Raw genomic sequence first — 70,594 nt, forward strand, 5'->3', positions numbered from 1 at the left:
TGCATATTCTTGTCACATTCCAGTACCAGTGACCTCACGCTGGGAAAGTGAAAGGACCAGTCTTTTCTGTCTTTATAGCTCCAACATTCTTTCTCCTCCTCCTTCTTCTCCTGACGGCAGAGGCAGATTTATTTGGCCTCTAACACACGCATTTCAGAGGAGACAACCACCACACGAGGTCTGCCATCCTCTGCCCACATGCCATCTTTCAGGGGACTGTTGCTATGCCTACTCAACAAGGACATAAGATAAGGTTTCCTGGGTTAGTGTTTCAGCTGGGAAACTTTTAACAACCAAGATAGCTTCTGTGCTTAGTAAATTAGAAAAGTAAGAAAAACAAACTCCCTTGATGAAAAACTCCATAAAGCCAATGAGACTGTAAATGGAAATGGAAACCCAAAATTGATGAAATGCAAAATAAATATTTAACTTATGAGACGGCAGCTATCTTTGGATTGCTAAGTAATTTGGAGGCTAATGTTCTTAAAAAAAATCACATTTTCTAGGAAAATATTTACTATTTCTGTTTTATTGCCTTCTTCATTGCCATTAGTAAGACTTGGTTTCATTCACGAGTGTACATAAATTCCACTGGAGGCTAACATTTTTTTTCCCAAAACTTCCTGGTGAGGCTGTTTCTAATGGAAACCTTTTAAAGCATGGAGATAGACCTGGGAATCAACCTATGGGGAGAACCAGCCAATATTCAAGAATGCTCCCTGCAGACGTCAGTTGGGGCAGGTGATAATATACAACATAGACTGGAATCTAAAGGGGAAAGTCAAAGCATTATACCAGGTGGGCTTCATAAACATGCCAACAGGGCCAGTGTCTCCACTGGACAATATACCCCAAAGGCTCAAGACCTACAAAAACATATATACAGGCTTCAGAATACACAAAGAAAACAGCAAAATCAAAATTAATAAATGTCTAATTAAATATCTACAAAATATAACATTTTGTTCTTGCTAATTGTTCAATTCCACGTTCTTGAATTTTTCATGAGTATTTTACTACTTTTGAGAACAATTAGTGGGAGAGAGCCTCATAATGTAAGAATGCACTAATAGGCACAACTGCCAAGATTTCATAACCATTAGTAAAGGAATCAAGTTACCTACAGCCAAAAGCAAACTTATCGAAAACCTATCAGAGTTGTACGGCAATGTATTTGACTTTAACACAGAGTATAGATATATTTGGGCTTCACTGATGGCTCAGGAGGTAAAGAATCTTCCTGCAATGCAAGAGACCCGGTTCAATCCCTGGGTTGGGAAGATCCCCTGGAGAAGGAAAGGGTCGCCCACTCCAATATTCTTGCCTGGAGAATTCTATGGACAGAGGAGCCTGGCAGATTACAGTCCATGGGGTTGCAAAGAGTTGGATGCGACTGAGCAACTAACACTTTCACTTTTAAGTTTTTATGGATATATTTAAATATTAGATAAGATGCGGAGTTCCTAAAAAGAATGCCTTAGACAAGGGGATCAGTGTTCTTGTTTTCTTTAAAAGGCCAGGAAGTAAATGTGTTGGGCTTTGTGAGCCATATATCTTCATCATGATTACTCAGCACTGCTATGGAAGCACAAAGTGGTCATGGATGGCCCTTAAATAACATATGAGCACAGCTGTGTACCAATAAAGCTTTATTTACAAAAACAGATGGTGGGCCAGATGTTCCCCATGGCCATAGTTTTCTGTCCCTTGCCTCAGATCCAGGAGTGTCCAATGACTTCCTACTGACCCTCACCAATCATTCAGACTCAAGAAGTATACCGTTCTAAGATAGGACTAAGATGGGAATCCTGAATTCCCCAGAAAACATCGTAGGCTCTCCTCAGAATCATTCCAGAATTAGCACAGCTATTCTACACAACTGTGAGCCAGTTTTAGACTTTCCAATCCTTTGGAGATGGTTTTCTTCTTTTTCAGTTACCCAATGCACTAGGTGACACATGAAATGACTATGTACTAATTCTTGTGATCTCTTTCAGTATTTCCACAGCTTCTTTAGAAAGAAAAGTTTTAACTCTGCATCAGCTAAAACTTGGGGCTTCCCAGGTGGCACTAGTGTTAAAGAACTTGCCAGCCAGTGCTGGAGATGTAAGAGACACAGGTTTGATCTCTGGCTCAGGAAGATCCCCTGGAAGAAGTCATGGAAACCCATGCCAGTATTCTTGCCTGGGAAATCCCATGGACAGAGGAGCCTGGTGGGTTACAGTTCATAGGATCACAAAGAGTTGGACTCGAATTCAGGAGGATGTGCACAAAAGAGTATGCTCATTAATTATATAATGTTTTTTAGAATTTGCCATAGGCTTTTAGATATCTAATATATACATTAAAGTGCCCTGGTATCTTTTAAAATTTTGCTTAACCAGTTTCTTATATATTACACAGCCAAGAAAACAGTCTATACAAGACACATGTCCTACTATTTACTTTTTTTTTTTTTTTAGATAAAGGACACTATCACCTCCCCCACAGTTTACACTAGTGATAAGTGGACATGTAAAAATCAATTAAAGTTTGTGATGTTGTATAAAAATAGAATTTAATCAGAATTGAGTCACTCAAAGGCTCCTAAGTTATTTTAATATATTTACATAGTATATGCAAGTTAAATTATGTCAGTTTTTTTAAATATTTACCACTCATAAAGTTTTAAGTTTTAATTATTTCTCTTATGGTAATAAATTTTATCTATTTATCTACTCAAAAAGTGCAATGGGACTAATATATTTTTAAAAATCACTAAAAATACTAATTGCAAATATTCTACAAAATATTACCCTATTGTTTTTCACTTAAACTGAAGCAGAACCATAATAAAGAAATTTAAGTAAGCACTTAAAAATCTTTTCCCAGTTTTACCTGTTGTTTTCCCCAGCATTATCTGTTGTTCTCAAATAATTGGGGTAATCTGTGGATTATATTTCATTTAGTCTCGGAGTTGGGCTGCTCATGGAAGCAAGGAATTACACAATTAAATTCAAATTTCTCTAGAAAATATGCCTGACAAATTTTTTAAAAAGTATGACCTGCTGTTTTGTTTTGGTTCAAGAGGTCCCAGAATGTCGAATCATTTAATCCAGACTCAGTTTACCCTCATTCTGTTAGAACTAGAAGGTAATATTTTTTTTTTTTTAGTAGATGAAACTCTGGAGACAAGGATTGAGAAGATGCAAGAAAGGTTTAACAAGGACTTAGAAGAAATTAAAAAAAAAAACTAGAAGGTAATTTTTAAAAAACAAAAGGAAAAAGGCATTCTAGAATAGTGATTTCCCCTTGTGAATTATTCCAATTCACCAAAATATGCATTTTTTAGGAACGAAAGGCTGACTGAGAATATATTTCTTCTAGTGGAGCAGCCTTTGGCCCCAAAGAGTCCAGCACGTCGGGTGGTAGGTCATGTTCAGAGAAGGTGAGAGAGCTGAGGCTGTCTGCTTGCTCACACTCGCCCTCCTCTGCGTAGACATGAGGTGGGTAGCCAGGATCACCCTCAGGGTCACGGGTGCCACAGAGCTGCTGGAGGGGAACCGAGGAGAGGAGGTGAGTGCCATGGCCTGTGAGCCTTGTCCCATCACAGGCCTTTCTACAGACTCAGATACGGCAGCAAACTGAAGGGAGGGTCCCCGTCACACTCCTCCTGATCTCAGGGAGGGAACACACAATGACGGTGGCCCTGACCTGGGTAGGATGACGGGGACATGGAAGAAAACCACCCACCCCTTCTACCCTCTTACAGGGTAGACTCATCCCTCACCCAGGCCTGAGACCTCCCCTCCTGGCCCTAAGCCTGCTGTCACCTTGAATGACCATCCCCAATACATGTTTGTGGGATGGACGGATGGGTGAGGTTAAAGGGCTTTTCCCTGTTGACCTCCAAATACCCTACTGCTGCTGCTGCTGCTAAGTCGCTTCAGTCGTGTCCAACTCTGTGCGACCCCATAGACGGCAGCCCACCAGGCTCCCCCGTCCCTGGGACTCTCCAGACAAGAACACTGGAGTGGGTTGCCATTTTCTTCTCCAATGCATGAAAGTGAAAAGTGAAAGTGAAGTCACTCAGCTGTGTCCGACTCTAGCAACCCCATGGACTGCAGCCTACCGGGCTCCTCCATCCATGGGATTTTCCAGGCAAAAGTACTGGAGTGGGGTGCCATTGCCTTCTCTGCCAAATACCCTAGAAGGTCTCTAATGTTTCATAGAGCCTGTTTCATAGACCAAGGTGGGGATGGGTTTACAAGACTCTTCTAAGCCATCACTGGCTCCAGCATTCGTGTGAAAGTGAACTCATCTAGGGCCTGAAGATGTTCAGAGTCAGACCCATCCCCCACCATGTCCCCAGGCTCTCAGCCAGCTGTGTCCACCTTGCTCCGCTTGCGGGGGCTCCTCCAGGCTCTCCATTTAGTGGGAATATCGTCTCCTGGCCCTGCATCTACTGGTCCCCAGACCTGCTGACCACAGTACCTGGGAACCTTCATCCTTACATCACACACCTGCAGGGACTGTGGCCACCGTGTGGCCCTATGCCTTGGGGCATGGGTGGCGGGGAGGAAGCCAGCTGAAAGGTGAATCCAGGGGCTGTGACTGGGGTGTCATCAGTTCCATCATGTCCCCTCAGTGCAGCCAAGTAGATAACTAAGGATGGGCCTGGTGAGCACACAGCAAACCAGGATCTGCAGGGGGTCTGTGCTCAAAGCTCCCGAGGCCTGTGACAGCAGAAGCTTCCAGCCCTGATTCAGCAGTTTAGAAGCCTTGTGAGATCAATAATTCATCATAAACCCCAACTAAGTTAGAAGGCTCACAAGGGAAAGCACTGGGCCTTCTAATCTGCTGTTTTTCCCTCCTCTCACACCACCCAGCTCAGCTCCAAGTTTGCACTAATGAATGCTCCCTGCCTGCCTGGGGGACAGGAGGATGGGCCTCAGCAGGAAGCAGCCTTCCTCGGCCCAGTCAGATGGTGAACTGGTCCCCACCCGCTCCATCCACAGGGCAAGCTGTGTGGGGTGGAGAGGGCAGATACACAGATGTGAATGTGGGTAAGACACGTGATGATAACCAGGGACTAGACTATAAGGGTTCTCACTTCCCGTGACCCATCTTCATCCACTCTAACAACCCGAGGAAGGGGCCCCCAGGCACGTCTCACAAAACAGGTCCCCAGGAGGCTCTGATGAGCACCCAGACTCTCTAATGCAGCATCTGCAGAGTTGGGGGCCTCCTACCTGACTCAGCACCTTTGCCATCACTCCTGCTCTCATTTCCAGGGGTCCTCTGGGCACCACGGTATTGAGGCAAACCTGAAAAGCGAAGAAAAGAGTCCTAATCCTGTCGGAGTCAGCTCACAGCTCCCCTCAGTTGATGGCCTCCGCTGGCGGGCACACGGGGGCCACCACCAGGTGGAGGACTGTCTCAGCTCTCCTGGAGGGGACAACAGGCCAAGGGCAATTTAACCAGATGTCACCTCCGTGTGTGCAGGGAGAGAGGGCAGTCCTGCCGGTTTTGACTGATGGACTGGTGGGCCCTCCACGCCTTGGCTTCCAGGGAAGAAGGAAGCCGAGGGAGCCTGGCCAGCAGAGTTTGGGTCTGGTCCACAAACATGAATCAGCAAGAGGCTGACTGCCCCACATGGGGAAGCTCATCCCACCACCTGTCCCCACAACGCACAGCTCATCTCAGGTTCTAATCCCCCTCCTCCTGCCTTGGTAGGTCAGCCGCACCTCGTGCACACAGGGTGCCTTGCTGCCTTCTCTCTCTCATGGACCTGGGTCTCAGGTTCTGGCTGAGGCGTGGGGTAGAGCCATGAGGAGGTGGGCTTAGGAGGCTCCATGTGGGGGCCACCCGGGACCCCAGAGAGCCTCACCTGCATCATGTAGTCAGACCCGTGCATGTGAGGCCAAGCAGCCCCTCACTCAGGCTCACACAGGTGCGGGGCCTCCACCCAGGGTGAGAGGAACATAGTGATGAGCGTGCAAGGTGCAAGAGAGGCCGCCTGCACCCGGGGCCTCTCAGGAAGAGGAGGGCCCACGAGGAGGGAAGGCCAGCAGAGGCCAGGAGGCTGGAGGCAGCCCAGACCTGCAGGCGGAGGACAGCGCAGGAGGGACCAGATGATCCCAGATCTCAGGGCTGCAGACCATGCCAGGACAACGGCCAGCTGTCAGGTGGATTTAAATTGGAGAGTGACATGAGAGCATTCCCTGGTGGCTCAGAGGGTAAAGTGTCTGCCTGCAATGCCGGAGACCCAGATTCGATCCCTGGGTTGGGAAGATTCCCTGGAGAAGGAAATGGCAACCCACTCTAATATTCTTGCCTGGAGAATCCCATGGATGGAGGAGCCTAGTAGGCTACAGTCCATGGGGTCCCAAAGAATGGGACACAACTGAGTGACTTCACTTTCACTTTCAGAAACACATTGGTGACTTTTACAGCTGCAATGACTTCTGATCACCCCTGAATTTAGGGGTACTTTGTATACTCCAGAAGATGTGTATAAAACACTGTGAAGTTTAGGATAATTTTACATGTCCATGAAGATATATATATACACACACACCTGTCTGTACCCGTATCTGTCTATACACATAAACCCATCCCATCCCACCATTGCGAATTGAACTAAACGCTCTTAGCCAAAGAGATAGCAGGGATAACCCCTACCAACAACCCTGGAGACCTGCTGCCTGGTGATGCTGTGTCCTCAGTCACTGCCCTCCAGCTCCCGTGAGCCTCTCGGAGGAGGATACAAGACACACAGGCCCTTCCTCCAATGTGCTTGCTGGTCAGACCCTGTGATCCTTCCCAGCCCAGTGGAAGGTATGACACCAGTCTCCAGGGAAACTCAGGGTCGATTTTTTCTTGAGTAGATTTTAGGTTCCACCACACACCACTTTTTGCTGCTTTTGCTTCATTTTGCCACATTTACTGCATGTGACTCTGTCAAGGCCAAGAGCACAGTTTCCCTCCCCTGGCCACTCGGCACAGAAGCCCTGGCTTCAGGCATGTTCCCAGGACCCACAACTCCTCAATGGTACTTCAGCAAGAGTGTTTGAATTTCATTCTAATTATGTGAAAGTTATTTTAATAATAATATTTAATGTTATTTTTCTAATATAATGGAGAAGGGCTTACATCTTTTTAACTGAGCCCTCCCAACATGTGAATAAAAGCAAGAATATTATAATTGCTTTTATGAAACTTGAACGAAGTTTTTTGTCGCTTGTTTGCTTAATCAAAGAGAACCTGATACGATAAGCTGAACTCCCTTAAAAATATCTGAAACTGCTTATTATCATAAATTGAAATTTTCTTGACACCTGAAGAATCAATTTCAACAATGTGAGGCAATTAATTAGATGCTAAGGAAGAACTCTGCAAACTTCCTCCACAATATCCAGCTTCCTTTTTGTTGTTATTGTTTCCAGTTGAATCACTATTTTTATTTGTTGCTTTGGCAACAGGTGTATGTTGTAAATGTCATTGCACTTCAAAATCAGTACTAATAAAAAAACAGCTCTTTTCTGTTTTATTTATAATGGCATTCTTTGTAAGATCTCATTTGTAAAGAAGGATTCTGCTGTTAGAAAGGTTTAGGAGGAAATGCACTAGTGGCCTCTATATTCCCCTTAGTTCAAAACTTCTATAAATCCATAAAGAATCAAAGCAAAAGAATACTCAGGCCTTCACCAAGTTCCTAGCTTCTCAGCAGCAAAAGAAACTTGTCAGGGACTGAAAACCTTTGGTGCCTTCAGGTCTGGAGGTAAGTACTTTATTTAGTTCTCATCTGCTCCCTAGAAGTCATGGTTCAGACCGTGAAGAATCCACCTGCCAATTCAGGAGACCCAGGTTCAGGCCCTGGGTTGGGAAGACCCCCTGGAGAAGGGAATGGCTACCCACTCCAGTATTCTTGCCTGGAGAATCCCATGGACAGAGAAGCCTGGTGGGCTACAGTCCATAGGGCTGCAAGGAGTCAGACAAGACTGAGTGACTAACACTTTCACTTTTTTCACTGCTTCCCACATTCACTGCTTTCAGCTTATTTGGATGTTGGTTGGATATATTTTTACCACCTTCCCCCTTCCCAGCTTCCCATTTTCAGGGCTTCCCACGGCTGCCAGGACTGTAAGGTAACTCTTTTCATGGTAACTTGTTCATTGATACTTACAGGAGTAGAGTATTTGTTTCTCACACTTGGTTCAAAAAACACACCATGACCCTGAAATTATTTTTAAAAATGAAAAATTAATTAAAGTAAAAAAAAATAAGTGTTTATTGGTTTCATATAAATTACCCAAAGATGCAAACACATAACTAGAAATTCTTGTAACCATGAGGCCTCCTGTTTCTGCACTAAAGGTATCTGATGATAGTGTAGGTATTCCTAGCAGAAATCCATGGGTGAGTTTTATAGTTGCTTTGTGGGGATGGAGCATGAACATATGAGATTTTCAAGCCCATCTTGGGTCTACAAAATTCACATCAGACTCACAGTGTGCTGAGAGTGTGGCCTCAAAGTCTGTGAATGTGGCCCATTCATCCCTAAGACCCAAGGCTGGTTACATAATTGGAAGGACCCAGCATAAAAAATGTGAGCCCCTTGCCAGATATAAAGTGTTTCAAGATGGTGACAGGAGAGTATTAACCAAGTACAAGGCCCTTCTGAGCACAGGGGCCTATGGGACTGACTGGGTTCCATGCCTATGAAGCTGACCCTTCCACGGTCAGAGGGACATACCTATCAATGCACAAGCCCTTTCAAGGATTCATGGAATCATGTTTGTGCAAAAGAGAATAACTCATTTTTATCTTGGCTCAAATGTAGCCTGAGAAAAATAATGAATTATAGAGGTCTTGAATTCTTTCTTAAAAGCTTTCTGTCATGAAAACAGTGACTCTTTGGCCCTTGAGAAACCATTTTAGCTCTTGTCAGAAGAGTAAATTTTTTGTTAAACTAATAGCTAGTTACACTAGTGAAGTCCAAATAAGGTCTGTATTTGAGGCCTGTGTCAATAGTGTCATACCGAAGTCAGTTTTCTGGTTTTGATAACATAGTATGTAGATTATTATTCTGGGGGAAAGCTGTGTGGAAGGTACGCAGGAACTCTGAACTATTTTTACAACTTTGCGTGAGTCTGAAAAGTCATGTTAAAAAACACAGCTATAGTTTTAGAATGTGTACATGGAGTATATAAGGACATGGCTCAGTTTGGCAGGAGGTGTGGAGTCAATGGACTGGAAGTTGGTTAGGGCCAAGGCCACTGCTCTTGATCTTGTAGATGACCTCTGGTACCCAGACATGAATACAGAGAAATGCAGTTATTTGTGGGTGTCATATTTGATCAGAGCTATCAAATATTCAAGATGATGACAGGAGAGTATTAACCAAGTACAAGGCCTGGAGAAGGAAATGGCAACCCACTCCAGTATTCTTGCCTGGAGAATCCCGTAGACAGAGGAGCCTGGTGGGCTGCTGTCCATAGAGTTGCACAGAGTTGGACATGACTGAAGCGACTTGTATAGTATAGTATCAAACAACAACTCAGTAACACCCAACAATCACAATAGTTAGTTAGATACATGAGGTTTTCACAACTGTGTGTTTGTTCTACCAGAGTCACAGAACCTTCTAGAAGGGAACCCACTGTCCATCACCAGTGAAGTCCCAGCAGCAGGAGCAAAGCCATGCAACTCACTGGAGTTCCCAGGACAAGGTGTACTTGGTCAGATACACTCAACAGAGAAGGTAGTGTTTATTTTCTATCCTAGGGGAAAATGCTGGTTTATTCCAAAGGTAACGCATTTCCCTCTAAGTGAAAACAAAGAAGCTACACCTTTTCCTCCTCAGATACTCACATGCAAATAAAAATTAGCATTATGATGAGGGGGAGGGGAAATGGAAGTAGAAAAGGAAAGGTGAAGAGAAGAAAAGGAAAGGGAAAAGAATAAACTAAAGTGGGTATGTGTGACCCAACGTGACTTGAAGATTCTAACATTCTATGGATGATATTATAAACACCTGCCAACTGAATATGCACACAAGATCTAGAAGCTGACACAGACAGATGAAACTGTTTAGATCTGGGATGGGATTGTGGACAACTTTTGCTTTGGGTTTCTATTTTTAATATAAGCCCTTCAATCATGAAATAAAATTTCAGAAAAAATAAAGCAGGCACAGGTCCTCAGTAACAGTTCTAAGGAAGTCCGTGCCTTGTCACAGATTTTAAAATAGCAGGTCACCTGATAATCGTAAGTGACAATCTCACTGAGGGAAGGTGTGTGGATGGCTGACTATCAATCCAGCCATAACAGGTACACTGACTATTTGCAGGACATCATAAAGGGAACCTAGAGACTCACCAGAAAATAGAAGAGCAGACTTGGTGTCCTCCCCTGCAGTTGGGGGAGCAAGGTACCCTCCGGCAGGGGTTTGGTAAAGATGCAATGGGATTATACTTGCAGAGTGCAAATCCCAGGGCACGATTAGTGGACCAGAGTTTTTACTGTGCCTACCAGGAGCTCTGGCCTCCAGAAGCTTATAGACCAGTCAAGGAAGAGAAGCCCCTGCCAGCCCCCCCACAGGAGTCTCTGTGCCCCCTCCCCCTGGGAACATGGAGTGGTGGGCAGATGCCCTCTGGACCTGGTCCTGCTCTCCCCAGCCAGGCGTCTGCACAATAAATGACACCAGCCCTGGGTCAACTCGCTCTTTTCCAAAGTGGAGTCTTCGTCCACTTAGAGAAGGGAAAGTTTAGCCAGACTGGGAACAGGGTTTCAAATGACATTGAACTGCGTGGTGAGAAAAATCAGTCCCTGTCTAATTCCTCTTCCATGCTCCTAATGACATCAAGGAGGAAGTGTCCGTCAGGTGCCAGCCTGTCCTGGTTCTCTCTCTCTTCCCACATTTTCTACCTAGAATTACAGGGTTCTATTTCTATTGTGTCTGTGTTTCACTCACCTGCTCTTTATACAAGTAAAACTTGTTTTCTGCTTACAATTGAAATATAAAATTTCCTGTTTAAAGAAATGCACTTCTTTTGGACACAAGTCCATTTAAAGGAAAATAATGTTTAAAGTCGTGAAGTTAGCGCTGGACGGACTGGAGTGTGGCCCTGAGCCATCCGACACTTGAGCTGGGAGCAAAGGTATGTGAGGTTGAGCAGAATTGCAGGGGCTTTGCAGGAGCGGCTGGGGTGAAAGCAGGCGAGGGGTGGGCCTGTAGGGGGACATCCCAGGATGTGGGTGGGGGAGCAGCCATGGTGTCCCCCTCGCATCGAACGGTCACCAAAGTCACCCCTCTTGTTTCAACACAAGCAGCAAACGAGCCACACTCACCTTAGCTCCCAGCTTGGCGCCCGCCTGGGCTGCGCTGATGGACAGGGCTGGCATGTGATCCCCGAGGTATGACCTTCCCTGTGGGACAGGAGGAAAGAAATATGACTAGGGCTGAAATTACAGATGGCGGCATTAAACACAGAAGACAGCGAGTAACGTCTCCCCTCTGGCATTACAGACAGCATCCTGACCCTGGAAAACAGCCTGCGCTGTGAAGCAGGAGGGCAACCCTGGCAAGCGGACGCTTTGTAATCGCTGGTCAGGAAGTGAAGTTTCTTGTTTAGCGGTTCACGTGAAGTGATGGCAACAACAAAAATCAAGCAACCAAAGAGAAAACCTCGTATCAATCAGCCTCAGCATCTCAAAACTGGTCCTTGCCCTCTTCTAAGCCTCAGTGATGGTTCTTGGGGTCACCACAGTGGGCAGTGATGTGGGGAGCCTTATCCATTTCTCACTCAACAAATATTCACTGAGGGACTCAGATGTTGAGAAGTGCTGGATTTCTTCTCTTTTAAAAAGATTTATTTATTTATTATTTCAGCTGTGCTGGGTCTTCTTTGCTACGAGGGCTTTCTCTAGTTGCTTTAGGTGGGGACTACTCTTGGTCTCAGTGCTTGGGATTCTCATTGTGGTGGCTTCTCTTGTTGCGGAGCACAGGCTCTAGGGCACATGCTCAGTAGTTGTGGCCCATGGGCTCAGTTGCTCTGCAGCATGTGGGATCTTCCCAGACCAGGGATCGAACCAGTGTCTCTCTCCTGCACTGGCAGGCAGATTCTTGACCACTGGGCCACCAGGGAAGGCCTGGATTTCTTTCCTAAGGGCTCACTGGCTTCCCCACAGAGAGGGGAGGACCCCGTGCTGTCCTGCAGACCCTCTTGATCAGGGAGTGTGTCCGATGGCAGAAAAGGACAAGGCGGGTGGAATCAGTGATGGTGTCTAGATGAAGGGAATCTTCTTGAGAGTGTGCAGTGTCCCCAGTGTGTGGATGTAGGCTGGTGTATTCACATAAGATGGAATAACAGGGAAGTGTGGACACAGTGGCAGCCTTATTTACCAATGGCTCTGATGCTGGGAGGGACTGGGGACAGGAGGAGAAGGGGACGACAGAGAATGAGATGGCTGGATGGCATCACTGACTCGATGGACGTGAGTCTGGATGAACTCCGGGAGTTGGTGATGGACAGGGAGGCCTGGCGTGCTGCGATTCATGGGGTCGCAAAGAGTCGGACACGACTGAGCGACTGAACTGAACTGAACAAGGACATAATTGGTAGCTGCTGTTAGTAATACTAGAGAAACTCACCTGAAAAATGTCATTTGCCCTAAATAAAGTTTCTCGGCCTCAGCACTGCTAACACTTGGGTGGGTGACTTCTCTGTCATGGGGGCTGTCCTGAGCACAGCAGAATGGCGTGCAGTGTCCCCCCAGTTAGTTCTATCCACCAGACACGAAAGCATCATCCGCCCCCACCATCCCGGCCAACTCTTCACTCCCAGTTGAGTTGTAACCACCAACACACCTCTAGACACTGCCAGATGTCCCCTGGGGTGGGGATGGGGGTCAGAATCGCCCCCAGTTGAGAGCCAGCGCCCTAGACAAGTGTGACGAGATGATGACATGAGGGGGCAGTGAACGAGAGCAGTATGGAGAGCCTACCACATGGTCCTCATGAGACACAGTCCAGCTCCACTACCTGGAGAGGATCGGCTCTGCTCTCCTCATTCCACGCGAGCAGGGTCTGGATGCCCTCATCCTGTGGCACAGAGGGACCCTGCCTGTTGGCTTCGGATACAAGGCGGCATCGCAGCAGGAGGAGCAGAGCGGCTATGACGAAACAAGGGAGAGATGAGATGCCAGAGCTCTGGCCAATCAGAGGTTCCCTCCCACAGGAGCCTGTGCTGCTGGCATATAACTTGGCTGGGGGCTCATGGGGGCAAGCTGAGCCTTCATCAATCTTTGCAGCCTCAGTGCTTAGCACAGCCTGGGGCACAGTAGGTGAGAGCTAACTATTTGTCAGACTGAGTAATACTATGTGACCAGTAATACTCTACTGTCTGCTTGAAAATTGAGCTTCCCTGTTAGCCTTTGCCAAGCCTGGGAGCTTGTGTACATTGCCGTCCTCAGCTATTAAAATCACCTCTGCTCTGTTGCTCAGTCATTCCTGACTTTTTGCGACCCCATGGACTCTAGCCCGCCAGGCTCCTCTGTCCATGGGATTTCTCAGGCAAGAACACTGGAGCGGGTTGCCATTTCCTTCTCCAGGAGATCTTCCAGACCCAGGGATTGAACCCGCGTCTCCTGCTTAGCAGGAGTCCATAGACAGTGGACCACTGTCCTTAAACGGCGTCTATCTCTAGGTTCCGTTGCTGTAAAGTCTGCTACTGAGCAGAAGCCCCCTTTGCCAGGCAGGCAGCCTGTCTGACCAGGGTGGAAACCTCCCATCTGAGCCTGGGCCTCCTGTGAGCCTGGGGGTCATTCTCAAAGGCACCCCGCTGACCTCGGCCACCTGCGCCCCCCACCCCAGAGGACTCTATGCCCTTGGCTTACAGCCCGGGGAGAGGAGCTGCATTCCCAGGACAGCTCCTATCTATACTGACCTGCCAGAGCCATGAATGCTACACAGAGAGGGGCCAGGGCGCCCTTCATGACCCCAGCTCTCGCGATGAGGGGCTCCGCACAGGTGAATCCATCGGGACAGGAGCAGACCCTCACGTGGACAGTCTGCTTCTGGGAAAGTCCCTGTTTGTCTCCGATGAGAAGCGGCACAGAGTAGTCACCAAGTGGAAGGCTTCTCTGCATTAGAAGTTCCACTGAACAACCTGCAGAGGGAGGGGGACCTTAGCTGCATTGATGTGTTCATTTGTTCAGCTGCTCAGGGGTTATTTCTTAATGCCTCCCTTGTGCCAGGCTCTGTAGGAAGTTTGAGGTGGCCATGACCACTCTCTCCCATGGACACCAGCTGCATGTAAAGTGGTTCCCAAGACCACCCTCAGGTTGATGATTCTCTAGAAAGGCTCAGGACTCACTGCAAACTGTCTACTCATGGCTATGGAAACAGCACCCCAGTTTTTCTTTAGGGCACCCAAACTTTCTGAACTCTTCACCCATGTGGATCAGGAGGGGCTAAGCCCAGATCGCAGCCAGGTCCAGGTGTGGGCTCAGAACCAGCCATCCAGTACATCTGCCCTCCCAACCCCTACCCAGTGTTGAGCAGGGCAGGTGGCTCAAGCCCTGTGATGAGGCACACCTTCTTGCCAGGCACCAGAGAGTCCCAGGGACTCCCAGCCACCACGCTTCTGTCTCCAAAGGAGAGCCTGGCTGCAGATGAAGGGACCACAGAGCCAAGGTCGGGAGCCATTGCCTCCAGGAAGTCCTCTGGGCACCCAGGTCTGCTGGGACACAGGCTTACCTGCCGCTTTCTTGGTGACATAAGCTAACATATTCCTCTTGGCCTGAGTGTGTGTGAGTCAGGTTTCTGTCCTTTCCCAGCCTTTCTGGCCAGTGTGATACGCACCCCTGTTTTCCCCCAGTCTCCACATGTCTTCTGTGTCTCCCCACGTGCTGTCCAGTTTGAAGGTGAACGGGTCGGAGTAGGGCTCTAGGTCGCTGTCCTCCGCCTCAATGAGGAGGGACTTATCTCCCGCAGACTGACAGACCTCCAGGTGCTGAGAGCTCAGGCGGAGTGTGGGAGCGTTGTCGTTGACGTCTGACAGGAAGAGCAGCATGGTCCCGGTTCCCGTCTGCGGAGGGACACCTGGGTGGGGAGGAGGGCGTCCCAGCAAGGTTGCTGATTAATTCCAGAGGCTGCCCCAGAACACAGACGCCTGCGAATGAGTGCTCTCGGCCTCTGCAGAAAAGAACCACTCCGCGGAGACACTGAAGCCAATTCCCTTTCAATAAGCTTTATTGCAAGGGCTGGATCTGTCTTCCTGCTCTTTTGAAAATCTGGGTAGGATAAGTTAATAAAACACTTGCTGAATGAGGGACAGTTATCGAGTAGACGATAATATCAGCCATGGAAGTTGTTAAAGCAGGAGTGGGGGCGGGGGCGGGGGCGCGGGCGGCAGCGGGGATGGATGTGATGTAGTTCTGCGGACCTCAGCTTCTATACTGGGTCCACACTGTAATCCTGGTCTGAATCCTGCACTAGAGTTTTGCAAAGTGTCACCCCTGGAGGACACTGGGCAACAGGTACTTGGGATCCCACTACCTTATTTCTAAAAACTGCATGCAAGTCTACAATGACCTCAAAATAAAAATTTATTTTTTTTTAAAACTATTCCACTGAAAAAACAGTGCCATTCATTAAAACATCCATAACAGAGTTATGGAACCCTCACCTAAAGCCAATTAGGAACACAGATTTAATATCTCCCTAAGCAACATTAATTATACAACTGTTAATTATGCAAATGGGATATACAACCATGTATGCTTGGGAATCTGGGTTCATAAGACAACTCTTATTACAAGTCTAATTTACAGATTTTCTCAAATACAATCATTAAAATTACTGGAAATATTTTATTTTTCTAGCTTTCTGCTTTGGTAGGTTTAGAAATACAGCCTTGAGAGAGAGTATAGAGAAAAGTGTTAAAACATGCTGATAAAAATGGTTGATGACAAATTTGTCCTGCACAGTCACATTTTCCTGAGCTTATAAGGCAGTCCAAGTGCAGGGAAACTGCTCATGTTTATCATATACAATTGGCTTTGACAAAGAGCTAGAGAGTTGTCTTATAAACAGATGAAAAAGATGCTGTGGTGGTGGCTGTATCCTTATCAGGCTCATCGTCTCTTCTGAATGAACACTACCCCTCTTTCTATGGCATAGCCCCCTAGTTTGCCATTTCAAGAATTATCATCAAAAATAATCATCAGTGTAGATGCACAATGATAAAAAGGTTTATATCTTTCCCAGTTGTGCTGAAAGACATTCACCTGTGTCATTTTCCCTTAGGAGCAAGAAACCATCGCCCCCTCTGACAATTCTGGGTCAGTGCTTACCATCATCAACAGCATGAGCGATGATTACGTAAATGCTGTCATTGACATGAGGAGATTCGCGGTCAACCGGCTTCACAGTGATGACCACCCCAGAGCGCTCATCTATGCTGACCCAGTTTGCAGGATCATAAGCCAGTTTGTATCTTGCAGAAGAAAACACATGTAATTTTTAAAATTAAAAAGTTACATCAAGAGACAAGTCCAAATATACCACAGCAGGCACAATTCCCCTTGTGAATCTGGGAAATTGTAAGAACCTCTGTTAGGAGTGTTTCTGGCTCTGATGAAGGCCCCAGAGACCTGAGATCCAACCAGAGTGTCAGATCAATATTCACTGAACACCAGGTGTCCTGTCCTTGTCGAGCTGCACATAACTCTGTCCACCTCGGGGAAAATTTTTCATCCTGGAAAAGAGCCAGTCTTCAGTTGCCTGCAGGAGCTGGTGGCTTCATGTTAAGCCAAGCCTGGCCGTGCAACAGAAGCACAAGACTGCATTGCCCCTGGAGCCTAGAGGATTCACACGTGGGTAATACAGCCAGGCAACATGGTTATCTACATCCTGCTTCATCTGTGTGCACCTGGTAACCATTTTAATGCGCGAGCACACCGGGCCTTCCAGAATTCCCCAAGACCTGTCAGAGTCAGATGGCAGCCATCAGAACCAAGTGGAACCATCGGAACCCAACCTACCTGCTGAGAGACCCACAGAAGGAAAGGCCTGGACCCACAGGCAAACAGAAAAGATGTCGCTCCCCAAAACATCTGAAGACTGGGGGTTTCATGTGCCTTCTCTTCCTCATCACTTAAAGGCCCTGGAAAAGTTCAGTAACTCTCCCTGTCTGATATTTGTCAAGTCAGGGTTTACAAAGGAACCAACCATACTCTAGGGACAGGAATATAGCCCTGAATCAGATTTGGGGTCTCTGTGGGTATCCCCCAGAAGAGGTCCAGGCAGGGACTAGGAGCATTGGCATCATCTTGGAGCTTGTTACAAATGCAAATCTCAGTCCCAACCCCAGACCTCAAAATCAGAGACCCCAAGGGTGAGACCCAGCAAAGCGCATTTAACAGGCCTTCCAAGTGACTCTGATTCATGCTGCAGTTGGGCCTCTTTAACTCAGCACTTGCCTGCATAGACCTGTGGTGTTCTAGAACTCCAGGTTAGCTGCACCCAAGGAGATAAGAGAGAAAACTGAGAAACAAGCTTCAGGAAATTTTTATAGTCAGTGGCATTACTGTGACCCCCAAGCACATGATCATTTTTTTGTAATTTATTTTAAAATATTTTATGAAATTGTTATTCCACAGTGAACTGGTAATTTTAAAAAGCAAATCTGGTCCTTCTCAATGGTTAAGTCGAGAAGCATTCTTCTAAGGAAGAATCTCAAACTCTAGTGCCCACAGGGGTGTCCCGAGCAGGTGCAAGAAATGAGCAAAGCTGGTCGGATAAGGATTGATGTCAGTTGATGAGCGAGAGGTCAAAGGGACCTCTCCCCATGCCCCCGATGATCATGACCCCATTGGACACTGACTCAGTAATGCCAAATCTTCCTCTGTTTCAAGAACATTCAGATAATTCAGGTTGTTAGCATACTCTTGATTTTTAAATGCTGGCAGCTTTATTATCTCTTTCTTTTTATTGCAGTAAAGTACACATAACATACAATTTACCACCTTCACTGTTTTAAATTGCATTTCAGTGGGATTAAATATTAATTCATCACACTGCTATGCAACCATCACCACCATCCATCTCCACAGCTCTTTTCATTCTTGTAAAATTGAACTCTGTGCCTACTAAACAATAACTTTCCATTTCCCCTCCTACCAGCCCCTAGAAATCACCATTATATTTTATTTCTTTATGAGTTTTGACTATTCTAAGTACCTCCTATAAGTGGAATTGTACAGAATTTGTCTTTTTGTGACTAGTGCATTTCACTTAGCACAATGTCCTTAGGGTTCGTCCATGTTGGAGCATGTTGCAGAATTCCCTTCATTTTTAAGGCTGAATAATATTCCATTGCATGTATGGACCACGTTTTGTTTTCCCATTCATCATCAATGGCTCCCTGGCTTGCTTCCACATTTTAGCTATTGTGATTAACGCTGTTATCAACATGGGTGTACAAGCATCTCTTTGAGGCCCTGTTTTCAGTTCTCTTGGGCATGTACCCAGAAGTAGAATTGCTGGATCATATGGTAGTTCTATTTTTAATTTTTTGAGGAACTCCGCTACTGTTTTTCTCAGAGGCTATACCACCTTCTATTCCCATCAGCAGTGCCCAAGGATACCAATCCCTCCACATTCTCCCCAACGCTTGTTTTCCATTTTTTGGTGTTTTTTTCTTTAGTTGGAGGATAATTGCTTTACAATGTTGTGTTGTTTTCTGCTGTACAACAGTGTGAATCAGCAATTGAACTGAGGTGGTTCAAATCTGATGAACCTAGAGGTTGTTTTCTGGGGTTTTTTGATGAGTGTGAAATGGTATCTCACTGCAGTTTTGATTTGCATTCCCCTCATGATTAGTGATGTTGAGCATCTTTCGTGTGCTTGTTTGCCACTTGTATCCTCTTTAGAGAAATGTCACAGTTTTTGTCCGGTTTTAGATGAGGGTGTTGTTGTTGCTCTTGTTCAGTTTTTGAAGTTCTGTATATTTTATGGATATTAATCCCTTATCAGATGTATGACTTGCCAGTATTTTCTCCCATTCTGCCTTTGTACTCGGTGGATAGTGTCTTCTGATGCAAAAAAAAACGTTTCGGTTTTCACGAAGTCTGATTTGACTTATCTGCGCCATTGGTGTCATTTCCAAGAAATGATCACCACATCCAGGGTTGTGAAGTTTTGTCCTAGGTTTTATTCTAATAGTTGTATTATTTTAGGTCTTACATTTACTTACTTGATCCATTTTGAGTTAATTTTTTTAAACGTATTTATTTATTTTTGGCTGTGCTGGGTCTTCGTTGCTGCTCAGGCTTTTCTGTTAATTGCTGCGAGCAGGGGCTACTTTCTAGTTGCGGCGCACAGACTTCTCATTGCAGTGGCTTCTTTTGTTGCTGAGCACAAGCTCTGGTGCACGAGGGCTTCAACAGTGGCATCCGCCTCTAGAACACAGGTTCAACAGTTGTGATGCATGGGTTTAGTTGCTCCACTGCATGTGGAATCATCCCGGATCAGGCATCAAACCCATGTCTCCTGCATTGGCAGGCAGATTCTTTACCGTTGATCCAGCAGGGAAACCCTTGAGTTAATTTCTGTATATGGTGTTAGGTTTTCTGTTTATGTCTTTGGATATCAAGAAAGCCTCTTGAAGATAACACAGAGTCAGATCATGTGTTTTTATCCGTTCTGCCAAGCTCTGTCTTTTAATTGGAGAGTTTAATCTTTGTATGTCTAAATTAATTACTGATGAGAAGGGAATTCATGTCTGTTAATTTTTCACCCACCCCGGCTCTCACAGGCTGTGTAACCAGTTCCAGTGAGAGAGGCACAGCTGCCTTGCATGGGGCTGGATGTGAGGGAGGTACTGAGCTAAGAGCCGAGATGAACCGCAGTGAACCATGGTTTGCACTGTCTTCCCTGGAAGTTGCAATCCTTCCACAGATTCCTGAGTTCCAAATTCAGTCCATCAGACAAATTCTGCCAGCACCGTCATGGTCCGGATGGGGAGACCGATTCCTGGCGCTTTCCACTCTGCCACCTTCCTGGGGACTGTGGCAACTTCATTTTTAAAAAACAAAACACTAAGCTATCCAAGTATCCATCAACAGATGAATGGATAAACAAAACGTGGTATATACACACAGTGGAAATATTATTCAGCTTTAAAAGGAAGGAAATTCTGGCACATGCTAGAGCATGAATGAAACTTGAAGACACTATGTATGCTAAGTGAAATATGCCAGTCACAAAAGGAAAGTCTGTGTGATCCCATTTATATGAAGTACTGAGAGCAGTCACATACATAGAGACAGAAAGTAAAATGGTTGTGCAGGGTCCTAGAGGTGGGGGAGAATGGGGTGGGTTATTGGTTACTGGTTGCAGAGTTTTAATTTGGGGAAATGAGACGGAGGAGAGATTTTGCAGATGGGTGGTGGGAAGGAGCAATGTGCCATACAGTATAAATGTACTCAAAGTCCCTGAACCACACACTTGAAACAGTGAGAGTGGTAAACTCTATGTACATTTTGCCACAATTGAAAACACTTCCGCTGGCCAGAAGCCACAGGGCTGCCAGTTTACAGCATTTGGTAAAGAGGGACTAGAAATACATAACAAATTATTTTAATACAGGAAAAAGACTGTAAAATAATTTTGTGCTCTATGCAAAGGAAATGAACACGTGAATTCCTCCCACGAGGATCAGAGGACACTACAGAAGGAAAACAGCATTGAACCTGGGCTAGGGGAGTTCTGGGGTGGGTGACTTATGGCATTTTCCCAACTGGGATGGAGTCGCCCTCAGGAGCACATAGAAGGAGCCAGTTTCGAACAGGAACCCTCTCCAGCACATGGCTAATTCTGCATGAACTCCCACCCTTCCCACTCCAGTCTCCCCACCTTATCTGGCCGGCGGCGGTTCTATCTGGATCTGTAGCGTTGAACATTCCCAGCTGAGTCCCCGGCCCTGCGCCATCGACCTCACTGACGATGAAGGTCCCCGGGTGGAAGGTGGGCGGGTCGTTGACATTGGTCACCCACACACTCACGGTGGCGCTGGCCGAGGCCTGCCGGGGCCTCTGCAGCTGCCCCGCATCACACGAGAAGAGTGGCTCTTCGTTCTCCACAGCCACGACCAAGTTCCACTCTGCCTGAGTCTCATGGTCCAAAGGCTGCCACCCCAGAGAGAAGGTTTCATTAGTCCCCGCGGCTCTGCCGGCCGGAGGGAGCCTCTCAGCATGAGTTGTCACTGCTAACCCAGCGCCTGTGGCTTCTGTGCTTCATTTATTATTTACATTGTCTTTGATAATGATCAAAAGACAGTTGTCAGCCCATTTTCAAATCATTTATAGAGTTCTTTTTTTTCCCCTCCCTCCTCCTGGTTGAAAAGAGCCACCATCAGTCAGAGGGTAATGAAAAATGCAACAAAAACCATAACCTAATGAAACATTAATGTGACAACTCTCCTGCAAAAACCCAGTGGTGCTTAGGGAAATATGGATATTAATGATCATAGCTATTCAGGGGACAAAGTGGTCAGTGACTTAAAAGGGTTGAAAGACTAGGAATATTTGGGAAATCCAGCCCCAGGCATTTGGCATGGAAAACCCACAGAGCCCTGCTATTCACAGCGTGGTATGTCCCCTCAGCATCATCCGGGAGCTTATTACACTGACAAGCAGAATCGGCCCCACTCCAGATATATTCATTCAGGTCTGCCTTTGAAGCTGAGCCCCAGGCTGACTCACTTGCACTATACCAGAGGCACTGGTCATTCTAGGGTCTATCGAGAGCAATTAAGACTAAAGGCACTGGAGTCAGACTGCTCCAGTCAGAACCCCTACTCCAGTCATGTGACTTTGTGAAAACAACCCAGCCTCTAGTTTCCTCATCATTAAATGAGATAATAATACTTTATTGCAGGGCCAACTCTCTACTAGGCACAGCAGGCAGAGTGTCAGGAGCCCACAGTATTTTTAAAGGTTTGTGCAAATGTTCCAATTTCTTTTAAACCCAGAAGAAAAATGAACTCATGGGGTTCGAGAAAATGTCGTAAATTATTTTATCACATCAGGAGAAAGAAACATGTTAGGGACTACATAAACCTACTAAGTTTTGTCTAAAACAGACCCAAAGAATTTAATGTTGAAGTAACTGGTCATATCAAAAATAATCTTGAATACTGATATGATTTTGATGGGAGGAGCCATGAAGGCAAAGAGCTGAGGATCCATGCAGCCCTGCGTTCCTCACTAGCCATGGTGACTTGTGACCCAGCAGTCCATGTGCTCAGAACACATAGATCATCTGTTGGCACCTACTTCATTGTCAGGAGTCCTACAGAAAGGGCCTCGGTATCTACAGCCACCTGCTCAGACGCATTTACCTTGATAATATTTAAAATCCCTTCATTGGTCTCAGGATCTGTTGAAATGTGAAAATGTCCCTCTTCGTTGCCATTCGTTATGTTGAACTTCACTCTCCACGCTGCTGTAGATGGTGAATCACCATCTTGAACCCCGAGACGTAACACACCCTGGCTGGCCCAGCCTTCTGAAATCTGAACGTTATACTGAGAGAGATGATCATCATTGTCGTGGAGAAAAAGAAACACAGTCAGAAAAGAAAACAGAGAAGAAGAAAGAAAACGTAGAGAGACAACAACTTGGATGCTTCTCCTATGATTGAACTTGACCACGAAGGATCTGGAAGTCTGTTACAGCAGAGAATGTGTCAACAACGAATATCTCGTCCCTGTGACTGGATATCCAAATAACTGAAGAGCTGCATAACTTTAAAAGTGCACTTCTATCCAATGCAAGGCACCACTTCTAGAATAATAGTACACACCTTATTTTATGCTGCCTACAAAAATCTAACTCTACTAAAATAGTGCTCTTATGTATTTTAATTAAGGTGATAATCTTTCTAATACATAATAGATCTTTAAAATACCTCCTTATTCAATACTTTTGGTGACAAGATAATTTCTCCAGCACATCAAAATAACAATGTGTATTTTTTCCAGCCCTACTTTCGAGAGTACAGCTTTTTACTAAGTCGGGGAAGGATTTTGAAACAAGACTCAGATATAATAAATATGTTTCAGTTATTACATACTGTTAAGTGAGGTGCTTTCATTGGAAATATTTAAACTTCTGTTTATACAATTAATTTTCTTAAGTGGCACTTACAAAAAATAAGTGTTTGTAGCATTTGTTTATTCAACAAAGACTGTTGTGTACCAGATTCTGGTTTAGATGCTGTGAACAAAACAGCAAAAATCCCATCCCCAAGGAGCTGAGAACTGAGTGTATGTATGTTGGGGGGTTAGGTTGGGATTTTTTTTTTTTTTTTTCAGGTTGGGAATTTAACCAGGTCATCAGAAAAGACCTCCCTGAGAGGGGTCAGAAGAAAGACAGAAATACAATGGACGTTTTCCTCTTAAAAATTCATATGGAAGAGTGAAAAATTAAGAAACTAAAAGCAGATCATGACTGGTTTTTATTTCCTCTCTTAGCAATCTTCTGCATTTTAAGTGGTTTCGTATTCCCAAACTGATTGGGACAGTGAGTGCCAGCACCTTCTTTAAGCCTGAGGATCTAGCAGCCTGTGAAATCTTGTATGGAGCCCAATATATAAACCAGGTGAGCTGGGGAAAGCCTGGCCTGAGTCTGCCTGCCCATCTTATTTCAGAGCTCCGAACATTGTGGGTCAGGCTTGGGACAATTGGGCATGGTGGCAGCCAATTCTGATTGTCACGACTTGGGATGCTACTGGCCTCCAGTGGGCAGAGGTCAAGGATGCTATTGTTCAACATGCTACAGGTCACTGGGCAGCCCCTCCCCACCCTCCCTGTGCCCTTCCTCCATCTCCAAAACATCATCAGTGTGGAAAGTGAGAGGCCCTGAAGTGGATGGAGCCTGGATCCTCTGTCCTCCCCGAGCCTCAGCCTTCTTATTTGCAGGATGGAAAACGCAGCAGCTACAATCAGTGAAAACCTAGGGATTCCTGTCAATACTCTGAACATCGTTCTGGCACAAAATAGTAACAAATGTAGGCTCACATGATTGCTATTAACTGGTTCCCTATCAATGCAGTTGACTTCTTGATTCTAAGCTGAAGTTATTTTGGAGATTGCCTGTATCTTGGGTGATGGAGGAATTCCCTCAGCAAACAGAGCCTGGGGCATGGAGACTGTTCGTGAGGGGACTTACGTGGTCCTGGGTGAACCTGGGCATGTGGTTGTTGCTGTCTTGCACGTGTACATGAACAGTGGCTGTGGATGACAGCGGCGGGTTGCCACAATCCCTCGCTTCAATGAGTAGTGTAAACCGAGGCGCCATCTACACAAGGAGGAAAAGGTAGGTGAAACCTTTCAAACGCAGGAAAAGGAAATCTAATACAGAAATGTTCCATTTTAGCAATTTCAGTAGCCAGTCTAGCCACAGAGGGTTTCCCACTGCAAATGCAAATGCTCAGAGAGGGAGAACCCATTTTATTTTCCAAAGCAATAAAGTGCACATAACCTCATAATCTAAGCATCCTGACAGTCGCACTTCTCCACTAACACGGTCAATCCGGAAACCACTCTCTCTCAGTACGGGTGTTTGAGAAACAAGGAAGTAAAGCACTTGAGAGTTTGGAGTATTTTCTTGATCCAGATCCACTGCTGACATCTGAAAAACAGGTTGACCTGGAAAGAATTTTTTAAATTGTTACTATTGGCCAACAGCAGCCTATCCAACCAGTAGAAGAATGATTCTTTGCTGAATGGCACTGGGGCTTACACCAGAACGGATTGAGTACGTAAATATAAAGGTCAAGCTATAGACATACTAGACAAAGTGAAGAGGGATATTTAAATCGTCATAAGGTCAAGAAGGACTTTCTAATCATGATTGCAAATACAGAGGCTTAAAGGATAAAATCAATAGATCAATTTTTAAGTGTGTGGCAAAAAAAAAACAAAACTATAAACCAGGAAAATATATTTGGAATACATGTTGGCAGACAGAGACATAGACATTCTTAATGTCAAAGGAGGAGGTTGAAGTCAAGAAGAAAAATGACAATGACGCTAACAGAAGTGGACAAAGAAAAGAAACGAGCAACTGACAAGGGAACTAGAAATGGCCAGGAAAGTTATCACATGTCCAAGCACTTGGTAACTAGAGATGAACAGTACACTAAGCCCTGTCATATGCTGCTGGGCTGTGGATAAATTGCAACACGAAAGTTGTGTGTGTGGTTTGGAGCAGCAATTCTACCTGTCTGAATTTGTGCTAAGTAGGCAATGCTTGAATGGCACACGCTTCTAGCTCAGATATGTTCACTGAAGCATGTTTTGTAAAAATAACAAAATGTGACAATGAGATGTAAATGTGCAACCAAAGAAGATTGGTTAAAAATCTTAAAGCACATCCATAAAATAAAATATGACACACAAGATGCTCTAGGAGAATACTGTTAGGTTATAAACAGTAAAATTGCATTTTTAAAGAGAAAACTCTTAAATATGCACACATGAAAAGATGTGCTCATATATTTGTGTGTGTGTGTTAGTCACTCAGTTGTGTTTGACTCTTTGTGACCCCTTGAACCATAGTTCACCAGGCTTCTGTCCATGAGATTCCCCAGGCAAGAATCCTGGAATGGGTGGCCATGTCCTTCTTCAGGTCATATATTTATACATATGTAATATAAACACATATACATTTTGTACTATGATAAAGATGAAAAAAATATGTAGATATACAAATATACATTTGTAATGATGTGTATAAATCTGTGAATATATACACACATATAAATGTAACATGCCATGTGTGTATACACACACACATATGTAAGGTGCAAAGAAAAATATTGAAAGAATATAAACGAGAATATTAACAGTACTTATCTCTAATTGGTAGCATTAAAGATGCTTCCTATTTTAGTCTTTTTGTTTCTTGGAATTTTCCAAATTTGCTAGAGACTTTTGCAAAATAAATAATGCTTTTTGTTATTCAAATAGATGCTCATTTTAATGAGGATGGTTCAGGTTTCAAGACTCACAGAATCCTAGGTCAGGAATTTTAGATGCCATCTTGCTGCCATTTTACAGATGTTTACAGATGAGAATTTCTCAGGGATATGCAGGATCCCACCACCCACCTCTGCTTCTTCTTCCTCCGTTCATTTATTTTAGGTTGATATTTACGGATCAGCTCTTCCAACTGACAATTTCCACATCATTTTGCTGCTGATACAAAATGAAGCGTGGAGACCTCATGGCATTTTGCTCTCATCCAGGGCCTGTGACCTTTGGGATGTGAACAGTGAGAGGCCTCCCTGAAGACAAGTAGGACTGAGGCGCCCTGTCACTACAGAAGCTGGAAAACCTTCACGGCACAGAGAAGACAGGGACCCCTCAGCCCCACCTTGTATACCTGCAGCGTGGTCCTCCTTCACACTGATGTTAAATTCCTTCTCAGGGAACTCAGGAGCATGATCATTCACATCCTTGATCCTTATGTTGACAATCAAGGATTTATCTACGATGTGTCCTGTTAAGCGATTGGCAACATCAAAATAAACCTAAGAAGCAGAGAAACCATATTACTGTTGCAGAACCATTGATTTGGTGGCATGAATCCCATCCCAGTCAGTAATACTGTGTATCCTGCATCGGTGTCCTCCATAGACTGAAAGTTCCTGAAGGCAGGGGTCACAGGCTCTCATTCACCCTGCGACCCCAGGGACTGAGCATAGACTGGGCACTCAACAAGTGTTTGTAGGACAGATCAATGAGCTGACTTGAAAAACTACTTCATTCATTATTATTATTAATAGTAGGTTCAAATCTCAATTTCTCCACTTGTATCAACATAGGCAAGTTGTTATGAGCCTCAGTTCCTATATACTATATGTCTTGTAATGAAAAGTAAGCACACTATTGAATACTGGTGAAACGTTGCAGAGAGAAAACACTTAAGCTTTAGGGAGAGGGAACATTTAAAAGCAATTAGGACTAGGGATTCCCTGCAGCTCTAGTGCTTAGGACTTAGTGCTTTCACTGCCGTGGGCCCAAGTTCAGTCTTTGGTCAGGGAACTGAGATCCCCGCAAGCCCCACAACCAGTAAATAAATAAACCAGGACAGCTACGGGCTTCCTTGATGGCTCAGTGGGTAAAGAATCTGCCTGCAATGCAGGAGACATAGGAGATGAGGCTTCAATCCCTGGGTTGGGAAGAGCCCCTGGAGGAGGGCACGGCAGCCCACTCCAGCATTCCTGCCTGAAAGATCCCATGGACAGAGGAGCCTGGTGGGCTACTATCCAAAGGGTCTCAAAGAGTCCAACATGAGTGAGCAACTAAACACACACACACACGCACACACACACACATACACACACACATAAACACGTAGAGTATAATAAGCTAGAAATCATTAAGAAAGATAATTTACAACCCCAAGTGTTTGGAAGTTAAGCAAAGCATTTCTAAATAACGTACAGATCAAAGAAGAAATCACAATGGAAATCAGAAAATATTTTGAACTGAATGGTAATTAAAACACAACAAATCGAAATGCATTTTCCTCTCATCATTCAAATATCAAACTCAGATTTTCTCTTCACGCTTTGATTCTGTAGAAGCCAGCAGCTCACTAAAAGCTTGCAAAATGATTGTTTACAGACACCCAACCAGTTCTGTGTTTGGCAATAGGGATTTTTGAGGTTTGCCTGTGCTATAACTTCTAGGTCTCAAATTCCCTGTTGAAAGCATGTTACCAAGACACTTTTGCCTGAATTATATTCTGCTTACACAAAATGTTTAGTGAAATAAACATGCGGTTCTTTTATTCTTCACATCAAAGGCTTGGGTGTGAAGAAGTAACCGGAAGTCTTTCTGACGGTGTGGTGATGTAAAAGTTTCTGCTTCAGTAGCATTCCCGGAGACTTCGGAGTCTTGCAAAACTCAACTCACAGTGAATCATGTTGGAGAAGTATTTATGGAATGAAAGGTAGAAAGAAAATAAGCCACACATTTGCCACCGACAAAGGAACAAACATGGCGAAGGCGTCATTGATCTGAGGGATCATGATCTCACAAGGTCTTGTTTATGTCCCTGATTTGTGCCCCATAACAGAATCACTGTCAAAAGCAGAATGCTCATGGGCCAGGTCCCTCATTCTGCCTCAGCCAAATCACATCTGTAAGAGATTCAGGAACTGCATCATCACCCACTTACACAAAACAGCTGTTATATGTGGAAACCAACAAAAGGCAGCCTGAACCACAAGAGCCTTGATTCTGTTTTTTTAAAATAACAGTACCCATCCCAGCACTGACTAATGATTGCTTGCTGGAAAGGGCATTCTCTGGAACTGCTGAAGATGTAAATGAATGGAAGCATCTTGAGAGGACAAGTGTTCTTACACGACCCCCGCCGCAGAGCTCCTCCCATCATTCTGCTCTGAGCAGATGCTAAAATTGGTGTGCATGCATGCGTGCATACATGCGTGTGTGCAAAGACAGCTGAGGTGCCAGTGGGAATCCTTGGGTCCTTCTGTCTCCTTGAAAGCCAGTTACACCCTGTTGTTACCATATTTTTTGCAAATGATTATGTAAAACTGTGCATGCATGCGTGCTAAGTCCTTCAGTCAAGTCTGATTCTCTGCGACCCTATGGGCTGTAGCCCACCAGGCTCCTCTGTCCATGGGATTCATCAGGCAAGAATACTGGAGTAGGTTGCCGTATCCTACTCCAGGGGATCTTCCTGAACCAGAGATCAAACCCACATCTCTTGCATCTCCTGCATTGGCAAGCAGGTTCTTTACCACTAGCACCACCTGGGAAGCCCCATGTGAAGCTGTAAGCACACACAAAATATTAAATATAAAAACATATAAACAAAAGCAACGTTTTTAAGTCCACTCCTGAGGACATTTAGAGAGCATCTTCCTCAAATGGTTCATTCAGGAGGGTGGTCTGTGAGATTGCCTCAGCACCAATGAGGCAGTTGGTGCCAACTCTTGAAGGCAACAACAACAGACTGGTTCCAAATAGAAAAAGGGGTACATCAAGGCTATATATTATCACCCTGCTTATTTAACTTCTATGCAGAGTACATCATGAGAAACGCTGGACTGGAAGAAACACAAGCTGGAATCAAGATTGCCGGGAGAAATATCAATAACCTCAGATATGCAGATGACACCACCCTTATGGCAGAAAGTGAAGAGGAACTAAAGAGCCTCTTGATAAAAGTGAAAGAGAAGAGTGAAAAAGTTGGCTTAAAGCTCAACATTCAGAAAACTAAGATCATGGCATCCGGTCCCATCACTTCATGGCAAATAGATGGGGAAACGTGGAAACAGTGACTGACTTTATTTTGGGGGGCTCCAAAATCACTGCAGACGGTGATTGCAGCCATGAAATTAAAAGATGCTTACTCCTTGGAAGGAAAGTTATGACCAACATAGACAGCATATTAAAAAGCAGAGGCATTACTTTGCCAATAAAGGTCCGTCTAGTCAAGGCTATGGTTTTTCCAGTGGTCATGTATGGATGTGAGATTTGGACTATAAAGAAAGCTGAGTGCTGAAGAATTGATGCTTTTGAACTGTGGTGTTGGAGAAGACTCTTGAGAGTCCCTTGGAATGCAAAGAGATCCAACCAGTCCATCCTAAAGGAGATCAGTCCTGGGTGTTCATTGGTAGGACTGATGTTGAAGCTGAAACTCCAATACTTTGGCCACCTGATGCGAAGAGCTGATTCATTTGAAAAGACTCTGATGTTGGGAAAGATTGAGGGCAGGAGGAGAAGGGGACGACAGAGGATGAGATGGTTGGATGGCATCACCGACTCAATGAACATGGGTTTGGATGGACTCTGGGAGTTGGTGATGGACAGGGAGGCCTGGTGTGCTGCAGTTCATGGGGTCTCAAAGAATCAGACACGACTGAGCAACTGAACTGAACTGAACTTGAAGGCAAGGATTTAAGGGACGACGCACCACTGTCTTAGTCACTTATCTTTAGGGCAGAAGAAACAGAAAGTGTCTCAGAGACCACATCAGAGGGCTCCAGCAATGACCCTGCTCCCTGAAGAGTGAGCAGTTCTCCAGTATCACAAATGCATCTGTCGTGTCAGGAAGATTTAGAGACTGTTCATGCAGAGAAATTACTGTTCTTGCACGAGGTCAAAATGTTTAAATGGAATCCTTAATTTTCATAAAATTTAATAAATTTCTAGCCTATGTATGTTGACAATAGACAGTACAAATGCTTGCAAGGACATAGATGCAAGGAGGTCACCTCTGTGGAATCAGATCAGAGAAGAAATTTGGGAGTGAGGAGAGGTTTTTAATGACTATACCATTAACATAAATAAGTAAATAAATTCTTATAGAGTTTTAAATTCCATAAGAAGCCTTTATTAGCTTTACACCTAAAAAGTAAGATAAGCAACAGGAAAGAATCATTCACTACTTGTGGGAATGCAAACGGTGTAGCTACTTTGGAAGAACAGTTTGGCAATTTCTTTCAAAACTAAACATACTCTTACCACACCATCCAACAATCATGTTACATCCTGAACATGGATGTTCAGTTTTATTCATAATCATCAAAATTTGGAAGAAATCAAGATGGCCTTCTGCAGGTGAACGGATAAACAAAGACCGGTACATCCACAGTATTCCACAATGGAATATTTTTCAGCAATGAAAAGACATGGAGGAAGCTTCAGTGCATATTGCCAAGAGAAAGAAGACAATCTTGAGCAGGTGACAGACTGCACCATTCCAACCCTATGATATTCTGGAAAAGGCAAAACTATGCAGACAGTAACAGGATCAGCAGTTGCCAAGGGCTCCGAGGAGGGGAAGGAATGAATAGATGGAGCACAGGGGAAACTTAGGGCAGTGAAGCCATGATGGCAGAAGGGCGGGTACATGGCACTATACATTCCCAAAACCCAGAGAACGTACAGCACAAAGAGTGAATCCACGCGTAAAAGATGGGCTTCAGTTAATGATTATGTATGACATTGGTTCATCGATTGTAACAAATGTCCTATAGTAATGCAAAATATTAATAATAGAGGAAACTATGGGATGAGTGGGAAAGTGAGGAGGTATATAGGAACTCTGTGCATGCATGCGTGCTATGTCCCTTTAGTCATGTCTGACTCTCTGCGACCCCATGGACTGTAGCCCGCCAGGGTCCTTTGTCCATGGCATTCTCCAGGCAAGAATACTGAAGTGGGTTGCCATAGCCTCCTCCAGGGGATCTTCCTGACCTAGGGGTCAAACTCGCATCTCTGGGAGGTAGATTCTTTACCACTGAGTCACTGGGGAAGCCCATAGCAATTCTGTACTTTCTATCTATTTTTCTGTAACCCTAAAGTGGTTCTAAGAAATAACATCTATTAATTTTAAAAAAGGGCCCCTGCTTGCAAAATAAGGCATACGCAATCATATATATATACATATATATATGTATGTGTATATATATATATATATGTATATGTATATAAAGTAGGTCTACTCTGACTTGCTACTGAATCTCTCATTGCTTTAGGAAAAATGGTGATTTTATTTGTTGAAGAGTGAAAAGCTTTTGGGGAGTCCACAGAGAGTCAGAAGGAGCACCAAGGAGCTCTCAAGCAGATGATCCTTTACAGTGGGAATGCTGGTTTCTCCTCTCAAGGGGCCTCTGGTGACCAGATGCAGAGCCCTGCTCAGGGACGATAAGTATGGGGTTTATGGCCAGAGAAGAAGCTCCAGTGAGGCCCAGGGAGGGTGGACTTGCCCGGGGCCTGGCTGAGCCCTTACATAAGTCAGCTCCTTTCTTCTTTCATAAGTCCTGGAGGGAGGCTCCCTTGTATTCCTCCTCTGCAACATTTTAAAAATATATTCATTTATTTGGCTGCAGTGAGTCTTAGTTGGGGCACACACAATCTCAGGTCCTTTTGTGGCAGGGGAGACCTTTATGAACCCTTAGTTGCAGCATGTGGGCTCTAGTTCCCTGACCCGGGATTGAACCCAGGCCCTCTGCACTGGGAGCACTGCATCTTAGCCATTGGACCACCAGGGAAATCCACCTGCTCTGAATTATTTGAGAGGGTCCATGACTGTCAGGCTCAGAGCCTGGAGGCAAAGCAGCCCAGATTCAAGTGCAGTTAGGTGTGGGGTCGACTTGATGGTGCCACCAGCTGGTACTTCATCTCTTCCCTCTACGGCCTCAGAGTCCAGAGTAGGCTGCTTCACCAGATAGCCGTCTTAGGACCCTGAGAGCTTCAGGCAGCCATCTGCCCCACCCTCCACTTTTCCTCATAGCCCACATGGCCTGATCTGCTTCGCTGTTTGTACCTCCTCAGGCCTTTTTCCCAGCAGACTCGCTGCTCGCTGATCAGCAGCCACCGTGGTGGTCCTGCTCAGCATCGTAAGATGCTGTCCTGGGCCCCATGTCCACTCTCATTCAGCTCTCTCCTCTCCCTCTATGAGACAAAGGATGCTGCGAGGCTGCTAGTCCTGAACTTGTCCGCTTTGGGGACTCCAACATACATTTTTAAATTTCTGTGCAAGCTAACTGGCTTTCTGCAGCACTGTTTCCACATGCTCCTCCATAATTTATGACGATGCTGGCAAAGCTCTGCTCCTTAATCACCCTGACTTCTGGCTCTAAGTCTGTGCCAACTATAATCCTCCCACTTAAAAACAAGAGCCACATGTTTGTTTTATGTTTATTATTCTATGTTACATTTATTATCCTAAAGCTACATCTGAGACCTTTAGTTCTGAAAGATGCCTGAGAGGCATAAGTGCTATTTGTTTTTGCCAAGATGCTAGGAATTCCTAGGAACTCAGAATCACAATGGGGAAAGGAAATGTCATGGATATTCTCCGCACTTTTAAAGGGTTTTCAGACTTTTGTTACAGCCTTCAGATTTATATCCTTGGGTAAACACACCACAGGGCATTGATGTGATAGCTACATGAAATTACATGTACAAGATCCTTTATTCTAGACATAAGCATATAGAAAGAAACATCTTAAATGCCAAACACACAATACAAACACATCTATGGATAGCTTAGAAGTAGGTGAAGATAACTACATTGGGATAAACAGCCACAAATAATTATTATGAGGAATGTAAAAAGGTGACTTTCTTGAGTGTACTTGTACCCTATGAAATTGAGCATATTTTGATATAAATAGAAAAGATCTCTACACAGAAAAAAGACTTTCCTTCTCTCAGTCTTAAATCTTCCAGCAATTCTCAGTTCGTGCTGCTGCTTTCTTTTTTAAAAATTTTTATTTACTTATTTATTTTTGGTTGTTCTTGGTCTTTATTGCTGCGCAGGCTTTAGCTCGGTTTCAGTGAGGAGGGCTACTCTCTAGTTGCGGTGCACACTGGCCTCTCATTGCAGTGGCTTCTATGTTGCAGATCTTTAGAGCGCAAGCTCAGTATTTGAGGTGCACAGGCTTAATTGCTCTGGAGCATGTGGAGTCTTCCCAGACCAGGGATCAAACCCAGGTCTCCTGCATTGGCAGGCAGATTCTTTACCACTGAGCCACCAGGGAAGCCCCTGCTACTGCTTTCTTGCAGGTTTTTTATGGGATTAACCAGAAATTAGCTCCTCCAGCCACCCTGTCACCTTCAGAACACAAGTTTTAGCCAGCTTTAGTGTCTCCTTGCCTGGAGAATCCCAGGGACAGCGGAGCCTGGTGGGTTGCTGTCTATGGGGTCGCACAGAGTCGGACACGACTGAAGCGACTTAGCAGCAGCAGCAGCAGGAGTGTCTCCTTTGGGAAAGGCAATGACACCCCACTCCAGTACTCTTGCCCATGGGAAATTCCATGGACAGAGGAGCCAGGTGGGCTGCAGTCCATGGGGTCACTAAGAGTCGGACACGACTGAGCAACTTCACTTTCACTTTTCACTTTCATGCACTGGAGAAGGAAATGGCAACCCACTCCAGTGTTCTTGCCTGGAGAATCCCAGGGACAGGGGAGCCTGGTGGGCTGCCGTCTATGGGGTCGCACAGAGTCGGACACTGAAGTCACGCAGCAGCAGCAGCAGCAGTGTCTCCTTTACTATCTGCAAGAGTAAAGCGGTGCTGCTAGAGCTGTCTTCTTGCCAATACATTAGACTTACTGAATTTTTAATAACATCCTGTCCTTAAGGACAGTCAAAAAGCAGTAGTAAGCATTCTTAGAGAAGCCGGTAGTTAAGCTAGAGCACTCGGTTTGGGTAGTGTGCCTATGACACTCTGCTTGTCCCACCTTCAGGGCTGATAATCCTCAGCAGCCTGTCTCACATCTTGCTAACTAGTAGCTAACCCCCTGGGTTAGTCCCCTATGATTTTTGCATCAAGCTGGGTGCCTACAACGAAAATGTATTCTCCTGTGCTTCTGGAGGCCAGCACCAAAACTGGGGTGTCTATAGGGTGGGTTCCTTCCTGGGGCTCTGCAGAATGGCCCACTCCAGGCCCCTCTTCTTACTTCCCACGGAGTCAGCGATCCTTGGTGTTTCCTGGCCTATAGACACATCACTCCAGTTTCTGTCTCCAGCTTCCCATGGCCTCCTCTTCTTTCTCTCTGTGTCCAAATCTCCCTCCCCTTACAAGGATGCTGGTTACTAGACTAAGACCTAACCCAATTCAGCATGGTGCTCAGATGCTCAGTCATATCCAACTCTTAGCAACCCCATGGACTTTAGCCCACCAGGCTCCTCTGTGCATGGGATTTCCCAGGCAAGAATACTGGAGTGGGTTGCCATTCCCTCCTCCCTGACCCAGGGATTGACTCAGTATCCTTTGCTACCTGGGGATCCCAAATGCCAGCCTTAGTACATTATTAAAGATGTTAAAAGCAATCAAACAACAATAACCAAAATAAAACCGCCCCAAGCACTACGTGTTTTGTTCCATCCTTGCACAGCTTGTGCCTGTTAACTGTTGTGTCCTAGCTCCTCCACCGTCAACCTGCAGAGGCCTGGGGAGCAGCAGCAGCATCTCCTGGAAGCTTGTGAGAGATGCAGGAGCTCAGGGCTGCTCCACCTACTGATTAGAACCTGCATTTTAGCCAGATTCCTAGGTGACCTGTTTGCTCAGTAAAGATAGAGAAGTGCTGTCCCAAGGTCCCCCTTATGACTTTATATTCCATCTTATTTTAGTTATTTATCTATCTATTTTATTTTTGGCTGGGCTGGGTCTTCACTGCTGCATACAGGCTTTCTCTAGTTGTGGTATGTGGGTTCCTCATTGTGGAGGCTTCTCTTGTTGCAGAGCACAGGCCCTAGGCTCAGAGGCTTCAGTAGTTCCAGCTCCCATACTCTATAGCAGGGGCTCTGTATTCGTGGTGCGCAGGCTTAGTTGCCCTGTGGCATGTGGGATCTTCCTGGACCAGGGATTGAACCTGGGCTTCCTGCATTGGTAGATGAATTCTAAACCACTGGACCATCACAGGAAGTCTCTATATTCCTTCTTTTTTTAAAAAAACTGCACACTTTATGGAGGGGTTTGAGGGATTATATGGAGAGAGAAGACCTAGACTGTCATCTTTGCATGTCCTTTTGAAGTTTCGGAGAATTTCTGCCTATTTAAAAATTACAGAGTCCAAGACCACTAATGTGTTAAGGGTATGTAGCTTATCATGTGTATGAATTTTCTAAGTCAGTGGAGAAAAGCTTCACAAATTACTCCTTGCCAATATTAAAAACATCTCCCCCCTTGAAGGAGGAAATGCTTAGGCAAGCAGGCCCGAGAACAGAGCCCAGGTTCCAGCAGAATTCAAACCAGAACACAGGCTGCAGACTTCTAAGAAGCCCTGTAAGCTTTGGCTGGTAGCACAAGATACTACCATGTTGTTGTGGGCATTTTTATTTCAAGTTTCCTTTGCAGTTTTGAACTTGAATTTCAGCCTCATGGCAGACCATGGTATGTGCGCAGTTGCTCTGTCATGTCCGACTCTTTGTGACCCCATAGATAGCCTGCCAGGCTACTCTGTCCATGGAATTTCCCAGGCAAGAATACTGGAGTGGGTTGCCATTTCCTCCTCCAGGGGATCTTCCCAATTTAGGGATCAAACCCACGTCTCCTGAGACCTCTGCATTGGCAGGTAGATCCTTTACCACCTGGGAAGCCCAGACCATATTACTGGGGTGATAAATCATAAAGAATACATAGACTCATAGGAACAAACCATAGCCAGGGCTGTAATTCCTCCTTCATCAGGTAACTACGCAATCCGTGGAGTCCATTTGTAGCCTCTCTCCATAGATTTCATCTGTGACTCACCAAAAACTAAATCAGCCCATTTTATAAACATTTTATATGTTTAAATATCCTGATCATATCAGGATAAACCTGCATCGATTCACAGATTACATAAATTATGACAAAGCCAAAGTCCAGAACTTGAAGAGATTACAAAATTAATCTCTAGGTCCCAGGCACATTACTAAAGCATGTCACAGTTTATAAGATGTCAAACTCCCAGAGCCTGGCACACAGCCAGCTTACAGATTGCTTGCCAAATACAATACTCCTACACAATCTTCACAGTAAATTCTAGCTTATGTGCTTAGTCACTCAGTCATGTTGGACTCCTTGTGACCCTATGGACTATAGTCTACCAGTCTCCTCTGTTTACGGGATTCTCCAGGCAAGAATACTGGAGTGGGTTGCCATTTCCTTCTCCAGAGGATCTTTCTGACCCAGGGATCAAACCGGGGTCTCTTGCATTGCAGGCAAATTATTTCCCATCTAAGCCACCAGAGAAGCCCAAGTTTAGAATGCATCACATTTTAGGTACCTTAAAAGACGGTGTTTTCTCTCGATCAACAGGGCGGTGAACATATATTTTCCCATTCACATTATCTTCTATAGAAAACAAACCAATCTCTGGATATTCATCCACACCAGGTCCTCTGATTAAATATATTATTTCCATGTTAGCGGACATATTATTGAACAGCTGGAAGGGAAAAAAAGGAGAGGGGAAACAAACAGGGTGGGAGTAAACTACTATACCTATCAAATATCTAGGCTAATATTTAAAGGCAGTTTTAAATTATAGTTTTGAGAATTTGTCCTAAAGAAATAAACAGGTAGGGGAAGATGCAGGAACAAGGAATACAGCAGCAGTTTGGTTTGTAATAGTGAAGAATTGGAAACAGCATAAATGTCCATCCTTACTGGAAGACTCTCATAGGGGTCCTCCCCTCCCATGACACCCATGCCTCCTACCACTGCTCTGCCTGGCGTCTTAGCCTCCTGCCAACAGGGACGTGCTGAATTGGACAGGGTGATGGGCCTTTCCCGAGAGCAGCTGCCTTACCTCACCCACAAATTTCGGGAAGGGTCCCGGGTCTTCCTCTTCCAGCTCCAACGTGGTAATAACCCATCTTCTCTTGGATCGCCGTAGAAGCCGGCTGTCTCCCTGGGGATCACAGAGACTGTGATGAGGGGGAGGATGTTGGTGAGGGGCTGGGGCGGGGGGCACAGTGATTGACATGCCTTCCCTTTCTCATCCTCACAACAGTCTCCAACGCCTAAAAATCCCAAGCGCCCATTCTCTTTACAACTACAGTCAGTACTAAACTGTGGGCCACGTGACGCCCAGGGATTTCACATTTATATGTGGCTCCTGACATGTTTAAGGGGCTATGGGGACAATGCTAAAGATCATTGTCTAGTGTGTGCTGACACCTAAAGTCGACATGCACAGAGTTGTGGGATCAATAAGAAAATTACCCCCTCTCTATTCCTCTCTCTGGGTTTCCCCTGTGGCTCAGACAGTAAAGAATCTGCAGTGCAGGAGATCTAGCTTAGACCCCTGGGTGGAGAAGATCCCCTGGAGAAGGGAATAGCAACCCACTCCAGTATTCTTGCCTGGAGAATCCCATGGACAGAAGAGCCTGGCAGGCAACAGGTCATGGGGTTGCAAGAGTGACTAACACACATTCTTCTCTCCAAGTTTCTGAAATCCTTGGTTGAGAAAGCCTCCATTCAGTGCTGTGGGTCTTCAATGCCTCTCTGTCTACTCATCTCCCTCATGACAGAGACTGAGACAGACCCAAACATGAGGGTCAGAGATTTGTTGGGCAAAGGAATATAGATAGAATTGAACAATGGGGTTTTATTTGTTTTACATATATTTTACTGTTGTTCTTCAGTTGCTCAGTTGTGTCTGACTCCTCACGACCCCATGGACTGCAGCACACCAGGCTTCCCTGTCCCCCATCATCTCTCAGAGCCTGCCCAAACTCGTGTCCATTGAGTCAGCAATACGATCCAACCATCTCATCCTGTGTTGTCCCCTTCTCCTCCTGCCTTCCATCTTTCCCAGCATCAGGGTCTTTTCCAATGAGTCAGCTCTTTGCCTCAGGTGGCCTAACTATTGGAGCTTCAGCTTCAGCATCAGTCCTTCTAATGAATATTCAGGATTGATTTCCTTTAGGATTGACTGGTTTGATCTCCTTGCAGTTCAAGGGACTCTCCAGCACCACAATTCAAAAGCATTAATTCCTCAACATTCAGCCTTCTTTATGGTACAGCTTTCATAATCCATAACATGACTACTGGCAAAACCTTAGTTTTGACTATACAGATCTTTGTCAGCAAAGTAATATCTCTGCTTTTTAATATGCTGTCTAGGTTTGTCATAGATTTTCTTCTAAGGAGCAAGCGTCTTTTAATTTCATGGTTGCAGTCACTGTCTGCAGTGATTTTGGAACCCAAGAAAATAAAGTCTGTCACTGTTTCTATTGTTTCCCCATCTTTTTGCCATGAAGTGATGTGGCCGGATGCCATGATCTTCATTTTTTGAATGTTGAGTTTTAAGCCAGCTTTTTCACTATCCTCTTTCACTCTCATAAGAGGCTCTTTAGTTCCTCTTCACTTTCTGCCATCAGGGCAGTGTCATCTGCATATCTTAAATTATTGATATTTCTCCCAGAAATCTTGATTCCAGCTTGTGCTTCATCCAGCCAGGCATTTCGCATGATGCACTCTGCATATAAGTTAAATAAGCAGGGTGACAATATACAGCCTTAATGTACTCCTTTCCCAATTTGGAACCAGTCTGTTGTTCCATGTCTGGTTCTAACTGTTGCTTCTTGACCTGCATACAGGTTTCTCAGAAGGCAGGTAAGGTGGTCTGGTATTCCCATCTCTTTCAGAATTTTCCACAGTTTGTTGTGATCCACACAGTCAAAGGCTTTAGTGTAGTCAGTGAAGCAGAACTAGATGTCTTTCTGGAATTCTCTTGCTTTTTGTAATTTGATCTCTGGTTCCTCTGCCTTTTCTAAATCCATCTTGAACATCTGGAAGGTCTCGGTTCACGTATTATTGAAGTCTGGCTTGGAGGATTTTGAGCGTTACTTTGCCAGCATATGAAGTGAGTGCAATTGTGCAGTAGTTTGAACACTCTTTGGCATTGCCCTTCTTTAGGATTGGAATGAAAACCGACTTTTTCCAGTTTTACTCTTAGCATATAGTTATTATTTTGGTTGGCCAAAAAGTTCGCTCAGGTCTATAAGATGTTAATGGAAAAACCTGAACGAACTTTTGGACCAACCCAATATAAGTATAGCTGGTATCTAGCCACATTCATTTTTATTCAGAAGATGTGCTCCTAAAAAATTACTGAATTAGACAGTGAGTTGATCATAGGAACTACAGGAAGGAAATCATCCCAAGGTGGATGATGATGTGGCGAAACCTCGAAGTGGTGGTGGCGACAGTGTCCCCTGCACTGGCCTGCAGCCACACGCTGGAAGACAGCAAGACTGCCTCCTCTAGCTCCCCAAAGTGGAAAAGAGTGTGGGCAACCCCCTGGGCCAGGACCGTATACTCAACTTCTGACTTTCACAGACTGCTCCTCATTTAATTAGACATAAAGGCATCCTCTGCAAGTCTCCACAGTCCTTCAAGATTCTAAAAGCCCACATCTAGGTACTAATCTATTTTGTGGCAACTGAATACTGACAGGGCACTAAAAAACTCAAAATTGCAAGGCAGCCTCTAAGTAAAGTACAATCTCACTGGGTTTATTGAAAAACTGAATTTCAAACCCTACCTTTGTTTGATTAGTAAGATCATCGTTTTCTTGTCGGGTACTGTTGACAGTGCTGACCTTAAAAATAAAAATGACATTAATTAGCAGGGAGTGTACTTAGCAGAACCAGGTAGGCCCTGCCCGAAGTCAATCTTCTAGAATTAGAGCAGAGAAAAAGAGGAACTGCATTCGGTTTTGATAACTAATTTCTTGCTCTTGACATCTCAATTCAAAATTGCCATTTCCCTTCTGTGACTGTAAAAGAGGTAACCAGAAAATTCTGATCTACTGTTACCAATGGTAGGGACATTTAAAGCCCTACCTGTTACTGTTATGTGAGCATAACTTAATAAGTGGGAAGTCAAACTGTCTGTTCAGGGTGAGCCAAGTGTATTTATATGGGCACAAGTAAAATGACACCAAATGTTAATTGGTAGTGGGACTTTTTTTAGGTTTTTTATTTCTCCCTTATTTGTAGACTTATCCCTTATTTTTAGACTTTATCATAAGATAATAAAACTAAGGAATTTGGTACCTTACAGTTACATAATGATTTGCATCGATAATTATGATATGCTATGCTAAGTTGCGTCAGTGGTGTCCAACTCTTTGTTACCCTATAGAATGTAGTCCACCAGGCTCCTCTGTCCATGGATTCTCTGGGCAAGAATACTGGAGTGAGTTGCCATGCCCTCCTCCAGGGGATCTTCCCAACCCAGAGGTCGAACCCCTGTCTCTTATGTCTCCCATGTTGACAGGCAGGTTCCTTCCCATCTGGGAAGCCTTGATAATTATTTATCATTTTTTTTAACAACACTCCCCCTCTGGAAAAATCTCCACACATGAACAGTAAGAGTGTGGAACTTGAAAGAGACAAGTTATGCAATGCATGTCAAACCAACACAAAACACGTGCGCCTGTATGTCTGTGTATATGTGTGCATGTGTGTGTGTGTGTGTACACTGACACTCATATTTCTACCTCATTCATTTTCACTACCATATAACTTTTAACTATATGAAAGAAGACAATTTGTCATTCTTCTAGTGATGGCCACTTAGGTTACTTCCAGTTGTTTGTTATCACACACACATGGTGATGCTGTATACAGAATATACATGTAGAAAATTTCTCTGGAGGACAGTTTTCAGTTTGTTTCACCGGGGTCCCTGACCTTATCAGAGACTCCACAAGGCCAAACACGTTTATAATAATCAAAGACACTGCTTGTCTATTTCTCTGTGTGACATTTGCACTAATGGTAACAAATATTGGTGATAAAAATGCTGGTGCCTTAGGACCATTGGAGACCCATGACACAAACTCCTCTGATAGTCTCGCATGCTTCCTCACCACGTAGAGGTAGGAAAGAGGAAAGGAGGGAGGAAGAAGGGGAGGTGGAAGGAAAGGAAGGAGAGAAGGAGGAAGGAGAAATGAAGGAAGAGGGAAAAGGGCCAGTCTCATTTAAGAATGATATAATTGATAAATTCACCTCGTTGTTGAAATGAGGTGAATTTCAACTATTAATTATACCCCATGCCACTCCTGTGTGTGTATCCTTTAGACACGCTGTGTGTCTAGATGGAGGTATGAACCCAGCGCTGCCCATCAGTGTAGAAGATTTGTCTCAGAGAAAAGCACGTGTGTGATTGTCAGAGTTGACAGCTAAATAGGCCACATTTTTTTTTTTTTTAATGAAGCAGCATTTTCCCCGAAAGAATGACTGATCAACCATGGCTGTTCAGGAATGATTACTTGATCGACACGTCTTTGATAATGAACAAAGTCAGCCCATCACTTCAAGAAAAACAATGGGACGGTGTCATGTTGCCGATGATAAATTTTAAGCTTTCAAGCAAAAAATTAGAACTTTGGAAAACTTGAGCTTGACAGCTTCCCAACACATAAAGATTTTTCTGCTGATATTGGTGGACAGATTAATGAATGTGACTTTTTGATTTTTTAGAATGAAATATGTCAACATGTGGAAGAACTGCATAGCTCAGTGAGCAAAGAGTTTCTTACTGATTAAGATATCACAGTCCAAAATCACACACAGGTGAGAGTTATTCAAAATTCAAGAGACTCCAATGGTTTTAATCAAACAGAGTAACGAAAGTCATTAGTATGCTTTCAGGCTCCACATGGCAAGTGACTGTTAAAAATGGACTACTTGTCAAATTCTGGCATGACATCAAAAGAGTACCCACAGTTCCAGGCTATAAAAATATTCCTCCCTTTCCATATACATACCTATGTGAAGCAAGAATTGCTTCATATACTTGAAGCAAACAGCATTTAGAACAGACTGAGTTCAGAATCAGAGAGGGGAGTCCAGGTGTCTGCTTTTAAGCCAGACAGCCAAGAGATTTGCAAAAATATGAAATTGTGCCATTCTTCACACTAAATTAAAATGTGGAAAATACATTAATTTTTCACAGATGCTTGATTTATATTAATTTGTGATGGATTTATCATTATCTCTTTACAAATTTGTGTTTTTGCTGTATAGCAAAGTGATTCAGTTATATATGTATCTTCATATTCTTTTTCATATTCTTTTCCATTATGGTTTATTAGGATGTTGAATATAGTTCCCTATGCTAGACAGTAAGTCTTTGTTTATCTGTTAATATTTTATATATAGTAGCTTCTATCTGCTAATTCCAAACTCCTTTTTAAAAATTTATTTTTATTAAAAAATTTTTTGAAATATAATTGATTTACAATGTATCAGTTTCAGGTGTACAGTAAAATGACTTAGTCATACATATACATACATATATATACATATTCTTTTTTACATTCTCTTCCCTTATAGATTATTATAAGATATTGAATATTTTCCCTGTGCTATGCAGTAGGTCCTTGTTAGTTGTCTATTTTAATCAGTATCTTTAATGAATTGAGAAGTACATTTAAAATTTCCCAGTCTTGGAAATTCCCTGGTGGTCCAGTGATTAGGACTCTGTGCTTCTATTGCAGGAGGCCTGGGTTTGATCCCTGGTCAGGGAACTAGAATCCCACAAGCTGAATAATGTAGCCAAAAAAAAAAAAATTCAGTCTTAATTTCTAATATGGAGAGCATCACATAAACAACAACTCTTTGGGTTCTGCCTAAAGTTTACAAGTGGAAAGGCATCCTGAGAGTAAGAGGCTTGATAACTGCTACTCTAGGATTTATGAGGCTTCCCAGGTTGTAAAGAACCTGCCTGCCAATGCAGAAGACATAAGAGATGCAGGTTTGATCCCTGGATCAGGAAGATCCCCTGGAGGAGGGCATGGCAACCCACTCCAGTATTCTTGCCTGGAGAGTCCCATGGGCAGAGGAGCCTGGCGGCGAAAGCCCATAGGGTCAAAAGGAGTCGGACACAACTGAAGTGACTTAGCACAGCATAGCACGGTAGCACTCTAGGATTTATACCTAAAATCTCCTGGGGACAGGGTGAGCCATCACCAGCCCACCTAGATCCTGCCAAACATCCTTCATTGTGGTCGTGTCCCTGCCCCAACCTGTAACAATCTATCCTTAGCCAAGAGCTTGTCACAGCATAAAGGACTGTGTATTAGATAACAGTGTCATAGAGCATGAAGAAATATCCTTCAGATCTTCACTTCTGTGGTTGGCCACCCTCCTGGTGGGTGGGGGATGTTATTGCATCATCTGGTTCTGTTAACGTCAAATGTAACCATAATATTTGTTTCCTGCCACAGACTCTATTTCTGTCTTTTTTCCTAAAGGCAAAGTTTTTTTTTTTTTAACTCCTTCCATTCCAAAATATCAAATATTGATTTATTCAGAGAACTGTTTCTTGATTCATGTAGCTAATTTTAAATGAAGGGCCTAACCAGGTGTGTGAGGCTTCCCTGGTGGCTCAGATGGTAAATAATCTGTCTGCAGAGTGGGAGACCTGGGCTCATTCCCTATGTCAGGAAGATCCCCTGGAGAAGGGATTGGCTACCCATTCCAGTATTCTTGCCTCTGTCAATGGACAGAGGAGCCTGGCCGGCTACAATCCATGAGATCACAAAGACTCGGACACGACTGAGCAACTAACACAACCAGGTGTGTAGTTTTAACGAGGAGAAAATTGCAGTCCTGGGACAGCATGAAAAATTCATCCCATTTCTAAAACAGGTGTATTTCCAGGCGACCCAGGCCATGAACAAAGAATACCTAAAGGTTTTGTCTCCTCTCTGGCCTCAGTTTCCCCTTCTGTGAGCAAGGGTGTGAGGCAAGGTACCTTTAAGGCCCTTTCAACCAGAAAGCTCTAGGCTCATTTTCCTAGGATGACACATAAGGGCACAGCCGACAGTCACATAGGAGTGGCTGGAGAGCTGGAAAAGAGGCCTGAGATAGTGTGTTTCTTCACCCAGAGATGCCTCAAATTTCACATCCTGGATGTACAAGTGTATTACTTCTCCTCTGGTGCACAGCTTAGAATTAACTTGCATCATCTCGTCTGCGTGAGGCAGAGAGACTTGAAAACGGTTACATTTGCCGAAATGATCTTTTAAGTATGCTTATCGTATTTCCCATCCTTGACAATTTTAGGCTGTTTGTCCAAAGAGGATGAGAGTCATTTCCTAGGCAGGTTGATAAGAAGTCTAGGGATCCCCAAGGAGAGAGGGGTCTGGAATTCTCAAGGAGGAAGAAAGGACAAACTTTTCCTTCTCTACATTCCTTAGGATTATATAACAATAATATATCCTGCCTGAGGACAGTCTCTGGATTAAACCTTCTGGCTAATCCTGTTATCTTAAAATGTAGATTATGGGAGTAGACCTGGTCTTTACAAGGACTATATAACAATAATGTGTCCTGCCTGAAGATAATCTCTGGATTAAAACTTCTGGCTAATTTGGTTATCTTAAAATGTAGATTATGGGAGTAGGTCTGGTGAGGTCTTTATAACCTCTAGACATTCTTTGGATTCATTGGAGAGTATATAACTTCATTGCTAACACTAGCAAGGGGGTACTCTTTCTGCCCCCTTCTGATGCCTATGTCAGAAGCTTTCTCTATCTCCTTTATACTTTAATAAAACTTTATTACACAAAAGCTCTGAGCGATCAAGCCTCATCTCTGGCCCTGGATTGAATTCTTCTCTGGGGGCCAAGAATCCCTGTGTCTTCGTGTGATTCAACAGCAACCTTTCAGAGGATGCCATTCAAATGATTTCCATAATGCTTCCTATAATTCAGTGGGGGAGAAAAATGTTCTCAAAGCGTGTCTCTGGCTGCAGTGTCCACCTGACTATTTCATGGGAGTGTGGCAGGTGGGCAGTCATTGCAAGATCCAACCTACCTATCACTTGAAAGGTGCTGCTGGACTTGAGGGAATGTCACCGGCATTGTGCTGGCCTGGCTGAGTAGCCCTAGTTACCTCAGGGAAGAAGCTATCTGAGTAAATAAAGGCTTTGTGTTTATACAAGATCCTAAATACTAAGAAGGCAATATGTAAATAATTGTTTCCTGCCAATATTTCACTTTTGATAGCAAATTTGAATTCAAGAACAACTTTTTTACTGAGGTATAATTGACATACACCATTATATTTCTTCGGAGAAGGCAATGGCACCCCACTCCAGTACTCTTGCCTGGCAAATCCCATGGACGGAGGAGCCTGGAAGGCTGCAGTCCATGGAGTCGCTGAGGGTCGGACACGACTGAGTGACTTCACTTTGACTTTTCACTTTCCTGCATTGGAGAAGGAAATGGCAACCCACTCCAGTGTTCTTGCCTGGAGAATCCCAGGGACGGGGGAGCCTGGTGGGCTGTCGTCTATGGGGTCACACAGAGTCGGACACGACTGAAGTGACTTAGTAGTAGTAGTAGTAGTAGTTATATTTCTTTCATGAGAACAGTACAATGATTCAATCCATATTTGTGTGTATTTCAAAATGATCATCACATTGAAAAGTAGTGAAAGTGTTAGTCACTCAGTCATGTCTGACTCTTTGAGACCCCATGGACTGTATCCCACCAGACTCTGTCTGTGGGATTCTCCAGGCAAGAATACTGGAGTGGGTGGCCATTCCCTTCTCCAGGGGATCTTCCTCACCCAGGGATCAAACCCAGGTCTGCTCTTTTGCAGGCAGATTCTTTACCATCTGAGCCACATCACAATAAGTCTACTTAATATCTGTCACCATTTATAGTAACAGGTTTTTTTTCTTGTGATGAGAACTTTTATCACCTACTCTGTTAGTGAATTTTATACATGCGTATGGTCTTATGAACTAGAGCCGCCATGCTGTACACTTAAGCTGCTTTAAGCCACCAGTCTGTCCTTTGTTATGGCAGCCCTTGGAGATGAGCATGCGGTCCAAACACAGTCTCTGCATACAGAAGCTTGGCTGATCCTTTACGAGTGCAGATTCAGCACGGGGCAGCAGAAAACAGGGTTCCCAGGATTCTTAGGACAGAGCCTGGCCACTCAGTCTCTGCTGAGGGCTCAGCATCACCTCTGACCACACAATTCCTCATGTCCTGCAATCCACTGACTCTTGTTCTTGAATGAGGGGTTTGAGTGAATTAATTGGGCAGATCATACATGCTAACATACTTTTTAACAATAACTCGACTCAGAATTTCCCAGATTAAATAGCAACAGCAACCCACCAACCATAACAGACATTGCTGACTAACTTCATTCTCAAACCCTCCCTCCTCTCAGGTCCTAGAAGCTGCCCCAGCCCAAAGCCGAGGGTGTGCAAGCTCTCAGGGTGGGAAATGGCAAAGAGGGGGATAGGACCCTGCTTCTGCGGCTTGTCGTGGGATTTGGAACAAAGACCCGCAGCAGAGTCACAACTTGTTCTTTGCTTCATGTCAGGATGACAACGTGAGGGTGGAGATTTGGGGAGAACACTGTTGTAGACATCTCAGCTCTTCAGCAGAATGGGTACCAGTTTTAAATCTGGAGGTCAAGGGAGGGGTAGTGGGTGCCTTATTTGCATATCATCAATGGTTAAAAGTCAGTGTAGGTGGGAGAAGGTAGGGGCCGAAAGGAATAGGTTACTTATAGCCAATTCAGCAAAAAATTGGGCACCTCTTGGACACAAAGGTCTTCTCCAGTTGAGGGTCCAGAGTGCAGATTGCTCAAAACCACAGAACACTTGTGTATTCCATTATCTCCCTCAGCCTTGATCTCCGGAATCTGTATATAGTTGCTTCCACCAAACACTGAATTGCTACCAGTCCAGGCCTGCTGCCCACTGCCCACCCCACCCACCACACCCTCAGTCATGAATTAACCTGCCTGGGCTCTATGCTAACACGCAGAAATGAGGAAAAGACAGCTCTGTTTTCTAATGAGTCCAGTTAGGGGTAAGAGCAGGAGTAAGAGAAAGATGGGAACAAGGTTTGATTTGTGACATATTTAAATCCAGGCTAATGTGGGCTAATGAAACAGAATTCTACTAGAAGTGGTCAGAAAGAGAAAAACAAATACCATATATTATACATGTATGTGGAATCTAGAAAAATGGTACAGATGAACCTATTTGCAAAGCAGAGATAGAGACAGAGACAGAGAGAACAAATGTATGGACACCAAGGGGAGAAGTGTGAGGTGGGATGAATTGGGAGACTGGGGTTGACATCCACACACTACCATGTATAAAATAGATAATTAATGAGAACCTACTGTGTAGCACAGAGAACTCTACTCAGTGCTCAGTGGTGACCTGAACAGGAATGAAATGCCCCCCAAAATGTATACATTTAGCTCTTTCTCTTTGCCATACAGCAGAATGTAACAACATTGTAAAGCAACTATACTCCAATTAAAACTTTTTTTAAAGTAGCCAAGAAAAATTTCTGAATATTAAGCAAAGGGTGGCGAACAGGGATCAAATTTCAGAAGCAGAGTTGGCCAGACGACTAGGGACTTTCTGTTTCCTCTTCTGTTTACCGTAATACCCAGCGCTTGTGAAAGCTCCTGGCCCAGAGCGAGTGTCCCACCAACAGTAGCAGCCCAGGCACCGAGTGAAGAGAACAACCATCCCGTCAGGGTGCAGAAACCAGCAAGAAAAGATCCTCTGCACTTCCTCACTGACTCCCACAACCACCAGGTCAAGTAAGTGCCTGCGGTAGCTCCATTTTCAGGTGGAGGCAATGAGGCTTAACGAGATGAAGGTAGAGCCGTGAAAACCCAGATGCCCAGGCCGCAGTCCCCAGATCAGCTCTGCTGAATCCAGGGGTGAGTGGCCTCTGGGCACTGGGACTCTCGCAGCATTGAGAAGAGTCAAGCTTAACCAAGGTGAGGACCGAGGCCAGGCGACAGCCCAGGTGCCAAGCCGGGTTACAATGCAGTGCAGACCCACCATCTTGACCCCCACCCACTGTTTATAAGGGAGAACCCAGGAGCAGTGCCAGAGCCCCACAGCTCTCCCTCTTTTTCTGCTGAAAGGGCTAAGCGGCAGTGCCCCCACAGGCAGGTGCAGCCTAAACTCTGTCCACGGTAAGTACAAGCAGCAAGCCCAGATGTTTCCATCTTGATTCTACTGTTTGTTTCCGGGTTGAGCCATGACAACTGGTGGGGGGCGGGGGGTGGGGAGGCAGGGGGATTTAGCCCTCCCACCCCCATGGGTTTGCTCAAACCCTCTTAGACATACACAATTGAGATTTTTTCAGTCTTATGTAAAATGAAAAGAAATGTCCTTAGGAAATGCGTTGGTACAAATCTAAACGTGTGTATGCTACATAAACCGGTCTTAGCCTGTTCCCACTACTCTGCTAAACCCCTCCTTGGTGTTAATTCTGGAACCCCTCTTCTTTCCCTAAAGAAAGTACTAAAGCTCCCACCCCCTGCCCCCAGCTGCAGGACATCACACTCAGCCCCGTTCCCCCATCCTCGAATAGGCAGAGCCAGCTGGAGCTGTGCGGTCAGCTCCGGGCCCCTGGCAGGTAAATCCCACGTTCTGGGTACCAGTCCCTGCTCACCAGCATCAGCAGCGAGAGAAGCAGCAGCAGCTCGGGGTGAACCCTGGAGCACATGCTGCCTGGTGCGCACCCGCAGCCTGCGGGCGATGCGAGTCCTCCCGGCTTGGGCCCTTCTCTCCCAGCAGGCTCTCTTCTCCAATCACTGTCTGGTCACCTTGTCACAGACACTCTCTCAACTCTTACCCTCCCTGCTCCCAGCATTCTTGTATTTATCAGGGGTGGGGTAGGGGCCTGAGCCTTAGCCTTTGGCCTTATTAACCACAGGCAGAATTCTCAGGAAGGGAGTGGGGGAAATAAAACTGCCCCAGCAACACACACAACATCCTCTCGGGAATCTGACCCCAGGAGACCAGGGCTTAGTCAGAGCAGGGTGAAGCCAGTGTCTATGGGGAAGTAGGGGTTTGGTTTCTTTGTTTTTGTTTCCAAAATTAGTGGAATGCCTACTGATCTCTCTTCCTTGTAGCAGAGTATTTTAATGCTCATTTCCTTATAGGCTCTATTGCTTGAAATCAAAGAATTGGAAAAGGACTCCAAAAAAGGATAACTTTATTAAGGGAGGGGGAAAAAAAGGAAAAAGTATAATTTTACTTTCCAAAGCATTAACCATCTTTATCCCAATCATGTCTTGAGGCTCTGGGGTTTATAGACTTCACCAAAATCTCCTTTACATTTAGATGAACCTGGCTTTTTGATTCTGAGATGAAAGAAAGAGGCAGGAGGGATGGGAGAGAGGCTCCCTGTGGGATGGTCTCTGTACCAACCTGGGGTCTTCACATTAGGATTCCAAGAAAAAGACAAGTTGAGGTTCTAACATACCAATACTTCAGGCTGCAATGACCAAGTGGAAAACAAGATCTGACACTCATTAGTCCTCATTACCTTAACATATTACCTGTGATCACATCACCTTGTTGAAAATACTCAACAGTTCTTCAAGAGGTGAAATAAAAGATAATCTTTATCTTGTCGTAATGTATTTTCATGGCTCTGTGACAGGTTGCTGCACTTTTTAATTTGAATTGTTTATAATCTGAATCCAAGTTGTTTGTTACTAAAAAGAGTAGCTAATGTACTTTTAAAACCTTTCTATATTTCCTGTACATAGGGTGGGGAGGAGGGTGGGAGGAGTGTAATACCTATGGCCAATTCATACTGATATATGGCAAAACCCATCACAATATTGTAATTATTCATCCTCCAATTAAAATAAATAAATTTTTTAAAAAGAAGCAGAATAATAATTATCAAATTTACAACTTTGAATAAATAAACCTTGCATTTACTTTCAGGATGGATATTTTTATTCCATGTAAATCTATTGGCCACCTGATGCGAAGGGCTGACTTATTTGAAAAGACCCTGATGCTGAGAAAGATTGAGGGCAGGAGGAGAAGGGAATGACAGAGGATGACATGGTTGGATGGCATTACCAATTCAATGGACATGAGTTTGGGTAAACTCTGGGAGTTGGTAATGGACAGGGAGGCCTGGCGTGCTGCGATTCATGGGGTTGCAAAGAGTTGGACACGACTGAGTGACTGAACTGAACTGAAGTCTATTGAAAAACTTGTTAGAGTCATGAATTCAGAACTTATAGATCAGGTAAGTAAGATAAGCCATGTGGAATGTTTGTGAGAGATGCATGTTGTACACCCCTAATACTGGGGCTGATAATGTTGATCAAGAAAGACAGTGTGTAAAGCAATTTCCTTCCAATTAAAAAAAACTTTTAAAAAGGTAGAAATCAACACAACCTTGTAAAGCAATTTTCCTCCAATTGAAAGATAAATAAAAATTAAAAAGAAAAAATAAACTGTGTTGGCCTGCAGAGATCCAGAGAGGGGCCAGGGAATGTAAGCAAAGGGTTCCACTTTTATATTTGCTTTAAGTTGTAAAAAATTGGTATTTTAATATATTAAAAACAGCCAAATTTTCAGCACTCTCCAACATTTAAAAGTGAACAAGAAGCCAGTTTTCCACAAGACAGTCCTTCTCAGGCTGTGTAACTCACTTAGCTGGTGACTCTAGGCTTCACCTGCCTCACTTCTTAAGTGAGTCATAGCTCCAAGATGTCGTTTCTCTTTCTGTTCTGCGTATCCACGATTCCAAAGAAGACGTCGGTGTTCCTGTGTTCTTAGAAGTGCAGTAATACCTTATGGCCACAAGGTGGCAGCTCCCGGCTCAATGAAAGCCTAAACGAAGAAAGTGAAAGTGAAAGGAAAGGAAAGTGAAGTTGCTCAGTCGTGTCCGACTCTTTGAGACCCCATGGACTGTAGCCTACCAGGCTCCTCTGTCCATGGGATTTTCCAGGCAATAGTACTGGAGTGGACTGCCATTTCCTTCTCCAGCGGATCTTCCCGACCCAGGTATGGAACCCAGGTCTCCCACATTGTAGACAGAGGCTTTTACCGTCTGAGCCACCAGCGAAGTCCGAAGAAAGTGGTAGTGAGATCAAAATCACTTGATTAAAAGGAAGGTCAGGATGAGAATTAATTTCCTACATTCTGCATTCTACTCTACATTCTCACCTTGGGCATCGAGGGGAGCCCAACCCACTTCAAGCTCTCAATATAAGTTTTTTAATAATATAAATGCATCCTGACTGCTTCTAAGCAAGGATTAATTTTGTCTTGAATTATCTTTGTCCTTCAGGTTCCTGAAAATGCCAGGCACAGGTATGTAGTGAGTTGCATTTTCAGAGTTGTCAGTCAAGACAACCGAATCAGGTTCATTTTCCGTCTTTTCAGGAAAAGTGTGTTGTCTGGGAGGTTCCTACTTGTCTAGAAAGTAGTGAGTAGAGCCCTTCACTGAAAGTAAAGAAGTAGTCAATTCATGACATTCTAAAGAGACACCAAGAGTCAGGACCAGACCCCTCTGGGGTCCCCTGAATGGCAGAACCGACCCTGTCACCCCCAGCCTGCACTGCAGCCCAGTCTCTTGGTCCAGCCCCGCCCACCAGTCAGGAGTCAGCGGCGGAGTCAGCTGGCCTCCTTGGGCCTCAACTGCACTGAGGGCTGATCCCACCCTCCCTGCTGCAGACACATGAGATGCTTTCTTTCCACCTCAGAAAGTGCAGGGGGGTGTGAGGAGGGATGGGGGTCTGGGGTAGAGCGGAGTGGAGGGATAGAGGGGTGGGAGGGTGTGGATTTCTCCAGTGAATGTGACGGGAGCTTCCTGAGAATCACTGGTCTCAGAGGAGGGTCCCCACCGGCCCAACTCCGACTTCTGCTTGGTCAGTGGCCCTGTGCCCAGCTGAGATGAGGGCCTTGTGGTGGACAGCAGGACTCAGAGAAGGATAACAAAAAGTGCCCATCCCTTCCTCCATCTGGCACGGTGAGGAGACAGTTTCTCCTGTGGGTCAAGTCTACATGGAAGACAGGAAATGATCCATTACCAGTTTTCTTCCTGCCTCCCCAGAGGGATGCTGCTGCAGGCAGGCAGAGGACATCCCCCAGGCACGGAGACATTTAGATGCCCTCTCTACAGAGGGGAGCCAAACTCAGTGACCACCTGAACAGAGAAGAGGGAGGGAGGGGAGGTGTCTGAGGGGGACCACCCCAGCTACGCCCTCCTGTGTTGGTGGGAGCTGGAGAGAAGAGGGGATAGTCCATTTCTTCACAGTGATGCAAAAAGCTTAACTTCTGAGAACAGCCTCCAAGGAACAAAACAACCCAAGGAAGAGCTTAGAGAAATAAGGAGGTGGTTCACACAAGCCCAGCCCTGCCTTGAGGAATGATCCCCTTTCAACAACATGTAAAACAGCGACTACGTGGAGGCTCTGGAGAGAGACCAGAGACACAGAAACTGGAGGTAGCCAGGCTCCTAGAAGAGGACGGACGGGCCGAGGATGAACAGACAGGACCTGCGCCCTGGGTACTAAGCTTGTGGGTGTTTCTGGCACGGTTCTTTCAACTTTTCCGTATGTTCAAGATTTGTTTATAATACAGTGTTGGGAGGAAAATCATTAAGTGATTTTGACTCCAGCAGTAACAAATCCAAGTTATTATTGTGCCATCTCACCCCAACATCAATGTTGTGCATCTACTTGTAGCCCAGTGTCTAACATGAGTATGAGCCAACACACCTAACATTTGTTAGATTTCACATCGGAATAAAATAATCCATCATTTGTATTTCTGGACCTATTTTCAGTGACTCAAGTCACTCAGGTTGATCAGAAGTGGTTCCTTATGTTTCAGTATTCCAAGTCCTCCCTCAAGAACTGGTTGGAAATTTTCCTTTGAAAGGTTTTCTTATCCCTATTTGTTCAACTAATCGTTGTAGATGGGCAATAGGGGAGGGAAATGCTGCCAAATACAACAGATTGGAGTGTTTTTCACTTTTTGCAAGTATCGTCTAATACTAATAATATTGATAGTGGAGTTACCAAGCTCTTTCTTGAGTTGTTTACGTATGTGGATTTTTCTGTGCTTTTTGGGGGAAGAAGAGGGGAGATAAAAAGAAAGACTTGAGGCTGTTTATCTTGTCTTCCCACATCAAAATCATCCTCTTGAGGTAAAAATGTATGCTTCTTTTAAAATTAGAATATATTTCAATTAAATTTGGTGGATCTTTCATTTAGTTATTGTGAATGTGTTAGTCTCTTGTTATATCCGACTCTTTGTGATCCCATGAACTGCAGCCCGCCAGGCTCCTCTGTCCATGGGATTCTCCAGGCAAGAATACTGGAGTTTTGCCATTCCTTTCTCCAGGGGATCTTCCCCACCCAGGGATCAAACCCAGGTCTTCTGCATTGCAGGCAGATTCTTTACCATCTGAGCCAGCAGGGAAGCCCTCATTTCTTTATTGCAGAAGACCTATTAGCAAAACGCATTTCATTGCACCATTGAGAAAATTGGAACAACACAGGAAAAAAGTCAAGTCTTCCTTTCTTTCCCTTTACATTAAGATGAACGTCTCTAGAGAGATTAGAGGAAAAATTTGGTGACCCTTCCAAAGGCAGTGATGACCCTTCCAGACCTGTCTGGAGTATTGAATGAAGTGTGTGGGAAAAAAAAAAAAAAAAATCAGCTGAAGGCAGGGTGAGTTCTCCACACTTGAAGTTTAAAATCAAAAGAGTGTGGATGTAAAAAACATACTCAAGGTGGACATGTTCTGAAAAACCTCCACTCCTTCATATTCACCTGTGGCCTAGATCATCAGAGCCATAAAGTATTCAGATTTGTGCCCTACCATCTGAGCCAGCAGGGCAGCCCTCATTTCCTTATTGCAGAAGACCTATTAGCAAAAAGCATTTCATTGCAGTATTGAGAAAATTGGACCAACACAGGAAAAAAGCCAAGTCTTCCTTTCTTTCCCTTTTTATTGAAGTATTTTTTATTGAAGTATAATTGATGTGCAATACACATAAGTTACAGATGATTCACAGTTTCTAAAGATTTTATTCCATTTATAGTTATTGTAAAATACTGGCTATATTCCCTAAATGCTTTCCCAGATAACACTAGTGGTAAAGAATCCTGACAATGCAGGAGACATAAGAGATTGGGCTCCATCCCTGGGTCGGGAAGATGGCCTGGAAAAAGTAATGGCACCCCACTCCAGTATTCTTGCCTGGAAAATTCCATGGGCAGAAGATCCTGGCAGGCTACAGTCCATATGCTGTACATATATCCTTGTAGCTTATTTGATACATAACAATTTGTACCTCTCAATCCTCCACCCCTATACTGCCCCTTTCCCCACTGGTAAGCACTGGATTGCTCTCTGTATCTGCGAGTCTGCTTCTTGTTTTCACTGTTATAGTCACTAGTCACTATGTTAGAGTCCACATATAACTGAAATCATACAGTATTTCTCTTTCTCTGTCTGACTTATTTCACTTAGCACAATGCCCTTCAGGTCCATCCATGCGGTTGCAAACAGCAAAATTTCCTTCTTTTTTAATGACTGATGAGTGACCTATTCTTGAGGTAAAGAGCCAGCTAGGTGCCTTTAAACCCTCGAGAAAGCAGAGTGAGGCAAAAAAGCAGAAGACTTTGTGGCCAGAGCACAAGAGGGGACTGGTCCGGCAGGTGGAATGCTGTGAGAGCAGCCAGTTCAACCTCGTAGACTTAAAGTGCTACAGAGGTGGACTTCTCAGACGTTAACCTCCAGAGATCTTAAAATGCAGCCTCTGGTTCTGGAGGTCAACGTTTACCTTTACCCTCATCGGGAAGGAAAGATCATGTTTCCCCTGCCCTTCTGGTGTGTTGGCTGACAGCCCCTGTAATAAAAGACAGATTAACAAGAGAAAAACCAACAAAACTGTAGTAAGCTGTGTGTCCCCTGTACACGTGGGAGAGACTCAGGAAAAGTGAGGAACTCCCAAAAAAGACTGAACTGCCAGAAATAACATCTCCAGCCAAAGAGGAGAAAGGACATTTGGGTTTGGGGGAGCGAGTGACAGGAGGTTGTCAGGAAAAGCACAGAAAATGAGAGTATAGTTGTTGGCAGATTTAACTCCTGCCTTAATATGATCAGAGTTGATAAGATGAATAGGAATGTCTGAAATTTCTAGATTTAGTTCATCCTCCTCTTCCAGGTACAGACAGGAGGACACCCTTACAAATGGAGATTTCCCTTACAAATCTAAATGTCTTTTACTAAAAGGTAACTTCTCAGTTTTCAGAGCCTCTCCAGTATCTGCTGTTTCTTAAAAATAACCAGCCTAGAAAACAATCCCCACACCAATGAGGCATATTTTGGAATGGCAGATTCTGCCCTCCTTCACCCTCTTACATTTTTTTTTTTTTTTGACTGGGCCTGACAGCTACATTGACAAGAGACAGGTCAGCAGAAGAAAAGCACAGCAATTTATTTAATATTAATACATGACACACGAGACTTCATAAAGAATGAAGACCCAGAGAAATGGCAACACTTCCTTGCTCTCATATTAGGTTGAACAAAGTGGAAAAGTGATGAAACTGGGGGAAGATGAGATGATGAGTATCGTTTGAATAAATAAAGTTTGTGAAGAATTCTCTCGGCCTCAACTTCTCATCTCTGATGATAAATATGTTGCTTTCCTCCTGATATGGGGAGCACAGCTTACAGGAATTTCATCTCCTGCCTTTAAAGAAAAGAAGGAAGAAAGAGTGTTTTTCTCATATTTGCTGTCTTTCAAATGCCTTTAACTCAAAATCGTCCCTACGCCAGGGCGATTTTGGCATATGTAGTGTGTTATGAACTCCTTCAGATTCAGTGGGTCCGAAGTGGGGCTCAGAATATGAGGAACAGGCATAGAATAGTGCTAGCTGAATGGAATCAAACGTTAAATATGCATCGTTAGTTTTCTCTAAAATATCCTACAAGCCAGGACAATGATATATATGACTATCCCATTTTTAAAATTCCAAATGTATTTTCCAGAATTATCTCAGTTAATCTCTTAAACATCAAGTTGCTGAGGACAGAGATGTATGAATTGGATCCTTTGAGTCTCTATGAAGATTTTTATAAAACGAATGATTTATGTTCCTTCATTGAGCATTGTTCTATAAACAGTGTTTTATGATGTCAAAGTAATGATGCAAGGAGGCTTTTGGACTGAGGTGGTTTTTACTCTTTCCTTGCCTACCAAATGAAACTAAACCCTAAGTGGAGAATTTCCTGTAAATGCCTCAAGAGTAAGAAAAACAACCCAATCACCAACAGCCAGTCAGGGTTTCCCAAATGGTACAACCACTTAAGCCACAGCCAATCAAACGGTTTCCTTGTTTTGCATCTTCTCCTTGCCTTCAGGTCCTATCTGGGAAGTGCTCCTAACCTCTAAGCCTTTGGTACTGCCCAATACAAATTGATTTTTGCTCAAATGAGTTCTCAAATATTTCAAAGAGAAAAAGCTTAAAATTTTTTTGTTTCTGAAATCGAACACTCCTCCTCCCTCCCCATGTCTTCTGGATCACAATAAAAATCTTTCATTTGACCAGAAAGCATCACAGAATCAATTCAATGCTGCCTGAAAAGGATTAGTCGCCACCTTGTGGATAAGAAAATCACCACATCCAAAAATAATCTGCCATTTTATGTACAAACTAATGATGTGAAACCTCCAGCATGGTTCAAACTATCAAACAGTTATTTGTAAACCCCCTGTTAAAAATGAGACAGCAGACCCCAAATGAGTCGCTTATGCTAAGCCCCACTTCACCCAACTGAGACTTACCGTTTCAGCTCTCCTGAAAAAGAACCGTAAGCCAGTCCATCAGGAATAGCCTAGTCAGGCAAGTCATCTGCCTGGTTGCCCCTTGCCATCGTGGCCCCTAAAGGAAGGTGACCTTGCCACAACTAATCTTCTCTTTGCTGGTATAACTTTCTTGTCCGGTCCCTTCTGCTTGTAAAGGTTCCATTTTGTGCAGCCCCTCCCAGACAGCTCCTTTCTGTCTGCTAGGCTGGATGCTGTCAATCCATTAATCACAGGATAAAACCAACAGGATTTAAATTTACTCAGTGAACTTGTTTTTTAACACCCCCAAAATTATTCTTTTTAAACCGCTACTGTCTGGCAGACCCAAAAGAGGGCACCTCATTGTCACAGTGAATTTAGAAAGAGGACCAAAAAGGTTTTCAGAATGGTTACAGCAGTTGCTGCTCACAATTGCTATTTCCTAACCTGGGGACCCCCTCGAAAGACACATGGCTCATTTCTGGACATGTACATTAAAATGCAATTTACTTCTAACATATTAATTTTATTGAATTTCCATCTGTGTCCCTAACCACCCTTGGGGATAATAAGAGGGACTCAGGAAAGGTGCAGCCAGGAATCTTCCTCACATGTGTCTAGTCCTGTTGTCATGTCTGCTGCTCAGAATTAAGATAGTAATTGGGACAGAATTTCCCCCTCAGCAGATTTTGAACTAATCATGGAGAACGAAGACAAACTCTGAAATAGAACTGCATAAAAAGTAAATCAAAACCATACCAGAAAAATCCACATAGTGTTTTCCCGATGTTCAATTGATCTCAAGGAAGGAAAAAGCCCAGATTCACAAAAGCCTTTGTGTATTGTTTTATTATATACAAAACCAAGCATATAATAATTGCATAGCAAATAACAAACATGCTGCATTTTGAATGGTGCTCTGTACATGTTCATGAATAAATAATAAATACTGCTTATTACCTTGAAATACAGTACCAAGAAATTTATATTTTTGTTTTACTATTCTTGTAAATGAGCACAAAGGAAAGAGGAAATAGGTGATATTTAAACATGAATGGTAGAAATTCTTCTCTCTGGAAACTAACCAAATAGGCCCAAGAACAACTACACATGAGTGATACCCTCTCCCCCCATCTTTTTTGTCATAGGTTGCCAATCCCATGCTATCCCAGTTGAGTTACAAACTTTCAGTCAGTTTATAGTCATTAAGGAGAAACAGTCGCAACCTAAACAATTGTAGCTAATATTGATATATTTTTGTAGTTCACTTTTGCAGTTTTTACAACTTTTCCCCCTGATTCCAAGCCTGCAACAATTCTTAGCACTTTTTCTAAACTTTGGAGTTTTTTTTTTTGCTACCATTTTATTGGTTTCTTTAATTGATTTAAGTGCAACATGTATGTAAACAACTGCACAGAAATGACAGGCACTACTTAGGAATACAGTGACTCATGTCACAAGATTCCATGGCTTCGATCTCATGGACTGAATGAGTTCACAACTCAACTCTGTAATGTGGCCTGCTCAAGTGGCAAGATTTTTATCTGCAGCATTTAGTGCATTAAGATGTGCGCATCAGAAATCACAGAAGTGTGCTTCTGCTCTGTAATGAACCTACATTCCTTAGGAGCTCTGAGCCAATCACAATTACCAACCAGAGGCAAAAAAGTAAACAAGCAAAGCCACTTTTTCAGGCTTTTCAAACTGTCCTAACGTGACATTATAACTATGCTTCCGAATTAAGCAACCAAGTCAAAGAGCAAGGAACATCCGAGAAATTTAACATCCGAGGTGTTAACTCAACATTTCTTAATCAGCTCAGACATACACGAGGCCAGGAAAGGTGAACCATGTCACCGTCCAGATCTCCTGCACAGGTGTGCTACTGCGAGAGGCAGCAGCTCAGCAGAAACCCTGGGTTTCTATTGGGATTAATATCAGGATCATACATGTGTGTGTAACATGCTTACAGAGATTTATTGGCCCTGAAACTTCATACAGAGTTGAATGAACATCTAGCAGAAAAAGAAATCATGAGTGGGGTGTAGACAGGACTCGCCTATCAGTGCTCACAGAAGCAGGGCCGTTGAAGGACATGTGGGTGAATGCTCAGGAACCACAGGAAGGAAAAGTTATAAATAACACTATATTTTCAAAATACCATACTTACACTGAGTACAAATGTTACAGTATAATCGTGAACCACAGAACTGATGCTGGCCAGATATACATCTTTTGTTCATTTATAAAAAGGCCTTAATCTTAAAAAAAGATCTTAATCTTACTGTAACCAGTGCTTTCTCCAGTAGGGCAGTGTGAGGAAGAAAGAATATAAGAGGGAATCGGGAAATAAAGTCTTAAAAGAAAAGGACTACCATCAACATTTTTGTTGTTTAATATGATTAAGATCAGATTTTCATATGGCATCTTAATATTCAATTTTGGCCTATTATTTTAATTATGTATAAATGCATCCTGTCTTTATGGTAACTTAAACAGTGACTTGGATGACATTGAATTGTTGGGTGAAAAGTCTGCCAGTTGGTAAATATTTTCAAATGAAATGTGCCAAGTTTTTCATTTGCCCCAAAGATTAAAAACAAACATATATATAAAGAAAACTAGAAGAATCATTTGAAGGAATAAAATCAGCTATAGTCATTAAAACATACTGTACATCAAGAATTGTCAACCAAACGTTTTAAAGATTTCTACAATAATATCAAGAGCAATCTCCTCACACAACCATAGGGACAAGTAGATGTGACTTCAGTTCAGTTCAGTTGCTCAGTTGTGTCCAACTCTTTGTGACCCCATGGACTGCAGCACACCAGGCTTCCCTGTCCATCACCAACTCCCGGAGCTTGCTCAAACTCATGTCCATCGAGTCAGTGATGCCATCCAACCATCTCATTCTCTGTCATCCCCTTCTCCTCCTGCCTTCTATCTTTGTGACTTAACAGCAGTTAAATAAGAAGCATTTAGGAAGCTCATGAAGCCACAGGGCCATGTAAGGATGTGAAGACATTCATTCAGTAACTTCAGTCATGCTCCCCCCACGAGATTATAAAGCAAAATTATAAAGTCCTGCTCTTGCAAATAAGGACAGATTATCATTTTACAACAGAGAGGGGCCAGGTCCCAAATCAGGAATGTAATAAGGGTTCCACTCAAAGTGGTTCCGTGTGTATCTGTCTGATTATAGGCCCTGCGTTTGCAAACTCTAAAAGGTGGTTTACCTGTGGCACCTCTTCAGAGACACCACCTGCCAGAAATTCCAGGTGTCAACATTTCATTCTTCCTCCCACCACTTGCCAACAACCACGCTTAGACCCACCAACCTCCACTGGGATGAAGTCTGCATGCTGACAGAATACAAAAAATTGACTTCACACCACCTCTAAAAGGCCTTCTTAAAAACAAAACAAAACCCATGTTAGGGAAAACGCATGAAAGCCCTAGATTCTACTGTCTCCCAAGAGCAGGAAACTTAGTGATAAATGACTTTGCTCAAAATAGATGCTGTTGAGGAAGGGCCCAAGCTTCCCCTGGGTGAAAGAGCCAGAACATTTGTTTGAATCCTTTAGGGCCAGGGCGCAGAGAGCCCTGTCTCAGATACTCAGGATTCTCTACTGTTTGAAGCCGTACCCACTAACTCACATATGCTGTGGCTGAGATTTCAGAAGTGGAGTTCACTCAAGTCCCTCTAGAGAGCAGTGGTTTTATTTCTTTCTGTGGCACAGACTTTGGCTGATGTTTACCTCAAGTTTGCCTAAGACTGTCAAAACAAAGTATGATTACCTAAAGACTTCTTTTTTTGAAAACAACCCTGTGTAGCCGGGGTGGAGGTGAGGGTGGGTGGACTAAAGAACTGTCCACCCCTTCAGTAAACCTGAAGTCTCTAACAATTCACTGGAGGGGAACTTTTGGAAGAGCTTTAATACTGAGTCATCTGCAGGTTCTTCCAACTCATCATCTCAGTTATTTCTTAAATTTGTACGTATTTTGCTTTCCTCCATTCGTTTTGAGCTTTTTCTCGCTGGATATTGTGGCATGAGCACAGTGACTCACGTTTCCCTTCTTCTTAAGACCTGTGTGTGCTGGTGCCCGGGCAGCCCTGCAGCCGTCTGTGGGATCCAGGATCATGGCTGGCGGCCGGGGTGCGCGGAGGTTCCCATTGCTCTCGATCTTGGGGCCACCGTCCCCGCAGGATAAGTCCCAGGGCTGCAGCCTGGGGCTCTTGTTGGATTTCTTTTTCTTCTTCTCTGTCTGCACCTCCGGGGTTTGCTTCTGAGAACATAATCGGCTACTGCTCAGCACATCAAGAGGTCTGGGGGAAGCCTCACCAGTGTAACAGAATGGATGGACTTCCTTGCAGAGCATGTCTTTCTTTCGTGAAGGGCCTGACTTCAGAGGCCCTTCCTGGTGAGGCCTGGACAGAGCGCTGGGCATCAGCTTGCTTCTCCCAGGGCTCTTCAGGGCCCCCGAGGTCCCAGTGGGAGGCCTCCCTTTGGCCACCTTGCCTTTCTCGCACTGGATAGTCTGGATTTGCAGCCACTCGAGCTGGACGAGCCTATCGATGTACTTGCCCAGGAGCCCCCCGGTTTTGGGCACAGCCTCTGTCCTACGCTCGGAGTGCAGGAGCATGGCCATGTCCCGCAGGTCCCAGGAGTTGCACGGGGGTGGGAGGAAGTCGGGGTAACAGTATTCAGGCCAGGTGGGGCCCTGCCCTGGGTGCAGGTCGAAGTGAACCGGGTCAATCTCTTCCGCTCGAAGGTGAAGATCAGGAGGCGTGAGGGGGGATGGGGGGATGGCGATCCTTTCTGAATCAGAGAGGTCACTGGCACTGTCCTCCTCCTCATCATCTTCTTTGATGATTTTCATGGACTCAAAGTCCAGAAACAGCTTGTTCCCTGAGAGCCCGTGATACCTGGGGCCGAGGGGGCTCCTTTCGGGGTTTCCTTCTGGGGAAATGCTTTCCTTCAGCTTATCCTCAGTTGGTTGGGGGACACCTCCTCTGAGACTGCTTTTCAGCTGGGAAGAAATGTGGGGGACTTGGGGTTTACTCTGTCTTTTTCTGGAATTCTTGGGATGTTGTACTTTAGTCCGAGATGGGCCTGCATTCATATTGCTGCAGGAAATAAAATTGCAATTCTTAGTCCATGTGACACAAACTGGCCTTCTGATGATTTTAAGAAAGTAATCAAAAGAAGCCTCTAGTTGTACACTTCAGGTATGACAACGGGTTAGAATATTTGAGGTCTCTAAACTCGCAAATTACAGGACGGTTTTCCACTTGATACTCTATTTAGGAAATAATATTAATATAAAGCAGGTGCCATAAGTAAATGCATGGATTCATTTTGCATCAAATATTAGCTTTTAAGAAAAACATTAACATTTCATAAAGTACTTATATTATCATCTTAAACCCATTGTGTGTACTTTGAAAAATATCTCTTGCAGAACACTCAGTCTGTTGTTAATGATGAGCAGTGTTTAATAACACAAACAAGTAAAATCCACACCTTTCTTTTATATGCCTAGTTTAAATTAAATGTGGACAGGATGTAAAATACATATTTTACAGAACTTAATTGCTGGTTGGTGGTAACTCTGAGCCAGCAAATATCCTAAGGAAAACTGTAGCATATACAACCTACACCTTAAGCCAAAATCTTATTAAAGTGTCAGAGTATCTTCAAATAGAAAACACACTAGGGAAAACAGTGTTTAGGGGGATAGTAATAAAATCACACAATGCCTTATAACACAATATAAATTTTTTAAAAGGCTTACATGCTATTTTTTTTCTTTAAAATTTTATCATTTTTAAAAATTGAAGTATAGTTGATTTTCACTGCTGTGTTAGTTTTTGGTGCACAACCAGGTGATTCAGTTATACATACATATACATTCTTTATTTTTAAATATTATTTTCCACTATGGTTTATCCTGAGATATTTTTGAACACAGCTCCCCGTGCTCTGCAGTAGGGCCTTGTTAATACTGCCCTTTGAATGGTGGGGAGGCAGATCTCATGAGTACTGTACACATTACTAGCAGGGCAACTGATTCTTCCTCTAATTTATTTCTGAGGCAGCATCTCATATCAGAGGTGAAAATATTTTCTTTTCAACTTATTTACCAAGAACAGTGCACTTTACCAAGATGAATAATACTCAGCAACATCAGGCTGGTGTGGTTTAAAAAAAAAAAAAAAAGATGGTAAACATGCTTTGTGGAAACCTCAGAGGTTCATTTGCTGGAGGTCTCCACCACAATAAGCAATTACTTGAAAATGTGCCACCTCTTAATAAACATGGAGGAGGTTAAATCATTGCCAGCAGCATAACATGTGTTCAATAAATGTTGAAAAAAATGAAGAAATGGATACAGTAATTGCCATGATTTAGAACTCATAACCAACATTGTTAAAACCTTTCTTTACCTCTAGCTGTCTATGTGCATCCATAAAAGTTATTACTAGTATCCTTTTTATAGAAAAGGAAACAAACATAGAAAGATGATTACCCAAAATTGTGGATTCTGCTAACAGTGCAAGAATCATGACCTCCTAGAATTTTTACCAAATGCTGCTGTTGCTGCTGCTGCTGCTAAGTTGCTTCAGTTGTGTCCGACTCTGTGGGACCCCATAGACGGCAGCCCACCAGGCTCCCCCGTCCCTGAGAATCTCCAGGCAAGAACACTGGAGTGGGTTGCCATTTCCTTCTCCACCAGTTCTACGCTGCTGCTGCTGCTAAGCCGCTCCAGTCGTGTCCGACTCTGTGCGACCCCAGAGACGGCCTCCCACCAGGAGCCTCTGTCTCTGGGATTCTCCAAGCAAGGACACTGGAGTGGGTTGCCATTTCCTTCTCCAATGCATGAAAGTGAAAAGTAAAAGCGAAGTCGCTCAGTCGTGTCCGACTCTTAGCGACCCCATGGACTGCAGCCCACCAGGCTCCCCTATCCATGGGACTTTCCAGGCAAGAGTACTGGAGTGGGGCGCTAAACTAGTAATGTTTAAAACCATTTCTGTCAGACAAGAAATATCGTGTATATACTTAGGTCTACAGACATATTTTTCTCCCAACCACACATATCAATCTGGAGAACTGAGCTACTGTTCCCTTTGCTAGATAAAGTAATTACATGAAAAACTATTTACCTGGTTTTCTGATAAGATTCATTCACCCTATTCCCTTTCTTGAAACAGTCACATGGCTGATCATCATTTAGGGTTGGATAGACTGTCTAAAGAGAAAGACATACAGTTAATAAATACCCTAAACACACACACAAACAAGAAACGTGAAAAACCGGAACAAATCTAAATGAGATTTTACTTAAGTTTACATTACCTTTTCTGTAGTGCTTGAAATATTCTTGCTCAATCTGTTGGAAGATGCCGACAGCAGGGGAAGTGACTTCTTTCCTCCTCTAATATTCGGGCAGGGTGCCTTACCACCGGAACTAGAAGCAACAAAACAGTGTTGGTAAGTACCAACTGCAAACACCCTATCACCCTTATCATGTTGCTTTTCACTTTTTTGTTCTTAAATATTCAAATTGTATAAAAAGTTTGAATGGGGGAATATTGCCTTCTATTTATGGTTTAATCTATTTTTGTTTTTCACAGTGGGTATTAGATACAAGATCACACTACTATAAATGGATTTCATCTCTCTCCCCATACACACACACACACATACACCTGCATGCACATACAGGACATCTGTGGGACTAATTAAGTTTGGCTGTTACTCCAAAGTTCCTGTGTCCATTCTCATTCATTCCTTCCTTCCACAAACAGAGTGCCTAGAAAACAGCAGGGTTAGATACCTATCCTACTCTCATGGAGCTTGAACGCTATTGGAAAGGCCCCCTTTCAGGCCTCCTGCCTTCACTATCACATCAGTCCATGAAAACTTTATCAGTATAATACATATCACACAGTGTTCTCTCTCTGTGACATTTTGTTGACTGGTACCACCCAAGGCTGCTTCTCCCCTCTTGAGTGGCCTACTAAAACTGCCCCATTCGAATGTGAATCTTCTTTCTTCCATAAAATCCCCTGCCTCTGAAAAAATGGAAGAGTTGGGATTATACATTTTTATTTCCTTCCTAAAACTCTGCTATGTTTCAAAATAAGCATGTATGCCATTTTGGTCTGTGTAAGTATGATGAGCAGGAAAATCACATGCAGGCCCTTACAATGAATGAATGAGACCATAATCAACTGCTCGATTCGTTTCAGATGTAGAAAAGTTCTTCACCAACCCCCTTCATTAGTCTGGTTTTCCTGCTGCCTTGTCCCTCTGGATTGTACAGGAACACTCTAGAACTCTCTAGAACTCTCTAGAAAGTGCACTCCCATCTTCTCCACTTCATTTCACCTGGCAGGCTTTACACCCTGGGCTGTGGTGTTTTCTGGACAAAGTTACTGAGAGAGGAGAGGTGACAGCCTGCAGGGTCCCTAAAGATGCAGAAAGCAAGCTCTGGTTTCCCCGAAGGTTCGGGAACAAAGCTAAAAGTCTGGATTCTGCCTACAAAAATGGGTCCCAAGCGCCAGAGGCTGCTTAAGGGCAGCCTTATCATTTGTCACAGGGTCTTAACCCTTGTTCTCATATCTTCCTCTCCTCCGGTTTGGAGCCTCTGTGGAGACAGTAGTAGCAGCAGCGCCGCCCCCTCCCCACCCCCCAGGGAGAGGGCCAGCGGTCCCCGCGGCAAAGCATTGTGGGTGATGCGGGGACACGACGCTTCGCGTCTACGCAGCCAGGCTCCCACGGTCTGGCCTAGGGTCCGTGTTGCAGCGCAAACGTCCAGAGAGCTGGCTACCCTCGAGGCTTAAAATGAGCCGGGGACCGGCTCCCGGGCAGGCCGAGTGGCGCGTCCCTCCCCCGCCCGCATTAGCCCAGAAATCCGGTGACCGCAGCGTGCACGCTCCGGGTCCTCCGCGCGAGCAGACACCGATCTGGGACCGATCCGCGCGCCGGCCAGCCGGACGCAGACAGACACTGACCAGACCTGTTTCGCGGCCGCGGAGGACACGTGACGCGGGGCTGGGCGGGAGGCAGACGGCTGCGCTGGGCGGCGGGAGTCCGCGCCGGCCGCGTCACGAGGGGCGGGGCGGAGGCTCGCCGGGAAGTTGCTCCGACAAGTCGCGGCCGGGTGAGTAACGCGCGGCCGGGAAGGGGCCGCTGGGCGGGGCCCCTGGGCGGACACTCCCTTCCCCGCACCCGGAGGAAGCCCAAGGCCGCCGCCGCCACCCTGCGCTCCGCTGCGGCCCCGAGGAGCGTCCGCGCGAGCAAGCATTTGTCCTGGAAACCAGCTTTTTTTTTTTTTTTCCTTGCCCAAAGCGGAAAACCAGGGGGAGGACTCGAGGGACCAGGTGGCGGACGTGGGGAGCGCGCAGCCGGCCCACTGCGTCCTCTGCACCGGCGGTTGCAGCGGACCCTCCCCAGGGTCGCTGAGCACGTCCCGGGACACCAAAGGAGCGGACGCAGGGTCGGGAGGGAGACCGCCCTTCGGTTCCGCCTCCTCATCTCTCGACAGTCGGCCGGGCCATGTCCGGAGGCCCGGGCTCGGCGGTCCTCCCCGCCACCGTTGGGTTCCGGAAGCCCGCCCCGCGGAGCCTCAGCTGCCTCTCTGACCTGGACGGCGGCGCGGCCCGGGAGCCGCGGCCCTGCCGGCCCCCGGGGAGTCCGGGCAGCGCGCCGCCGCCGCCGCCTGCGCCGTCCGGCTGCGACCCCCACCTACGGCCCATCATCCTGCGGCGGGCGCGCTCGCTGCCCAGCTCGCCGGAGCGCCGCCAGAAGGGCGCGGGCGCTCCGGGCGCTGCGTGCCGACCCGGCTGCAGCCGGCAGCACCGCGTGCGCTTCGCTGACGCGCTGGGCCTGGAGCTGGCGCAGGTCAAGGTGTTTAATGCGGGCGAAGACCCGTCCGTGCCGCTGCACGTGCTGTCGCGACTCGCCATCAACTCGGACCTGTGCTGTAGCAGCCAGGACCTGGAGTTCACTCTGCAATGCCTGGTGCCCGACTTCCCGCCTCCCGTCGAGGCCCCGGACTTCGGCGAGCGCCTGGGGCGCCAGCTCGTGTGCCTGGAGCGCGTCACCTGCTCGGACCTGGGCATCAGCGGCACGGTGCGCGTGCGCAACGTGGCCTTCGAGAAGCAGGTGGCCGTGCGCTACACCTTCTCAGACTGGCGCAGCGCGCACGAAGTGGCGGCGCGGTGGCGCGGGCCGGCAGGCTCCGGGGGCTCCGAGGACGTCTTCGCCTTCGGCTTCCCGGTGCCGCCCTTCCTGCTGGAGCTCGGCTCCCGCGTGCACTTTGCGCTGCGCTACCGTGTTGCCGGAGCCGAGCACTGGGACAACAACGATGGCCGCGACTACAGTCTCACGTGCCGCAACCACGCACTGCACATGCCGCGCGGGGAGTGCGAGGAGAGCTGGATCCACTTTATCTGAACTTCCTGGCGGGGCTCGCGCGTCTGGGAGGTGGCCCTGCCTCACACCCGACCCCCAAGCCGGGGCCGTCGGACCTTGCTTCCCGCAGCTGCAAGGTGTGCTCGCTGTGGCCCGCCTATGCTGTCTTTTACTTGAAACGTCTGGCTCACTTGGTCTAAACCGTGGCCTCCGATGCCAGAAGGCTGGGCTGTGTCATGTGCTGGGTGGGGTGCTGGGTGAGTAGATGCACCAGTGAGTTGGCCCTATGAAGAAGGCCCAGGCAGGTGGTTTTGGAAAGGCCTGCACCCTTCACTGGGAAAGCCTGTGGCTTTTGCATGTGTCCTGATCGCGTCTCTGTGAATATAGCTCTTATTTATCATCACTGCGATGTTGAAACCTTTTACCCTTAGCCGATGCCTTCTTGGGAACATTCTGAATTCAATAAGCTAAAAAAAAAAGTCATTCTTGTGTGTGTGTGCCCACTGTAAACCGAATGTATATGCTGTGACCCCCATCATGGTCCCTTGAAGCATTCCTGCCCTGGGACAAGGAAAACCTGAAGTCACATTTGCATGCCAATGTCTGTAGGCTTCTAACAGCGGGGAAACTATTAATAGGCAAGAAATTGATGCCTCTTCGGTCATCATACAATCATTCCTGGGAGTTCAGGCTGCCCCATTAGGCTGTGTCTCCTCCATCAGCAACTGCCAAGCAGGAAAACACTTAGAACTTTTAGTTTGCAAAACAGCCCCTTCTGCAGTGTTTCTTTGCACTTTATGTATTTTATTGTACATGTTTGATAATTGTGTATCTGCACTTTATCAGGCCACTCTGTTTAGGTTTGAGCTACCTAAGTATTTAAAGAAATTCTGCCTTAAGTTATTTCAGTTTTCAGGCAACTCTGTGGAATTTGGGCAACAGTGCCCTTTGCAGTTACCTTTTTGACGGTTATGGTGACTCTCTTGATGTCTTCTTAAGTGTCCAGGGTTCCAGCAGTCATCATTCAGAAGTCACATTATCAAGTGGAACTAGCAGGTATTTTCAGCAACAACAAGACTGGAGGAAAAACAATACACAAATACTTATACATTTTAATTGTTTTAAGCTGTATTTGTATATGCCTGGTTTTATCAACTACCTGCCAACTTTCATCTTTGTGCCTTCAGATAGATAACTTTGTAACCTTGTCTGGACTTGTTTTCCAATTTTAAAATGTTAAATGCTTTTTTAATTTTTAATTTTCCAACCAAGAATTCAAGGCCATTGTCTCCTGCAGAGTGCCACAACAACTTAAAACTCTTAGCAAGGGGCTATTTCTCTTGGTGCTGGTGGTGGTCTGACAGCAGGTGCTAACACAGAGGTGTGAAAACCCAACTAAGGTAGATGTGGTCTCCAACTTGGGAAGCTGGTTTCCAAGAGCTGAAGCCAGTGTGATAAATCTTGTAATAGCTGTTACCAGTGAATTAACTCTAAATATTTGAATGCTTGTTACCGTTTGTCAAATAAGTATGCAAAGGATGCATTTTGCCTTTTAACCAATTTCTTTTTTTATAATGGCAACTTCAGTGTTTTAAAAAATTCCAGCAACAAGGATGGCTTTTTGGTACTGGTCTAAGAATATGGAACTCTGATTTAAAACATTGTGACTGAATTGAACAATCACTGGCGGTTAGCACTATGTACTCCATTGACATGCAAGAGGCAAAGAAGCCTGGTCGCATTTCCAAGCCCATGAGGGCCTCGGCCACTATGCCCTGGATCCTAGCCCAGTATGCAAAGCAGTTGTCCAGGGTGTTCACATATGAGCAAGAGCTGGCAAATATATTGCTATGTAAAGGCACGTGGAGAATCTTCTAATCTGTGTAAAGGTCATTTGCCCAAAAAGGTGTGGTCACAGAATATGTAGTAAATGTTATATCTTAAATATTAAAAGAACCTCCATGTGCCTTTGAATTAAAAACTTTAAAGCTTAAATATGCCTGCCTAGTTAATAAAGAAGCTTTGGGACAGCTTAAGGAGATTTTCAGGCCTGAAAACACAGTGACATAGCCTGGATATTCAAGTTTTGTTGTAACCTGTGCAATTGTTGGGTCTCTCCAAACATATTTTAATTCCTGCCATTTAAGATGACTTCACCTAAGCCTCACTATTAAAGTATATGTGCACAAGTTGTTGAAGTGTGTTTTTCTTGTGGCCTGATTAGTGTGAAACAAGCCTTTAGAAATGTGTTGATTAAGACATTTCACATGTCTTATCCTTCCTAGAATGCTGTCACATTTAGTATCTTGCCAATATAAATAAATGCATTTTATGATGGCATCTGGGCTTCAGCAGCACAGTCATGTGTATCTTTGAGAAACTGAGATGCATCCTTTTATGCCAGGTCAGTATTACATAGGAAGAAAGCTCTAGGAAAACACAGGGGATGGAATAGTTACTGTACTTCATCTTACTGCTTATTGAAGCCCATGTAGGAATAACTACATGAGTATCTTCACCACCCCCAGCCATGATGACTGTCACTCAATTACAGAGCTTTGAACACAGGGAAAGGAAACCAACTTATGTCCTCTCTTATTTGCTGGCCTACAATGGTGCTGTATTTGATGTCATTTAATCCTGAAAACTGCACTACCTGGTAGATCAGTTCAGTTCAGTCGCTGAGTTGTGTCCGACTCTTTCCAACCCCATGAATCCCAGCAAGGCAGGCCTCCCTGTCCATCACCAACTCCCGGATATACCTGGTAGATAATAGCCCCATTTCTCAGCTGAAAACAATGAAGCTCAGAGAGATTTCGGAGAAGGCAGTGGCACCCCACTCCAGTACTCTTGCCTGGAGAATCCCACGGACGGAGGAGCCTGGTAGGCTGCAGTCCATGGGGTCGCTGAGGGTCGGACACGACTGAGAGACTTCACTTTCACTTTTCACTTTCATGCATTGGAGGAGGAAATGGCAACCCACTCCAG

At 44.8% G+C, this 70,594-nt stretch overlaps 3 protein-coding genes across 5 annotated transcripts; 1 reads left to right on the forward strand and 2 right to left on the reverse strand.

Annotated features, from left to right (window-relative positions):
* Positions 1-1,632: 1,632 nt before the first annotated feature.
* Positions 1,633-49,826, reverse strand: CDH26 (cadherin 26). Of its 2 annotated transcripts, none has more exons than XM_059892994.1 (17): positions 49,013-49,826; positions 40,088-40,144; positions 37,346-37,447; positions 36,821-36,982; positions 26,440-26,587; positions 24,535-24,701; positions 24,223-24,351; positions 22,392-22,577; positions 20,906-21,177; positions 16,342-16,484; positions 14,849-15,088; positions 13,932-14,153; positions 13,028-13,158; positions 11,335-11,412; positions 8,168-8,218; positions 5,232-5,306; positions 1,633-3,528 (listed from the first exon to the last, which is right to left on the reverse strand). In XM_059892994.1, exons 1-17 carry the CDS (start codon positions 49,064-49,066, stop codon positions 3,328-3,330), a joined length of 2,418 nt encoding a protein of 805 aa, XP_059748977.1. In that variant the 5' UTR covers positions 49,067-49,826; the 3' UTR covers positions 1,633-3,327. The 2 variants fall into 2 exon arrangements, with proteins under 2 accessions (XP_059748977.1, XP_005214991.1); XM_005214934.5 differs by having other exon boundaries at positions 1,633-3,531.
* An 8,187-nt stretch (positions 49,827-58,013) lies between these two features.
* On the reverse strand, positions 58,014-66,727 carry FAM217B (family with sequence similarity 217 member B). 2 transcript variants are annotated; one of them, XM_005214938.5, is made up of 4 exons: positions 66,210-66,727; positions 64,544-64,655; positions 64,351-64,436; positions 58,014-62,313 (listed from the first exon to the last, which is right to left on the reverse strand). In XM_005214938.5, the coding sequence occupies exons 1-4, from the start codon at positions 66,725-66,727 to the stop codon at positions 61,164-61,166; spliced, it is 1,866 nt and encodes a 621-aa protein (XP_005214995.3). In that variant the 3' UTR covers positions 58,014-61,163. The 2 variants fall into 2 exon arrangements, with proteins under 2 accessions (XP_005214995.3, XP_005214994.2); XM_005214937.5 differs by having other exon boundaries at positions 66,205-66,235.
* On the forward strand, positions 66,314-69,795 carry PPP1R3D (protein phosphatase 1 regulatory subunit 3D). The gene has a single exon (XM_005214936.5). The coding sequence runs from the start codon at positions 66,749-66,751 to the stop codon at positions 67,646-67,648; it is 900 nt and encodes a 299-aa protein (XP_005214993.1). The 5' UTR covers positions 66,314-66,748; the 3' UTR covers positions 67,649-69,795.
* Positions 69,796-70,594: the final 799 nt, after the last annotated feature.

This window comes from Bos taurus, chromosome 13, assembly GCF_002263795.3.
Source record: "Bos taurus isolate L1 Dominette 01449 registration number 42190680 breed Hereford chromosome 13, ARS-UCD2.0, whole genome shotgun sequence".
NCBI lineage: Eukaryota > Metazoa > Chordata > Mammalia > Artiodactyla > Bovidae > Bos > Bos taurus.

Excerpts from the sequence above, each read along its gene's own strand:
- CDH26 (XM_005214934.5), bottom strand. The coding sequence starts at position 49,066 with ATGTGCTCCAGGGTTCACCCCGAGCTGCTGCTGCTTCTCTCGCTGCTG. Across the intron at positions 40,145-49,012 it reads TTCTCTCGCTGCTGATGCTG|GTCAGCACTGTCAACAGTAC; the intron begins GTGAGCAGGGAC and ends TTTATTTTTAAG. Across the intron at positions 15,089-16,341 it reads CGCTCATGCTGTTGATGATG|GTGTCCCTCCGCAGACGGGA; the intron begins GTAAGCACTGAC and ends CTCCCCACCCAG.
- FAM217B (XM_005214938.5), bottom strand. The coding sequence starts at position 66,727 with ATGAGGAGGCGGAACCGAAGGGCGGTCTCCCTCCCGACCCTGCGTCCG. Across the intron at positions 64,656-66,209 it reads CCTCCGCGGCCGCGAAACAG|TTCCGGTGGTAAGGCACCCT; the intron begins GTCTGGTCAGTG and ends TGTTGCTTCTAG. Across the intron at positions 62,314-64,350 it reads GAATCTTATCAGAAAACCAG|CAATATGAATGCAGGCCCAT; the intron begins GTAAATAGTTTT and ends TATTTCCTGCAG.
- PPP1R3D (XM_005214936.5), top strand. The coding sequence starts at position 66,749 with ATGTCCGGAGGCCCGGGCTCGGCGGTCCTCCCCGCCACCGTTGGGTTC.